At 42.9% G+C, this 72,089-nt stretch overlaps 2 protein-coding genes across 2 annotated transcripts; both read right to left on the bottom strand.

Annotated features, from left to right (window-relative positions):
• Nucleotides 1–4,891: 4,891 nt before the first annotated feature.
• SPATA31F1 (SPATA31 subfamily F member 1) lies at nucleotides 4,892–11,179 on the bottom strand (the record flags this gene model as incomplete). Its single annotated transcript, XM_082842702.1, is given in 5 exon segments — nucleotides 4,892–4,927; nucleotides 4,931–8,648; nucleotides 9,614–9,674; nucleotides 10,217–10,262; nucleotides 10,931–11,179. Coding segments are annotated over 5 exon segments (4,005 nt in total). The 5' UTR covers nucleotides 11,075–11,179.
• A 22,774-nt stretch (nucleotides 11,180–33,953) lies between these two features.
• Nucleotides 33,954–37,049, bottom strand: SPATA31F3 (SPATA31 subfamily F member 3; the record flags this gene model as incomplete). Its single annotated transcript, XM_082842336.1, has 2 exons — nucleotides 33,954–34,467; nucleotides 36,901–37,049. The coding sequence occupies 2 exons, from the start codon at nucleotides 37,047–37,049 to the stop codon at nucleotides 33,954–33,956; spliced, it is 663 nt and encodes a 220-aa protein (XP_082698462.1).
• Between the last annotated feature and the right edge of the window lie 35,040 nt (nucleotides 37,050–72,089).

Raw genomic sequence — 72,089 nt, 5'->3', positions numbered from 1 at the left:
GGAAAGTGAGATAGCTGGTACACAAAAGGAAACAGCACCCAGAAATTAGGCATTCACCTGTTTACTGGTAATTGAGTTATACTAATCAGTCATTTTCTTACCGTATTTGCATGGAGGAGGAGGAAAAACAGACCTTAGAGTGGTGAGGATGTAAATCCTAGCTTACATGAATGAAACATTTATATAATTATATACTTTAAGTTAGAATCACAAGGATACTCTGTTATTTTAAATTGTTTTCTTTTTGAGTTAATAGATTTTAATCCTAGAAATTAAGATTAGAAATGTTGATGAGAATCAAACCCATGATATTTTGTGTAAAAATCTGTACACTTTTGTGTTATAAATATTTATAAAATTTAAGAGGATTTGGCTTATTAAAATAAGATTATCCTTATTGTTCTCTCACATGGTGCAGGATGCAGCATCTCCATGGGGTTTATTCCTGTGCCGTCCTGTGTTTGTTGCCCTCTCTGTGTGGGCTGCAGTGAGGTGGTACAAAAAGGAAGCAGCCACGGTCCCTGTTCGCTAGGACTCATTGTTTAACAGAAGTGATTTTGTGGAGAAGCCATTCTCCTCCACTGCAGGAAGGCAGTTGCCTTAAATTCTCTCTATAGAATTCTGAAATGCTTTCCTCAGATACCAGAAGGGCTCCAGAAGGTCAAAACCTTTCGCCATGACAATATGGTACCTCAGAGGGCAGAGGAAACTCCAAAGCTCCCAAGCAAGCATGGATGTACTCCTAGCATCTACCACCAATTCTGGAAGAGTAAATACTTGAGTTTGTGCCCTGCCATGAGAGTTTTCATTCTGATTTTACCTCTTGAGCCTAGGGGGAGCTGGAAGGTGGGGCTTGTGCTAGGGTTATAGGATGGAATGAGCAAGGCTTCATCCCTCTACAACATCCTGCATGAATTATAGGCTCTGACCGTGTCTTCTCTCAGCTCTTAACTTTGCTGAGACTTGAGAATCCTGAAGGTCTTGGTTCCAGCTCATCTCTCAACCCCCAGGGGCTGGGCCCCCAACCCTTAGGCACAGAATCACCATTCAGAGGAGGGACACATTCATGCTTCTTCCCATCTGGCTTTTCTGCATCCTGCTAGCAGTGGATACACTTTGCTAAGTGTTGAGTCCTATCAGAGGAAGAGATTCCTGCCCCTGCCTCCTGGTTTGATGGTATGTTGAGCCATCCTGGATTTCCTTAGGAAACAGTGAGGCGGGGGCATCCCACAGTCCCCCATACCACACCATGAGGAAGCCACAGCACTTCCTGCCCTTACTCTCTCCTCCGTGGTAGGTCAGATGGTGGGAATGCAGAGGAGAGGTGCCACCTTCTGAGAGGAATGAGGTGTCCAAAACAGAGTTCCCTCCCATCCACTCAGGGCAGCCTCTTTGTCTTTCTGCGTCCCAGTCTCTCCTCCCACCCCCAAAACTCCCTAGTCCCTGGCTGAACACTAGGATGCCATACCTGTTACCAGGTGATCACCAACTTCAACTTTTTTTTCTGCCCACCTGGGCTCACATGCTGCTACCAACTCCTTAGGCCCTAATAAAAAACCTTGCCATGGCAACTTCCAGAATTCCTTTTTGTCTCCGGCTTTGGCTCTATGTATCAGCCCCTCCCCCCAGCCATGATCCTCCCCAGTTCCTCATTCACCCCCTTAGGTATTTGCCCTGCTCTCTTAACTGTAGAAAAACCATTCTTCTCATGATACACAGAGTCCCTCATTACTGTCACCTTGTCTCTACTTACCACCAGTGAAACATCTGTGCTTTTAGCCAAGGCCAACCCCTCAACCTGTGACTCACTCCTATTATGTTACTTCTGCACCATAATATTGCTCTAGCAGTTCTCCCTTTCCCTCCTCCATCGTCAGTTTATTCCTCTTGACTGGATCTTTTCCATCAACATCCAACATGCTGTATCTCCTACCTTTAAAAAGCCCTCTTGATGCTATCTCATTTTTCTGCACCTCTGTGGAACAAAGCTCCCTAAAGCAGTTGATTACACGTGCTGTCACCAATTGCTCTTCCTCTCTCTCGAATCCACTCCCGTCATGCTTTTACCTCCACTTCTCACCTGAGTCTATTCTTCTCAAGGCCATGAATGATCTCTGTGTTGTTAAATCTAATGATCAACTCTGAGTCCTCATCTTACTTGGCGATTGGCAACTTTTCATGCAGTTGATCACTTTCTGCTTGAAATGCTTTCCTCTCTTGCCTTCCAGGATGCCACACTCTCCTGGTTTTCCTCCTACCTCACTGGCTGCTACTTCTCAGTCTCTGCTTATTGGTTCCTACTTTTTCCTCCAAATTCTTAATGTTGGGGTGTCCCAGAGCCTGTCTTTAGATCTTCCCTTCATTTACAATCATTGCCTTGGTGATCTTAACCAGTCTCATAGTTTTACGTATCTTTCTCCCTTCCTTCCTTCCTTCCCTCCCTCCCTCGCTCCTTTTCTTTCTCTTTCTTCCTTCCTTCCTTTCTCTCTTCCTTCCTTTTTCTTTCTTTCCTTCTTTCTTCTCCTCCTCTTCCTCCTTCATATTCATCTTCATCGTCATCATCATCATCATCATTCAATCTTTTTTTTTTTTTTTGCGGTACGCGGGCCTCTCACTGCTGTGGTCTCTCCCGTTGCGGAGCACAGGCGCTGGACGCACAGGCCCAGCGGCCATGGCTCACGGGCCCAGCCACTCCACGGCATGTGGGATCCTCCCGGACTGGGGCACGAACCCGCGTCCCCTGCATCGGCAGGCGGACTCTCAACCACTGCGCCACCAGGGAAGCCCATCATTCAATCCTAATCTATCTTTCTATCTAGTCTTCTACAGCCAGGACCTTCCCTGAGGACCATCAAACTTCTGTGCTGAGAACAGACTGTTGGAAGTATGGTCTCAGGAAGAAGCTGGGAGATTAGTTATGATGCTACTGCAGTAATCATAGCAGCAGAGTGAGCGAGAGACATCGTCACGTTCCGAATTCATTTCAGAAGGTAGAGACAACAGGATGGACTGGATATAGGCATTTAGGGAAACAATATCAAGGATGACACCAATGTTTTTGTCCTGAACAACTAGAAAGATGGAGCTGCCATTAAGTGATGTTGTGAATACTGTGACTGGAGAATATTTCATATGTGTAATCAGATGATGGCTTGGAGCAGGGAATCAGGAGTTCACTGTTCTATAGTTTGAGGTGAATACTGGACATTCAAGTATATGTGTTGATTAGACAATTTGGGCATGTGAGACTATCCCATGCAATCATGAGCTCCATTGTGCAAGTCCTGTGCCTTTGTCATGTTAGCTATGGTCCCTTGCATATAGTAAGTAAATATTTTAACTGAGTGTAAGATATTTCTCAAAATTATTTTTTAAATTCTTTTTTTGTCCAGTTTTGAGATATAATTGACATACAGCACTGTATAAGTTTAACGTGTACAGCATAATCAAGGTTGTTTTTATTGTGACCTGGGGTCAGTACCCCAGTAATCGTGTGTCAGTATTCCCTATTCCATAGCACTCATCACACTAATGTAATGATTTGTCTGCTTCCTAAGCCCAGACTTTCAATTCAAGTACTATTAAGGTATTATTATGCCACCACTATCCTAAGCCCTGGGGATATGAGACACTATTGTATTATTTAGGCAAGAATGGATGAGTAATCTAACAAGCAGAGGCAGTAAACACAGAAAAAAGGGGGCAAACTTGAGATATATCAAGATTAGAACACAGTCACTGACTTCATGTTTGAGCTGAGCAAAAACACAGAATTATAGTTATACCAATTCCTGACACTGGAAAACAGTTTTCTGGGGTTGAGGGTGAGTATTCAGAAATTTTAAATTAATATGCATTGCCTTTGAAAACAAGGCTCAACTCACTGCTCTTCATCACACTACGGACAACAGACCAAAACTCAGTTTATTCATCTCCATCCCCTAAAAGCACTTGGGTATTGGGTTGGCTTCCTGGCTCAAGGTTCTTTAGAGTGCATAGCTAACCAGCCTTTTCTCTTATCATGCCCTCTTCAGGAACATGTCAACTTCTACCCCAGGTATTCAGACCTCCATCTACATGCTCTCCCTCCCTGCTTCTCTCCCTGCCTACCCTTGGGAGTGGGGACCAGCCCCTCTCCATGTTCTACTGTGATCTTCATTCCCACTGTCATTCAGTCCATGCAGCTGATAGACAGTGGAAGTGGGACAGAGGCAAGAGAGCTACAGCAGCCTCCCAAGTGAGTTCTCCAGAAAGACCTAACCAATAACCAACAGGGAGCAGAGAGGGGAGATTCTATCATTTGCTTTTGACTGTTGTCATATTATCTATAGGCTGTTGATAAACACAAAGCACCTGCTCAAGGGTGGAACACTGGCACTCTCCTAAAAACCTCCCTTCCAGAGTGTGGGCACATATAGAAGTCATCAGTGAATTTTGCCTGTGAGATTCCTGGCCACTCCTCCTTGACAATTCTAGCCTTATGTCCACATTGCTCCTCTGGGCCGAAGGACACCATGATAAAATTCAAGCCTGACCTTTACCTTCAATGTACCTTAGACAAGGGCCTTCCTTCTCTGTTCAAGTCCCTTTATCCGTAGTCCGGGGTGGGGGTGGGGTGGAATGCTACCCAACTTAAGTGTGGGTTAAAGCCCCTTCCCTAGATAGGAAGGACATTTACCTCCTTTATGCCTTCCCTGAACACACCGCAGTGGAGAGAAGGAGCAGATGCACACCACTCTACTTAGAGATATACAGTGTATTTTTGTATAATGAAAATGACAGTAGCAGTCCTCTTCAAGGAATGCTGACGTTGGAGAGACTACAAAGTCTCTTGACTGAGCGGGGTCTTCTTGAGCAGACCAGTGCTTCCCTCCGAGGTGAGAGTTGGGAATTAGGGTGGGTTCCCTGGTTGCGTGACACAAGCCACTCAAGGACGGTGCCGAGGGCGGCAGCAGGGGATGCCCGGGACTGAGGCAGAGTGGAGTTGATGGGAGCGGGGGCGGTGCCGGAGCTTACTGTCTGGGGAGCGGAGCACATCCAAGAACGCCAAGCCCACCTGCTTCCCAGTGGGCGGAAATTGGGCCTTAGGGTTCCCTCTTGTCTTCTCCATCTTAGTTTGCCCCTTGGGACTTTTGGCTGAAGCCAGGCTCTTTCCCACATTTTCTTTTCTGGTGTTGGCCACTTTCTCAGATGTGGAGGACATGGATTCCTCACGCCCTTTGCCTTTTGTCTTGGGGTTAATAAAGTGCAGAAAAGATTTCATCTTATTTCTCCAGCCAGATTCTGGAAAGCTGGGCCTCTTGTGAGTACGGCCTTGCATCACCTGCCCCTGAAAAACCTGACCTTGTAAAGTTCGGCCCTGCGACGGCTTACCCGGAGTGAGCTGGCCTAGGAAAGGCTGGCCCTGTGACACCTGGGGCACCACAGGCTGGGCCTTCTCAGGAACCCTTGCTGGTTTGAGGATGACATTGAGCTTGGCTTGACTCTCTTGCAGGTCATTCTTCTCAGAGTCTTTCCCCCCAGGGACTCCAGGAGGTAGCTCTGGGGGTTTAAGCTGAGGGCGATGCTGGGGGCTGTGTTGACAGGGAGCATCAGGGTGAAAGCGATGTCTCCGTCGCCAGGGGCTGCAGGGTGTCCCTTTCAGAAGCATCCCTTCTGGCCTCTGGGCTTCAGCAGAGTGGCTTTTCTCTCTTGTGGAGGAGACTGCAAACCTGGCATCCCCTTCTCTGTTGTCCCCGGCCGATTTGGGTTTGCCTGGCTCCTCTCTCTTTTCTGCCAGTGTGGGTACTTGGGCTGAGTCCTTGCTCTTGTCAGGGCTTTGGGGCTCAGGGCTCCAGGGCTCCTTCAGGTTGTGGTTGTTCACACTGGCCTCCAGCTGACCACAAAGCACCTGGGCCTCTGTCAGGTCCCCACTGGGTTGCGAGATATTGGAGGCCCAGTGGACAGAACCGTGGGATACTGCACTGGAACTGGGTTGCTTCTGTTTCTGATACGCTGCCTTCAACTCAGTGGCCAGCTGTTCTTTGGAATAGAGGCATTCTGGATCTGGGGCACGTGGCATATCTCGTGGGATGGGGAGTTCCTGGAGCAGTGTGTTTCCTTGGTTGTTTAGACTCCCAAGAGACTCCTGTGTGCATATGTTCTCTGAGGCTGCTACAATTTGTTTCCTGGACTTCGTTGCCGTTATGGGAATTCCCAGTTGCATCTCTAGCATCTTATTTCTCAGATGGAAATTTAGTTTGGCCAATTTGTGTTCTCCAAGTGAGGAGGGCCTCGCAGGCTCTGCCTGACTTTCTAGAGGCACCATCTCAATTACTTCTTCCGCCTGCACTTCAGCCTGGACTTCATCTGCAATGTCTGCACAAGCCTTGTTGGCATCTTGAAAGCCTGACCCAGGACTTAGACCCTGCTCTTCAGGTGAGGTCATCTGAGTCAGAGGTTCTGTTGGGAATTCGATAGGCCCAGGTACCATCTCTGTGATCATAGCTTGGGAAGTGATTGCTGGGGCCATGTCCCTAGAGAGAGCCACATAATAAGGAGCCGGCAGCCCTGACAAGAAGGCCAGATACTTGTGCCGTAAAGTTGTCTCCAGTTTCTCAATGGAGTCCTCAGACAGGGCTCGGGGCAGCTTAGGATGTTCAATGACAGCATCTGGTGAGGTTTGTTGCTGCTGATCAAGGGCTGTCAGCATCCAGGGTGTAATTTTCTGTTGTAGGTCCGGGTCACTTGCTGCCTGTGGTTCCAGGGGCTTGCTTTCTGGGATGCAGGTGAAGGGAGTCACTTCCAGGCCCCCAGGAATTATGCACTCCCAAGAGCTATATACACAGGCAGGGACGTTGCCCTGGTGAATCTGCCCACATTTGGAGTCGATATGGCTTTGCAATATTGCCTTGGCCTGGTCAAACAAGTGTGGCATGGGGACTGTCACTGGGTCCACAATGGGTGAGAATGGGTCATCAGCCCCAGCGGTCTCTAGAGATGTAGGCCGGGAGCCATTCACACTGCCTAGGGATGTGCTGCTCCGGGACATAGTCTGCTGATTAGTGGGGGACAGGAGCAATTGAATGGACTGTTGGATCTTCTGCGGCAGGCCCCAGCGGTGGTGAATCAACTGTCTCTGGAGGCGGAATTCCAGCTGTCTCCTGGCATGCTGCTGTGGGAAGAGTAGTTCTCGTGTGAGGACTGAGGTGGGATGCCCTGGCCAGGAAGTTTTCACAGTCTCAGAAGACTGGGCTTTGTCACAGGGCTTATACTGCACAGGGCTCTGGGTGTGTTGATCTCTCTGGGAAATACCTGGCCAGTCCCACCGAAGCTGGAGCTGCCTCTGCAGCAGGTGCCACTCCAAGGCTTCATACTCATCCAGGGTCAGAAATGGGACACTGATCTGAGCTTGTTGGTTGTCAGATGGAGCAACCCAATTTTGAGAAGACAGAAAAGAGGGTGGAGCTGACTGGGGTGGAGCTTTAGGCAGCAGAGGGAGGAAGGAGAGCTCCTTGAAGAGAAAAGGATCCTTCAAGTGGGGCTTGGACATGCTCTCACTCATGGAGAGGCCTTGAGAACCCAAGAAGGCATCAACCAGGGACTCACTGTGCAGAGAAGGGAGGCCACAGAATAGCTGGCTATATTTCGGCTGCACGTGGCCCACTGAGTCATTAGCCTGCTGCCCAGGCATTAGATAAAGGCCACTTAATTCTTTAAGGGCTGAAGAGGGCAAGGCAAGAGCCATATGGTTTGGGATTTGCTGGTAGCAGTGTATTTGTTCTGGGTCCATAATGGACCATTCAGAAACCCAGAAGGCCTGGGTAGGCTGGCCAGCCATACACGGACCCAAGTTCTGGTATGAAATGGTCTCAAATCTCTCAACAGAGAACTGAGAAGTATCATTCTGAATGAAAGAAACTGGTTGCTTATATACAGGTTGGTAAAATAATGGTGGATTTGGCATAAGCTGCCTCAGAGACTCTTCCACACATCTGGGGAGCCCCCACCTCTGGAAATGCATCCATTTTTTTACATGTAGCTCAAGCCACCTCAGGACTTCAGGACTCAGGAATGGCAGGTGGGCAGGGAGGACAGTGACCATCTGCAAGGCCACAGGATATGTCAGGGTAGTAATTTCTCGGTTCAGGGGCAGCAGAGACACCTGGGAATTTAAGGGCTGATGGCCTTGGTTCCCACAGACAAGGTTGAGGTTGCTCTGCATCATCTCCTGCAGCTTTACTGAAACCCTAGGTTCCTCAATCCTTGAAGAAAACATAGTCTCTGGGCCCCTGGGCACCTCTGGCACATGAAATCCCTGCCTCAGCATGAGGTATTCAGCCCAGAAATCGTGGATGCCGGCTGCACCAGGTGACTGGGCAGCTGACTGGGTTAAGGATTTCTGTGACCCTGTGAGGGTTGCAGATGGAAGTGAAAGGTCTTTGGAGTGTGGGCCATGCTCCAGACTCTGTTCAAAAGACACATTAGACGTGGACAAAACCTCTAGGCAAGAGGAGCCCTGCGATGGGCCCCCTGAAGTGGGGGAGATCAGAGTGTTCTCACCCACCACCACCTGCTGAATCTCCAGAGCCACAGCGTTGCAGGTTTGGCAGCAGGGATCTGCACACAGGATCTGCCGCACGCTCCCCTCCTGAGGAAGCCAGCCCTGGCTGGGAAGGGAAACATGGCAACCGTTAGTTACTGATGGAATGACATCTGCCTCTTTTCAAGTGTGTGGCCTGGAGATTGACACTGCTCCCCTTAGCCCTGTAAACTCTGAGGCCTGCACCCACTGGGGGTTTACTCATCTACTTTTCTTCCTAGGGAAATGTCACTTGGCAAGTTATGGTGTGCTGGACTGAGAGCCTGGGGCTTGTTGGGCAAAGTCTCAGACAACTGAAAGGAACGCAGGGCCTTGAGAGCCTGGGAGGTGGGTGAGTTCTCTGCTGACCTGTGCTGAGTAGCTGAACTAGGAGAAGGCAACCAGGCAGATGGGGGAGCCAATGGTTAGCTGATGGCGCAGCACCAGGAACATCACCAGATAGAACCTGGAGTCAGCCTCGTTTGGGGCTACGGAGGTCCTTGTGGGAACTCTGCATTCTGGGGATTACAGGGCATACACAACATCTCTTGGAAGACAATCCCTATTCTCTAGAGATCTCAAGAGGGGGACAATATGACAAGCTCCTGCCTGAGGGCTGTCCCAGGAACTGGCCTCCCTGAAGACAAAACCAGAGGAGGTACATCAGCAGGGTCCAGGGGTCTGCCCTTGAAAGGGTCTAGCTGTAAAGAGAATATGAAAATGATGACTGATTTATGCACTTAATTAATTATCTATCCTCCTAACTTGTCTTGTGGTTGAGTGAAAACCCATGTAGTTTTAAATCCTGCACTAGTCAAATCCTGAATTCCAGGACCTTTGTGAGCCTAGCCCAGAGCAGAACTGCAGGACTCCTGTCTCCTGAGGCATCTGATCCCACCCTCTCCTCTGGGAACCCCCAACCAGTGTCCAGGCTCCACTGTGTCTGGCTACGTCCCAGCCATTATGCTCCTCCCCAACCCTGCCACAGGCCAAGCGGAGAAATGATCACAGGCCAGGCTGGGAGTTGGGAGACTGCAAAGAGCAAGAGATCACCTTCTCATGACAGAGAGCAGCTCCCACGGCTTCTCAGCTTCTTCCCGGGAAAGTCTCCTAGCTGAGAAACCAGGAGACAGTGTTACATGGAACGGGAGAGGATTCAGGGACATCCTACAGGAAGCTGGAGACCTTTGTATGACAGGAGACGGCAAACCCCAATAGCCAGTGCTCTGAGGCACGTCTGACTACAACTTAACCAGGTATGACCTGCTCTCCTGGACCTAATCTCCTTTGACCTTCACAACCACACAGTGAGTGAGACAGCATCATCATGCCCATTTTATGGATAACAAGACTGAGAGCTGAACTGACATCCACTGGGTCATAAAACTAGTAAATGACACAGTTAAGGACAGAGCCCTTACTTCCTCACTCCCCTACTTCCTCTTCACTCCCAGGGGTAAGGTGGAGAATTCTGGAACATTCCCAGGCTCTGATTTCCCACCCAAAATAGTCTCTGGGAGAATCTGTCAACTTGGAGAAATTGGGCCTTCAGTGGTTAGAGCACCTGGTGCCTGGCACCAGGGGTCATTGAGGGACAGGGTTCATGGGAGCTTCACCCACAGTAGAGAGAAGTCAGAGCAGAGACTGGGACATTACCTCTTGATGCTGCATCTCTAGCCCTTTGTCTGACTTTTCGGTGACGCTTAAAGACAAAAGAGTTAGAGTATGAAGTTGGGACACCATTTTCTTTTTCATGTCCAAACTGAGACAAAGCTAATATACAGTTCCCAATCTCTTGTAATTTATCTGTATTTTATTAACTTTCCTAACTTTCCATACTCTATTTTTTCACCCCAATATTTCCCTTCTCTTCTTACTTCTGATTCATTTTGAGGTTCTTTCATCCTCAATACCTCCCATTTTTTTCCTAAGAGAAGTTGTGTATCATGCTTATGATGAAACAAGAGAAAGGGTGGAACAGAATAAAAGGTGTGTAGGTCTAATAACCAAAGAACTTCAATTTACAAATGCCTTAATGGACCACAAACTAGAAAAATCTCCCATAATGGGAAGTCTTCTAAGATCCAGTGAGGCACATTCCATTTCACCCAAGTCTCAACCCAAGTCAGAGAGAGACGTTCTTGAGTTTTCAATTAGAATACATTGCAGGGATAGCCTGGTAAGAAATTATTTGTAGGCTCTGAGAAGGGAAATACCTTATAAGAGTAACTAACGGATGGTAAAAAAAAAAAAAAAAAAAAATCAAGGGGAGGGAGGGGAAAAGGAAGGATAAAAGGAGAGACACTGAGAGCTTAAAAGCTTCTTATCTGAGGCTTAATTAGTTCAGTCATGGTCATAGTGTTTCCCTACCTGGCAGCAGCTCCTTTTATGTTCCAATGTTAATCCATGGTAACACTTTTTCACTTGCCAGACTATTAGGATAATAATGAAGATGGAGCCATAGGTATATAAGGGAAACCCCAAATCCCACAGAACAAAAGTCGGGCTCAACATGATCTACTCATTAGCACAAGGAGACCAACCATCCCTATATGTAGGCATTCAGAGTCCTGGCGCCTAGTGACTTCCAATGCTACACTTTGTCATCTCCACCTCACAGACAACGGAACCAGGCCACCAGACTGCATCACAAAGCTCTCCTCTTTCACAAGGCAGCTGTGGTGTCAAAGACCTCTACCTGTCTAGAGAAGTGAATGTGGTGATTCTGTTTGCAGATGAGGGTGTCTGGTTGTCTGCAAGGACTGAAGGTGCCTCTCACAGTCACTGTCTGTTGTCCCACTTTGTCTCCACTCTCCACACCCTCCACCAGCCTGATGGCCAGAGTCTGGTTATGGCGTGGAAATGGAGAGCTTTGATGTTACAGGCAGTGGATGATGGGAAATCAGAGGTGCATGAAGGGACCACGGCAAGGCCACGGTGGTAGCATCTTTAAATGACGTTGTGGGAGTCAGAAATGAATGCCTCCCAGACTGTGTGGCCTCAAGCTTGCAGATGAGTGAGAAGAGACTGTAAACACTGCCTTCCATTGAGACTCACTAATGAGACTTCCTTACAGAGCTCTTTTTTTTCCTTAGGCTTTTATTTATTTTTTTTTTTAATTTTATTTATTTATTTATTTTTACAGCAGATTCTTTTTCTTTTTTTAAAATTTATTTAGTTATATTTATTTTTGGCTATGTTGGGTCTTCGTTGCTGCACGTGGGCTTTTCTCTAGTTACGGTGAGCAGGGGCTCCTCTTCGTTGTGGTGCGCGGGCTTCGCACTGTGGTGGTTTCTCTTGTTGCCGAGCACGGGCTCTAGGTGCCCGGGCTTCAGTTGTGGCTCATGGGCTCTGGAGCGCAGGCTCAGTAGTTGTGGTGCACAGGCTTAGCTGCTCCGCAGCATGTGGGATCTTCCCGGACCAGGGCTCGAACCCGTGTCCCCTGCTTTGGCAGGCGGATTCTCAACCACTGCACCCCTAGAGGAGTCCCCGCAGGTGTCTTTATTGGTTATTTCTACCAAACATTGGAAGAAATAATACCAATTCTCCACAAACTCTTTTGTAAAATTGAAGAGGAGGGACTATTTCCCAACCTGTTCCATAAGGCCAGCACTACCTTGATGCCAAAACCAGACAGAGACATTACAAGGAAAAAAAAAAAAAGTACAAATATTCCTCATAAGCATAGATGCAAAACTTCTAAGCAAAATTTTACAAATTGAAACAAAAAATTATGAAGAGGATAATAAACCATGACCATGTGGGGTTATCACAGGAATGCAAGATTGGCTTAACATTTGAAAATCATCATACTGATATAATTCATCATATTAACAAACTAAAAAGAAACAATATGATCATTTCAACAGTGTAGAAAAAACGTTTGACAAAATCCAACATGCATTCCTAATTTTTTACATCTCAGCAAACTAGGAAAGGAATTCCTCCACCTGATAAAGGAAATCTAAGAAAATCCCACTGCTAAGGTCATACTTAATGGTGACAGACTAGATCAGTGGTCCCCAACCTTTTGGGCAGCAGGGACTGGTTTTGTGGAAGATAATTTTTCCATGGACGGGGCGGGGGGGTGGGGTGGGGGGGTGGGGATGGTTCACGTGGTGATGAGAGCAATGCGGAGCGATGGAGAGCGGCAGATGAAGCTTCGCTCACTCGCCCACCGCTCGCCTCCTGCTGTGCAGCCCAGTTCCCAGTTCCCCTGGACTAGATGCTTATCCTCTAAGATTAGTAATAATACAAGGATATCTACTTTTAGAACTTCTATTCAACATTGTACTGAAGGTCCTAGCAAATGCTATCAAGTAAGGAAAAGAAATGAAAGGCATCCAGGTTGGAAAGAAAGAAGGAAAACTGCCTTTATTCACAAATGACATGATCATCTACATAGAAAATCCTGTGGAATCTGAAAAAAAAAAGCTATTAGAACTATAAGTGAATTTCGCAAGGTTGTATGATATAAAGCTGATATACAGATACAACTGTATTTCTGTATACTGGTAATGAACAGATAGAAATTGAAATTTGAAAAAATCAATACCATTGAAAATATAAAGACATGAAATAGGGATAAATCTAGCAAAAATGTAAGAACAATGCACTGCATCTTTAAAACACTGCTGAGAAAAATTAAAGAACTCAAAAAATAGATATAACTTGTCCATGAGTCAGAAGACTCAATATTATTATGATGTCAGCTCTCTCTAATTGATTTAGATATAAAAGTCAGTCCCAATAAAAATCCCAGCAATTTTTTGAGAAATTGACAAGCTCATTCTAAAATTCATGTGAAAATACACAGAACTCAGAATAGTCAAAACAACTTTACAAAAGAACAAAGTTTGAGGATTAATACTAAGTGTTATATACTAAGTCACCTATTATAAAGCTACAGCAATCAAGACAGTGTGGTATTGGCATAAATATAGACAAACAGATCAATGGAACAGAATAGAGAATTTAAACATAGACTAACTCATGTACAGACAGATGATTTTCAACAAAGGAGTAAAGTCTTTTCAACAAATGGTGCTGGAATAATTGGTTATCAATATCCAAGAAAATGAATTTCAATCCTCACTTCACAATATATACAAAAACGTATTCAAAATGGATCATAGGGCTTCCCTGGTGGCACAGTGGTTGAGAGTCCGCCTGCCTATGCAGGGGACACGGATTCGTGCCCCGGTCCGGGAAGATCCCACATGCCGAGGAGTGGCTGGGCCCATGAGCCATGGCCGCTGAGCCTGCGCGTCCGGAGCCTGTGCTCCGCAACGCGAGAGGCCACAACAGTGAGAGGCCTGCGTACCGCAAAAAAAAAAAAAAAAAAAAGGATCATAGATTGAATGCAAAGCCTAAAAGTATAAAATTTATATAAGAAAACCCATGAACATGAGTTAAGCAAAGATTTCTTAGACATAACTCCAAAAGTATGACCCATACAAGACAAAATGGATAATAAATTGTACTTCATCAAAAATTTAAAATGGCTGCCCTCTGAAAGATAATGTTAAGAGAATGAGAATGTAAGTTGTATAGTGGGAGAAAAATATTTGCATATCATATACCTGGGAAATGACTCATATCCAGAATATATAAAGAACTCTCAAGACTCAACAATAAGAAAGCAAACAACCCAATTTTAAAAAGAGGAAAAAATTTTAACACACTCCACCACAGAATTGGTAAGGCACAGGAATGCTGTGTCCAAGGCCTTTGCCATAACTGCAGTGCATACATCAAGAGCCCTGGAATTTATCAGAGCTTCCCCACTTCCTGTCTCTATTAAATTGCTTCATAACAAATTAACCCAAAACTTAGCCAGTTACAATAATACATATTTATCATCTCATGGTATCTGTGGGTCAAGAATCCAGACACAGCTTACCTGGATCTTCTGCCTCATGGCCAAAATCAAAGTGTCAGCCCAGGTTCTGCAATCTCATCCAAAGTTTCAAGTGGGGATCTGCTTCCAAGTTCACTCAGTGGTTGTTGGCATAATTCAGTTCCTCAGACTCTTCTGGACTAGGAGCTTCTTTTCCTCACTGGTTGTTTGTCACAAGCCACCCTCAGTGCCTTGCCATGTGGGCCTCTCCAACATGGCAGCTTGCTTCATAAAAGCATGCACACCAAGAAGGCAACAGAGGGTTGGCTAACAAGATAGAAGTAACCTAATCATGGAAGGTGATACCCCTCAGTGTTGCCATAATCTATTGGCCAAAAGCAAGGTACTGCAGAGGAGGAGGTTATACAATGCCATGAGAATCAGGAGGCAGAGCTCAATGGGAGTCATCTCAGAGGCTGCCCACCACACTGGCCTCAGAAAATGCAGTTCTCTGGGTCAGTTTATTTATTTATTTATTTTTATTGTATAATCTCATTTATATGAAATGTCCAGAAAGGCAAATTTATACATACAGTAAGTAGATCAGTAGCTGTCTGGGGTTGGGGTGGGAACAAAACAACTGGGCTTGAGGAGAACTTCTGGGGTGACAGAAATGTTTTAAAACTGGACTGTGGTTGCATAACTACATATCTACTAAAGATCAGTGAACTGTACATTCAGAATGGAGGAATTTTATGGTAAGTTATATATCAATAAAGCTGAAAAAAATGTGAAGTTATTGCTGTACTACAACAGATGTGTCGAGGACGCCACAGCAAAGGAGAAAAGGGCAACCAACCAACTTTGCCTGTGTAAGTGGGGCAGAAGCCAAGCACAGAGAGGGACAGCAAGGCAGAAAGGAATACACAGATTTATTTCCTCAACAAATATCTATTGTCTACTCTGTTCTAGGTGCCTGAGAACAGATCAGGAGCAAAGCCTACACCTGTAAAACTCCTATGCTAAAGGAGAGATAGGAAATAAACAATAACAAATATAATAAACAAGTTAAATGCATAGTATGTATAGACAAGATTTGAATTTAATATTAAATGATGAGATTCCTCAGGCACAAGGGGAAGGGCAGGCACAGGACGTAGGATGTGCCATAGAAGAACTAGGGTATGTGGTTCCACTGTGTTCAGTGAGCCCTATGACTGGGGGTGTACAGAAAAATAACCAAAGATGGCAACAAAAAGGTCAAAGTAGGAATCAAAAGTCACTTTCATTTAATTATTCTGCACCACATAGGTATTTTCATTGGTACAGATGAAACTGAGATTAGGGCATTTGCCTGGCAAAATGATAGTAACAGTATGTACTGAAGATGGTCTTTATTGGACTAACAGTGCCTGGCATGTAGTAAATGCTCTAAAAATGCTTGCCATTATGTTTATTATTAATATTATGGTGTCATAGTGCCTAAATTATTAAATTCTATAGTCTACCCAGAAAGCTATACAAAATGAATCAAGAGATATAAAAAAAGATTTGCCTCCTTCTCTTTCAAAATGATCCTTGCAGGAACAATACACAGAAGTGTATTTCTAATCCTCAGGGCATGGGTTCATAGCACTGCAGTTCTCTCTTCCAGAAATACCTTTATAGCCCTTCCTTGAATTTATGGACAGTTTTAAAAATTACCTAAAGCTTTCTTTCTTAGGCCACCAACTCAGTGCAGACAAAGGGAAAGTCTATCAGTAACAGAATACTCCACAGAGGTTACTGTGAAGATTAAGTTAATATATGTATGCACTAAAGGGTTAACTCAGGAGGCCTGGGTTGCCCAAACGCTGAACATCTCAAAGATCTTCAGGACTGGCCCTTGACTGGCTCCTGAGATATCCTCTGAGCCCTTGGAATATCCTGCTAGTACAGCATATTTGTATGCCATTCTTTGGGCCACACTGTATCAGCCTGACCAGTTTATGCTAACAATGTGACTTACAGTGAATGATTCTGTAGGCCTGAAGTCCTTGCTTTGACCTCTGGGAGTGCTGGACATTGAGTAGCTAAGAGCAGCCACATGGACACTGCATATCCACGTGACTGACCCCCAAGAAAACCCTGGACACCAAGACTCAGGCGAGTTTTCCTGGTTTGCAACATTTTGTCACTGGGAGAGTTAAGTGCATCCCCATGCAACTTCGCTGGGAAGGGACATCTGGAAGCTTGTGCCTGGTTTCTCCTGGACTTCACCCCATGCCTTTTACCTTTGCTCATTTAAAATCTGTATCCTTTCACTGTAATAAACCATAACAGTAAGGATAGCATTTTTTTCTTTTTTGGAGTTCTGTGAATCCTTCCAGTGAACCACTGAGCCTAAGGGTGGTCTTGGGGACCTGTGATGGAATATGGAAGTCCTTAGAACAGCACCTGGCATCTAGTGAGCAATATATGGATAATTATTATTGCCAAGTGCAGAGAAGTCATTTAAAGGTTTAAGGATAGCAAGACAGTGCTATTATTTCTGCCAATCTCTGATCTCAATTTCCATAGTAGGTTGGGGCTATGATGATTAAACAAGAACATACTTCTTTCATCACAAGCTTTAGACACATTGGATTGGATGGCAACACAAGTCAATTTCCAGGAGATTCTGGTTCTAGTCAGTGGACAGTACCTGATTTCCTTTATGCTTGGAAGTGATGCATTTAGAAATTCCTCAGTTAATCTCTTCCAACTAGCAGCTTTGCTGAGATCAGAATGAATGATGAATTTTTCATAAATCCTTTCTATTGTCTTTCCTATTTTGTGGCTGTTGACATCTAAGAAATGATGAAATCTGAAGTTGGACCAGCTGAAGTGCAAGGCGAGCCGGAAGTTGGGGTCCGCCTCGTCCTGGACGCCGGCCACAAGGCGGACGAGCTCGCGCACGTTGCCCTCTTGCCTTCGGTCCAGACGGCTCCAGGACGGCGCCAGCGACGCCATACCTGTGGCGCTCCTGCCATCCTTCGTGAGGTCCGAGTCAGTTTATTTTTAATTCCTGAAATCCAAGGACATATTTCCTTCTACTCACTTTAAGCATATTATTTCCAATCAATTCTTTGGACTGATAATTCTATGTGGAACGAGGTTTCCTTGCCTATTCCTACCCTGCACTCAGTCTGGTTTCATTCTGAGTCACAATAGGGTCTCTGTAGATCTATGTGCCTGCCTTTGTCTGTGCTTTTACCTCCTTCTGGAATAACTCTTCCTTTATACATTGTAGGAACTCTTAATTGACTTTTAAGATTTAACTTATGCAACAATACCTTTTAAAAAAAATCCTCCACTAATGCCCCCTACATACACATACTCAACACTGCATTCTACAGGCTGAGTGAGGTTCCATTTATTCCTTTTACCAACATTTGTTAAGAGGCTAGTCTGTGCCTGTCACATACTAGTCTGCACTCAGCAAGTATCTGTAGAACCAACAAACTAGTGAATAGTGATAAATGGGGTGTAATGAGTGCCTTAAATGGGGCTGAATCTGTGCTTCAGGGGACCAGACCAGAGAACAAGGAGTGTCTCTCCATCTTGCTGAGAAGCTCTGCTTGCTAAGTGCAATCATAGCAGTCAGTCACCGATAGTGTGATGTTCCTTAACTGTTACTCTGCTTTTGTGGGAAGCCAGGCCTACAGCTTTTCATGAAGCTCCTCCCAGGCCTCCAGGGGCTAAAGATCATGCCATAATTTTGTCCTCATGTTTATTAGGGCTTTGGGAAATTTCGGTTAATATTAAACAACAGCAGCACCTCCCTCACGCCTCATTCTCTTGAGCTGAGTCCAGAAAGACTCAGTTTCAGTCCTTGGAAACCCCAAAACAATTCAGTTAATTTAGGGTGGCCATGTTTTCCTGGGCTGACTGAAGCCAGCTCTGCTGGACTATATAAACAGGAGTGAATGGAGAGACACTGTACCTACAGAGGTGGAAACTAAAAGCAGCACATAGGCTACTGCCAAATGACTCTGGCTAGAAATAGGCTCCAAAAGCACTGTGGTGAGGCACTCGATTCCTAAAACAACAGTCAGTCACTAGAGAACAGGCACATCACTTAGGGCTTGGATTTCCTCAAAGAGCTGGAGTCTCATCGAGGGGTTAAAAAGACTTTTGTTCCTTTGGTTTTGCTTAGAGTCTCCTCTGGGTTGATAACACCCAGATGTGCAGTGGTGTTGGTATGTGCATTCTGCATTTCTTACAGATCCTAGTTCTGCTGGTTTTCCACTCTCTGTGTTAGGTATGTGGCTTTCCCTGAGGCTCTCACACAATCTTTCAGGCACATGCTTCCAGGAGCCAATTATCAACCACCTTGAAATTTTTCACCCTTATGTGCAGACGCTGCTCATGTTAAATTTCCCCAGCTCAAACCCAGGACAGAGGAGATGCATTTTTTTAAGCTTCCTGCACATGCCTTTAGGGAAGCTGCCCTCCTGGGGGCCAGGCCACAATGCCCCAGAACTTAGGATAAATGCAGGAAACTTCTGACTTTGGTAATTTTGGTCTTTTCTTATCATTGTGGTTTGTGGAAACTGGCTAAATTCCAGAATTCTGTAGCTCTCCCCTGTGGTGAGAGAAATCACCTGTAGCTACTGTATGTGTTGCCCCTTCTCTGCTAGCCTGACTCACCATTCAGGCTCTACCTCTGGGGAAGCAAAGTGGCTGTGATGAGCTGGTGACTGTGTACTTTCTAGAAGTGAGTTTTGAAGACTTGGTCTGATCAGTCTTTCTGGCCCATTTTTGAGGAAAAGAAAAGGTACTGATGCCATGATCTCAAACGTTTCTGTTGCCAAGTCATTGATGCAGCATTCATTCAACAAAGGTACACAGAACACGTGCTCTGTAGAAGGCAGTGAGAGCTGTCTAGATCTGTTTTCCTCCCTCCTGACCTCAATGAAAAGTTAGGGCTTCTTCTCCCACCTTTGGAACACTCTTCGGTTGCTTCCACCCATCTTCCCTTTCAGAGGTTTCTTTTGCTTTGTTTTTGCCTAATGAAGCCTTCTCATGTTTCAGGAGATCACTGTTACTTACTTTTGAGTGTTTTCCAAACAGCTGTCACTCTCATGCCAAGAATCAAATGTAAGCAAAAGCTCATCTTTTACAACTGCATTTAACATAGGATGAGACACCTTTGGTTGCCTAGGAGGCTGCTCCTCAGACTTTCTCAGCAATTTTTTCTTACAGAGAGCTGTTCCTAAACTGCATTCTGTTTCCCTCTTTCCCTTTCCTGCTGCAGAGTACCGCCCCCTACCCCGCAATTTGCCCTTATAAATAAGCAAGTTCTCTGCAGAGAATACATGTTTTTTACACACATAGACACACAGCCCAAGTTGCCACATATATATTACTACCTTACAAACACATCTAGACAGCCAGTCATCTAAGTTCCTCTAGGTCATAACAGCCAGATAGATGGCCCTATTATACCTTTTGTCCCACTTTTTGCCTCTCGGACTTTGTTCTTCAAAATTGAGTTAGCTATTCTAGGTCTTCTGTTTCTCCATATAAACTTTAGAATCAGTTTGTTCATCTCTACCAAATAACTTGCTGGGATTTTGATTGGGACTGCATTGAATCTATAGAACTGGCAAGAACTGACATCTGGATAATATTGAGTCTTCCTTTCCTTGAATATGGAATATCTCTCCATTTATTTGGTTTTTCTTTGGTATCGTTCATCAGAGTTTTGTCGTTTTCCTCATATATATCTTATACATATTCTGTTAGATTTATATCTAAGTAATTTGGGGAGGTGCTAATGTAAATGGGAATGAGTTTTTAATTTCAAATTCCACTTGTTCATTACTGGTATACAGGAGAACAATGAACTTTAGTATATTAACCTTATATCCTGCTATCTTGCTATAATCACTTATTGGTTCCAGTTTGTCAACCATTTTGGATTTTCTACATAGACAACCATGTCAGCTGTGAACAAAGACAGTTTGATATCTTCTTTCCCAGTCTTTATACCTCTTATTTCCTTTTTGTGCCTCATTACACTAGCTCGGACTTCCCAGACACTTGTTTTTACCCGTTACCACTACCACTTGTTTCTCTGGAAATTAGAGCTGATTCTGTCCATTTCTCAAACACTCCATGTGCACTGATATCTGGGAACACACGCTTTAATCAAGGTGTTTTTTGTACATTGGTTTGTCTCCTCCATTAACCACTAAAGTCTTTGGCCTCATTCATTAAGCCTAATTCTGTTGTGCCCTCACAGTTTACTCTCAAAATCAAAGCCACGTCAATTTAAAATGACTTGGGATTCTTATTTGGATTTTGATGTACTCTTTTTAAGGTTCTATTTTACATTTTATGCCTTTAGAGGGGAAAAAAATTGGCCAAGAAAATGGAGCCATCTTAAGTAAAAGGAACAGAAGTATTCTTAGAGCCTGTGGTCAAGCCTGGAAAGTGTTGGGGTGTTTTTTTTTGAGCGGTGTGTGTGTGTGTGAGGGTAGTTTATTTTACTAGTGGATGTCAGCTTTAGTTCACTGAAATTCCTCTAAAGACAGACTCCTGAAGCCACCAATTAACAATTGAGTAGCTTAATAGTGATTCTTGTTATCCTTAGAGAATAACTGTTGTAGCAAGACTGCGGTGTATTAGGGGGTGCCTGTGGTTAGTTTGCTGATACACTATTAATGAGTCAGTTCACTTATAGAGTAACCCTCCTCATCAGTTGGATGCTGTTCAATAACTCTTACTGTCTTGCCTGAAAAAGTCAATAAGGACAAAATGCATATTTTATTGATTTTCCTCTAAGGAATCATTCTTAAAAAATTAATTTTCCAAGTATGTTTATTCCAGGTCTTTGAACAGTGTTTCTCAGTTTCTCAACATAAAAGTCTTTTGGCCGCTCCCTAAAGCTTTTGATATAACTCTGGGAAGGGGCTTTCCCAAACTATTTAGAGAGCTAGTACCTTCTATGTGGCCCTGAACACCAAGAAGATACTGTAAACCTTTGCTGTTTTGTAGTCTGTTACCACAAAAAAAAAAAAGCAGGTAATGGCTTTTTAATATTTGTTTTCCAAACATAAATATGTATATTATAATGGATATGCTTTTTCAGTCCACTCATTTCCCCCTCTCTTCCTAGAGTTTCTTACATACCCTTCCCACTTGCCTAGGATCCAGCCAGTTCACCATTTAATAAGCTTAGCTCTACACTTCCTATTCCTGTTGAGGTTGTTTCTACCTTTAAATCACCATAAACTATGCTCCAATAAGTATTCCTTTACATATGTCCACAGGTCACAGGATCAGCCTCTCGTATACAGTAGTTTTCTTCAGTCAAAGGTATATCAGTATCAGTTCAGATCTGCTAGACCTTCCAACCACACAGACTCTAAAGACGAGCTTGAGAATTCTATTCTTGCATCACTCCAGTCAAGGGGAAAGCTTACCTTATACCCCATAATGTTGCCCTTGTCTTTTAGACATAACCATGTTTAAATCAAAAGACAAAAGCGTAGTTCACTAATCAAAAATATATAATGATCCTAAGGCTATGTTTTTCAAATTGCAAGTCCAGACCCATGAGGAAGTCATGAAATCATTTTAGAGAGTCACTATCAGGATTGTTTTAATGAACTAGGTTAGAGAGGATAGAAAATATAGGGAGAATCATGTGTAGTAAAATTAGGATTGTTTCATAAAATTTGGGTCAGTTATAGATCTATGAACATGTGTTTATGTGTGTATAGGATCACATCATAAACTACATTTCTTTTTTTTTTTTTTTTTTTTTTGTGGTACACGGGCCTCTCACTGTTGTGGCCTCTCCCGTTGCGGAGCACAGGCTCCGGACACGCAGGCTCAGCAGCCATGGCTCACAGGTCCAGCTGCTCCACGGCATGTGGGATCTTCCCGGACCTGGACACGAACCCGTGTCCCCTGCATCAGCAGCAGACTCTCAACCACTGCGCCACCAGGGAAGCCCAATAAACTACATTTCTTACTATGGGTCACAGTCAAAAAAATGTGAAAAATATACCTCAGAAGGTTTCTGAGGAAAACACTGTGACCTTGGAAATAGTAACTGATCTTGAGGAAGGTTTGCAGTGAAGGGCTGGGTGTTAGTTTTGCATTCTCTTTCTTGGTGTGGTGTGCCTGTTCCTCTCGCTGTAAGTTGGGGGCTTTCAAAGCCAGTGTGCATGAGGCATGTGGGCAGTGTCTGCTGCAGACTACAGGCCCAGCCTCTCGCTTCAAGAAATTCCTAGGTGAATAGTCTAAAAAATGTTTACACATACACACAGACTCCTTCCCTGCCCCATGGCTGGATACCCCATGACTAGATGCTGCAATTAGGTCCGTGGATGTTTAAAAGAATTTGAAAACAAACATGATCATTCCAGATGTTTATGACAGAAAGGGAACTCAGTGACTCTCTGTTCCAATACTCATTGATAGACAAGGAAACTGAACCCAGAGCAATAAAAGCTGTGTTTTCTGAGTCACAGAATGTTATATGTAAAACTAAAAGAAGCCACTATGTTGCCAACCCTGGGAAGTATATAATTAATTTGCAATGTAGGTAAATTAGAAAGTACAGATTACTAAAAAGATGAAAAACATATATACATTGTATTCTTTCAAAAATGAGATTATGAGAAAATTTATATGACTTTGGGTTTGGTAGTGACTTTTTAGATACACCAACAAAAGCACAATCCATGAAAAAATAAATAAATAAATAAGTTAGACTTCGTTAAAATTAAAAGTATTTGCTCTCCAGAAGACACTGTTAACAGAATGAAAATACAGGTCACAGTTGGAGAAAATCTTTGCAAAACACATATTCTGGTAAAGGACTGGTATCCAAAATACACAAAGAACTCTTAAAACTCAACAATAAGAAAATGAACAACCCAGGCTTCCCTGGTGGTGCAGTGGTTGAGAATCCGCCTGCCAATGCAGGGGACACTTCCCTGGTCTGGGACGATCCCACATGCCGCGGAGCAACTAAGCCGGTGTGCCACGACTGCTAAGCCTGTGCTCTAGAGCCCACAAGCCACAACTACTGAGCCTGCATGCTGCAACTACTGAAGCCCATGCACCTGGAGCCCGTGCTCTGCAACAAGAGAAGCCACCACAGTGAGGCCTGCGCACTGCAACAAGGAGTGGCCCCTGCTCACTGCAACTAGAGAAAGCCCACATGCAGCAACAAAGACCCACTACAGCCAAAAATAAATAAATTTAAAAAAGAAAATGAACAACCCAATTTTAAAACAGGCAAGACCTGAACACCTCACCAAAGAAGATATACAGATGGCAAGTAAGCATATCAAAAAATGTTCAATATCATATGTCATTAGAGAACTGAAAATTAAAACAGCTGTAAGATACCACTATAAACCTATTAGAATATCCAAATTCCAGAACACTGACAACACCAAATGCTGGTGAGGATGTAGAGCAACAGGAACTCTCATTCATTGCTGGTAGGAATGCAAAATGGTACTGCCAGTTTGGAAGACAGTTTGGTGGTTTCCTGCAAAACTAAACATACTCTTACTATATGATCCAGTAATTGTGTTTCTTGCTATTTACCCAAATTAATTGAAAACTTACGTGCATACAAAAACCTACACACAAATATTTATAACAGCTTTACAACACAAACTTAGAAGCAACCAATATATCCTTCAATAGGTGAATGGCTAATCAAACTGTGGTAAATCTATACAATGAAATATTACTCAGCCTTAAAAAGAAATGAGCTATCAAGCCATTTAAGGCGTGAAGGAAATACATATCGCTAAGTGAAAGAAGCAAAATGAAAAGGCTACATACTATGATTACAACTATATAATGTCTGGAAAAGGCAAAACTATGGAGACAATAAAAATATCAGTGGTCAACAAACAAAAATTCAAAAATGGGCAATGGACTTGAATAGACAATTCTCCAAAGAAGATATGCAAATAGATATTAAGCACATGAAAAGATGCTCAACATCATTAGTCATTACAGAAATGCAAATCCAAACCACAATGAGATACCATTCCAAATCCATGATGATGGCTACTATCAAAAAAAAAACAAAAACAGAAAATAACTGTTGGTGAGGATGTGGAAAATCTGGAACCCCTGTGTACTGCAGGTGGGAATGTAAAATAGTGCAGCTGCTGTGGAAAATAATTTGGCAGCAGTTCCACTGAAAGTTAAACATAGAATTACCATATGACCCAGCAATTCCACTCCTAGGCATATACCTAAAGGAACTGAAAACGGGCTCAGACACCTGGTCACCAAAGTTCAACAGCAGCATTTTTTGCAACAGCCAAAAGGTGGAACCAACACAAGTGTCCATCAATGGATAAACAGATAAACAAAATGCAATATATACATACAATAGACTATTATTTAGCCTAAAAAGTAACTGAATTCTGATACTTGCTACAACATGGATGAACCCTGAATGCACTATGCTAAGCAAAATAAGCTAGACACAGAAGGGCAAATATTAACAAATGGGACCTCATTAAACTCAAAAGTTTTTGCACAGCAAAAGAAACCATAAACAAAACGAAAAGACAACCCACAGAATGGGGGAAAATATTTGCGAATGATACGACCAACAAGGGATTAATCTCCAAAATTTACAAACAGCTCATGCAGCTCAATAGCAAAAAAACAAACAACCCAATCAAAAAATGGGTAGAAGACCTCAACAGTCATTTCTCCAAAGAAGATATACAGATGGCCAAGAGGCACATGAAAAGATGCTCAACATCGCTAATTATTAGAGAAATGCAAATCAAAACTATGAGATACCACCTCATACCAGTCAAAATGGCCATCATCAAAAAGTCTACAAACAATAAATGCTGGAGCGGCTGTAGAGAAAAAGGGAACCCTCCTACACTGTTGGTAGAAATGTAAATTGGTATAGTCACTATGCAGAACAGTATGGAGGTTCTTTAAGAGACTAAAAATAGAGCTACCATATCATCCAGCAATCCTACTCCTGGGCATATATACGGAGAAAAACAAGATTTGAAAGGATACATGCACCCCAGTGTTCACTGCAGTGCTGTTTACAATAGCCAAGACATGGAAGCAAACTAAATATCCATCGACAGATGAAGGGATACAGAAGATGTGGTACATATTGGGCTGGCCAAAAAGTTCGTTCAGGTTTTTCTGTAACACCATACGGAAAAACCCAAATGAACTTTTTGGCCAATCCAATACATACAATGGAATATTACTCAGCCATTGAAAAGAATGAAACAATGCCGTTTGCAGCAACATGGACGGAGCTGGAGATTATCATACTAAGTGAAGTAAGTCAGTGAAAAACAAATATCACATGATATCGCTTATATGTGGAATCTTAAAAATTACACAAATGAACGTATTTACAAAACAGAAACAGACTCACAGACTTAGAAAACAAATTTATGGTTACCGGGGTGGGGGAAGGGATAGATTGGGAGTTTGGGATTGACAGGTACATACTGCTATATTTAAAACAGATAACCAACAAGGACCTACTGCATAGCACAGGGAACTCCGGTCAATACTCTGTAATAACCTAAATGGGAGAAGAATTTGAAAAATAATAGATACATGTATAACTGAATCACTTTGTTGTACACCTGAAACTAACACAACATTGTTAACTATACTCCAATATAAAATAAAAATTAAAAAGAAAAAGATCAGTGGTTGCCAGGGCTTTGGGGGAAGGGAGAAAGGGATGAATAGGTGGAACAAAGGGGATTTTTAGGGCAATGAAACTCTTCTGATACCGTAATGGTGGATATATGTCATAAAACCCATGTATAACACAAATAGTGAACCCTAACATAAGCTATGGATGTTAGTTAATAATAATTTATCAGTATTGTCTTATCAGTTTTTGTTTGTTTTTTTTTTTTTGCGGTACGCGGGCCTCTCACTGCTGTGGCCCCTCCCGCCGCAGAGCACAGGCTCCGGACGCGCAGGCTCAGCGGCCATGGCTCACGGGCCCAGCCGCTCCGCGGCACGTGGGATCCTCCCGGACGGGGGCACGAACCCGCGTCCTCCGCATCGGTAGGCGGACCCCCAACCCCTGCGCCACCAGGGAAGCCCTTGTCTTATCAGTTTTAACAAATGTACCACACTAAATGCACGATGTTAGTAATAGGGAAAACTGTGTACGTGACCAAGGATGAGGAAGTATATGGGAACTCTGTACATGCTGCCTAATATTTCTGCAAACCTAAAACCGCTCTCTAAAAGTCTATTAATATTTTTTACATTAGGTGCGGACAAATACCGTTTGATTCCACTCATACAAGGTACCTAGAATAGTCAAATTCATAGTGTCAGAAAGTACATTGGTAGCTGCCAGGGGCTGGGGGTGTGGAGGTGGGGAGTGGGAATGGGGAGTTAGTGTTTAATGGGGATAGAGTTTCAGTTTAGGAAGGTGAAAAATTCAGGAAATGGATGATGGTGAGAGTTGCATAACAATGTCAATGTACTTAGTGCCACTGAACTGTACAGTTAAATATGGTTAAAGTAGTATGTTTTACATTATGTGACTTTTACCACAGTAAAAAAAATTTTTTAAGTCTGTTAATATTTTTTATATGAGACTATAACATGGATATTTTTGTAACTTGCTTTTTTCCACTACTATGTTCATATATTATTAACATATTTCCAGGGATTCAGCCTGGACAGGGTGGCGATGGGAAAGTTAGTCAAGGATAGAGATGAGGCTGTGGAAGGAGGATGATTCAGAGAATGTGGGAATTTAGGGGCAGGGGATGTTTTATTCAAAAGACCCACAGAGGAGAGGGACTAGAATTTGAGTGGACCAACAGACTAACTAAGCCCTTGAGTCTGAGCGTCTCCAGCAAGCTGGGAATTCGAGCAGGGCAGGGAATTTCAGTTCATGCTCAGGGAGTCCCAGTCCCCGGCTGGCATGACAGGATTGAGCAAGTCACTCTTGAGCTCAGCAACAACCTTCCTGCTAGGGTGGAGTGAGCAGGTACAAAAGACAAGCAATCTTGATGGTCAGTTGTCTGAAATTTCCGTAACAGGACTCTGCTGAGGCACGTGGGAGTCTGTGAGGGACCATGGGAAGGCTGGTCCACTTAAGCCAGGATGTGTGCACATTAACCTTGGCTTCCCACCTGACGCTGCTGTGACCCTTCTGAGTCACATTCCTTCGCCTGGGCATCCTCCTGCATGGCTCTCAGCCCAACTCCCACCAGGCAGGGAGGATGTGCCTGTCACAAGACTTCCTCTGATCTTTGGGGATGTTTTAGGAAAACACCGAAGAGTGTGGTTCAGTCGGCCTGGGCCCTCTGTCCCTCACCCTGGGGGCCACAATAGGGGTTGGGCCCCCAACCCTTAGGCACAGAATCACTATTCAGGGACTTCCCTGGTGGCGTAGTAGTTAAGAATCCGCCCGCCAATGCAGGGGACACAGGTTCAAGCCCTGGTCCAGGAAGATCCCACATGACATGGAGCAACTAAGCCCATGCACCACAACTACTGGGCTTACGTGCCTAGAGCCCGTGCCCTGCAACAAGAGAAGCCAGCACAACGAGAAGCCTGTGCACCGCAACGAAGAGTAGCCCCCACTTGACGCAACTAGAGAAAGCCCGTATGCAGCAACGAAGACCCAACGCAGCCAAAATAAATAAATAAACAGAAATTGTTAAAAAAAAAAAAAAAAAAAGAATCACCATTCAGAGGAGGGACACATTCATGCTTCTTCCCATCTGGCTTTTCTGCATCCTGCTAGCAGTGGATACACTTTGCTAAGTGTTGAGTCCTATCAGAGGAAGAGATTCCTGCCCCTGCCTCCTGGTTTGATGGTATGTTGAGCCATCCTGGATTTCCTTAGGAAACAGTGAGGCGGGGGCATCCCACAGTCCCCCATACCACACCATGAGGAAGCCACAGCACTTCCTGCCCTTACTCTCTCCTCCGTGGTAGGTCAGATGGTGGGAATGCAGAGGAGAGGTGCCACCTTCTGAGAGGAATGAAGTGTCCAAAACAGAGTTCCCTCCCATCCACTCAGGGCAGCCTCTTTGTCTTTCTGCGTCCCAGTCTCTCCTCCCACCCCCAAACATGCCTGGTGTCTGAACACTAGGATGCCACACCTGACCCCTTTCTGTGTCCCTAGTCCCATCCTCTTCCTCATGTTCTGTGCATCTAGAGTTTCTCTGTGATCTCTCTTGCTGATCCAGTGTTCCAAGGGCACATTCAACCACCCTTTTATACCCACACGGGCCCTCAGTTGGCCACCAACTCCTAGGCCCTAATAGAAACTTGCCATGGTAACTTCCAGAATCTACCTCTACTTCTGCCTCCAGCTTTGGTTCTCCATACTACTCCTTCCACCCCACAGCCATGGTACCTTCCCAGATCCTCACTTACCCTTTTGAGTCTTTGCCCAAATTCTGTTACATGTGAGCAAAACCCTTCTTCTCCCAATACACAAAGTCTTACCTCATTAATGCTTCCTTCTTTCTACTAACCACCAGCAAAGTGTCTGTGCTTTTTCCAAGGCCATCTCATGAACTTGGACATTCACTCCCATCCCCTCACCTCTACACCACTACATGGCTCCAGCAGTTCTCCCTGCATCATCAGTTTACCCCTCCTCGACTGCATCATTTCTGTCAACATCCAACATCTTATGTCTCTCATCTTTAAAAAAAAAAAAAAAAACCCTCTCTGGGTTCCACTTCCTCCTACAGCTCTAGCCCCATTTTTCTGCACCTCTGTGGAATAAACCTCCTTTGAAGGAATTGATTACACTTGCTATCACCACACTTGCTATCACCAATTGCTCTCCTCTCATTCTCTCTTGAATCCACTCCACTTCACCTCCATCACACACGAGTCTGTTCTTCTCAAGGCCATGAGTGATCTCTGTGCTGCTAAATCTAGTGGTCAACTCCACATCCTCATCTTACTTGGCCAATTCACAACTTTTCATGCAATTGATCATTTTCTCCTTGCAATATGCCAGTATGCCACACTTTTCTGGATTTCCTCCTTCCTCCCTGGCTCCTGCTTTTCAGTCTCCTCTGCTTACTTGTTCCTCTTTTTCTTCCCAATTTCTTAACGTTGGAATGTCCCAGAGCCAAGTCCTTAGATCTCTCCTTCACTGATACTCATTCCTTTAGTAACCTTATCTGGTCCCACAATTATACATCCATCTCTCCATCTCTTTCTCTCTCTCTCCAGCCAGGACGCTCCCTGAGCACTATAAGGCTTCTGTGTTGAGAACAGACTGTTGGAGATATGGTCTCAGGAAGAAGCAGGAGATTGTGAAACTGTTGTAGTATTAGTAGCAGCAGAGGAGGTAAGACAAGGTCATTTTCTGAATTTTGAAGGTAGAGACAACAGGATTTACTAATAGACCAGAAGCAGATTGTTAGAAGCAAAAGTCATGGCTGACACCAATATTTCTGGTCTGAACAACTGGCAAGAGAAAGGTGCCATTAACTGATGTGGGAGCAGGTTTGGTATGTGTGATTGGGTGGTGGTGGTGGTCTGGGGAATCAGTTCACTTTTGAAACAAATACTGGACATCCGAGTATATACACTTTTGATTAGACAATTTGGGCATATGAGACTGTCTACCCCATAAGATAATGATCTGCATGGAGGCAAGGCCTGTGTCTAGGTGACTGTTGTGTCTGGCATAGTTCCTGGCACACAGTAAGTACTCAAACATTTTAACTGTTGAATGCAAGATGCCTCTCGAAGTCATTTTTATTGTGACTCTTTGGAGACATTATCATCAACTGATTTTCATTCTAGGAGGCATTTATTCCATGCAGCTGAAAGGCAGTGGGGGGTCAAACAGGTAACAGGGCTACAGCAAGCTCCCAGATGGGTTACCCCTTAAAATCTAATCAATAACAACAGGGTGCAGAGAGGGGAGATTCTATCAATTGCTTCTGACATCTCTCATATTAGCTATGTGCCTTTGATAAACACAAAGCACCTCTTCAAGAATGAAGCACTGTTAACACTCCTCTAAAAACCTTCCCTCCGGATTGTGGGAATATATAAAAGTTATCAATGAATTGTGCCTGTGGGCCAAAAGTGCACTGGATTCTTGGCTGCTACTTCTTGTACTACATCATGCACACTTTGCTCCTCTGGGGCCCAAAGACAACTCGGGAAGCCGTGACAGAAGTCAAGCCTGATCTTTACCTCCAATGCATCTTAGACGAGGGTCTTCCTTCTCTGCTCAAGTCCCTTTATCCACAGTCCAGGGTGGAGCTGAAAGAGTTGTGTGGAATGCTGGCCCATTTGTAAAATGGGTTTAAGCTCCCATACCATATGGGAAGTACAATCTACCTCCTCTACTCTCTCCGTCACATATCACATTAAAAACAAAGAGGCACAAACAGGTGGTTCTTTGCTTAGAGGTACACAGTATATTTGGAGAGAGCCCTGCCTCACCTGCATATTAATGGAAATGATGACGACAGCCTTCTTCAGGAGGATGCAGAAGTTTGGGAACCTATGAACTCCTTTTTCCTGGACTGGGTATTCTCCTTGTATAGACAGGTGCCTTCTGCTGAGGTGAGAGTTGAGACATGGGATGGATTTTCTGGCTGAGTGGCACAAGTCAGCTGAGGACAGTGCTTGGAGCTGTTGCAGGAAAGGCGCAGGAACCAGGATTGGCTGGACTGAAGGGAGTGTCGCTGGAACTCATTGTCTAGGCACTGGAGGACATCAAAGAAGGCCACGTCTTCCTCCTCCTTCTCTGACTGAGCTCCCTTCACAGGGCATTTGGTGGGAGGTGGTCTCTTCTCAACATTTTCTGTCTTGGTTTTGGCCACCTTCTCATCCTTAGAGAGGAGAATGGATTCCTTATGCCCTTGACCTTTCACCTTGGGGTTAATCCAGTGTGTAAAATGCTTCATCTTATTTCCCAGTCCAGCTTCTGCAGCTTCTGTAAGGGTAGGGCTCTTGTGAATATGTGCTGTCTTTACCAGACCCTGCTCTTGGCCCTACAAAGTGCGGCCCTACAAATTTTGGCCCTGCAAAGCTTGGATCTGAAAAATGTGGCTCCTTTAAATGTTGGACTTGCAAAATGTGGGCCAGCAAGTTGGTCCTGTAAGATCTGGCCCTTTAAGCCCTGAACACTCCAGATCTGACATTCTCAGGAATCCTTGTTCGGGTGAGGTCATTCAACTTGCCCTAACAGCCTTATAGACTATTCTTATCTGGTCCTTTTGTCCCAAGGAATCCTGGAGGATGCTCTAGGAACTCAAGGTAAAGGGAGAAGCTGGTGAAGGTACTGACAGGGGGCACTAAGCTGACAGGATGGAGATGGTGGCTCTAAAGATCCAGACAGATCCTTGCTAGTCCCTACTCACTCAACACAACCATCCTGGCCAAACTAAAATTTTACCTGAGAAAGATCCTGGAGATACATTTGGGAAGTCAGGGGCTCTGGGGGTTCTACTTAGAAGTGTCCCTACTGGAACCTTGGCAGGGTAGATGTTCTCTCTGGTTGGAGAGAGCCTCGGCACTGCACCCCCTTCTCTGTGATTCTCTGATGCTTTGAGTTTCCCTGGGTCCTCTGTTCTCCCTGCTGGTGCAGGGAGTTATTCTCACCTTTGCAGAGGCCTGGGGCTCAGGGATCTTCCAGGCAGGGGTTGTTCACACTGGCCTCCAGCTGAACACAAGCACCTGGGCCTCTGTTATGTCCCCACTGGGCTGTGAGATCCTGGAGGCCCATGGGAAGAACCATTAGGACTGCTCTGGAACTAGCTCGCTTTTGGTTCTGCTGCACTGCACAGGATTTATACACTGCTGCTTACATGAGATTGAGCCAGAGACTCTGTTGGGCCCCCAACAGGCCCAGGCACCATCTTTGTGATTGGAGATTGGCTAGTGATTGCCAGAGCCATGGCCTTGGAGAGTGCCACAGTACAAAGGGCCCACAGTTCTGACAGGAAGGCCAAAACTTGTCTCCAGTTTCTCAAAGGCTCCCTGGGAGGGCACCTGGGTAGGTGCTAATCAAGGTGATCAGTAACAGCGTCTGGTGAGGCTTACTGCTGCCGGTTAAGGCCTGTTGGTATTCAGGGTGTCACTTCCTAGTCCATGTAGGGACTGATGGCTGCCTCTATGTCTTAAGGGCTTACTTTCCAGGGTGCAAGGGAGCCGATTTGCTGCCAGGGCCCCTGGAATTCTGCAGACCCAGTGATTTGAGTCCCAACCGCTGCAGATGTGGGCAGGGACAATCCCCTAGCAGATCCTCATATTTTTAGCCAATATGGCTCTACAACATCACCATGGCCTGGGAAGCAACTGTGGGCTGGCACTACTGGCCACAGTAGATCAGAAGAGGCCACTATCCCCTCTGGCCTCTGGGTCTGCAGGCTAGGGGACACTCACCCTGGTCAGTGTGCTGCACTGGCGCAGGGGCTGCTGGTCAGCAGGGGATAGAAGCAACTGGATGGACTGCTGGATCTTCTGGGGCAGACCCCAGCAATAGTAAATCAAACAGCCAAATCAACCACTTCTGAAGGTGGAACTCCACCAGCTCAGGGCATGCTCCAGGAAAATACTACCTTGCTCTTGAGGACTGAAATGGGCTTCCCCAAACAGGTAGGCCCCTAAGTCTCAGGAGCCAGGCTTCAGCATGTCTCAGGGCTTATGCTGTATGGTTCTATGCATCTACAGAGATCTCTGGGCAACAGCTGGCAAGCCCCACAGAAGCTGGAGCTGCCTTTGAAGTGAAGGTGCCACTGCAAGGCTTCACACTTGGCCAGAGTCAGAAATGGGACATTGACATAGGCTTGTTGATAGAAAGATGAAGAAGCCCAAATTCAGGTATGTGGGAAGAAGGTGGGTCTAACTGAGGTACGAGGAAATTTTAGACAGTTTGGAGATTAACAAATCATTGAAGAAAAAGAAACCAGGCTCCACTTTTGTGGCAAGATGTCTAGGGGTGGACCAGGGACTCAATGTGCATAAAAGAGGAACCATAGAAAGGTAGCTGTGTTCTGCTGCAGACAGGACACTGAGGCCTCAGCATGACCCCCAAGCAATGGACAGAGACCACTTATAAACTAAAAGATGATAGAGGGTAGAGCCAGAGTCACAGAGTTTGGGATTTGTTTGCAGTGACATCTGCACTGGATCCATAGCGTATCCTTGAAAAACAGAAAGTTTGGGTGGACTTGCTTACCTCCCATGAACCCCAGGTCAGGGAGATAAAAGCCCATCTTTTCAACAAAGGCCTTAGAGGTAGCATTCATGATGAAAGAAATGGTAGTGTTTTCCCCCAGGCTTGGAAAATTTGGGGGCCGTGTGACATAAGTTGCCACAGGAATCTTCCACAGATCTTGGGAGCCCTCAGGTGTAGAAATGCATGCATTTATATACACATACTTAAAGATACATCAGGGATTTGGGGACACAGGAACATGAGATGAAGGGAATGAAAGGTCATGGGGTATTTTAGGTTTGTGAGCTTTGGGTTCAGGGAAAGAAAGGGAATCAGATATTCAAGGGCTGCTGGCCTTATTTCTCTGGAACACATTCAGAGTTGCTCTTCTTCTTGTCTTGCTGGTTCACAGGAATCCTAGGCTCTTCAAGGCTTGAAGAAGACAGAGCTCCCATGTCCCAGGGTACCTCTGGCCCTTGACATTCCTGCCTTAGCTGCTGGTCGTCCGCCCAGTATTCGTGGATGCTGACTGCACTGGCAGACTTGGTGGCTGACTTAGTGGCTGACCTGGCAACTACCTGGGTTAAGGATTTCTGACTTGTTAGTTGTGACACTATGCGGGTTGCTGATGGAAGCGAAAGCTCTTTGGAGTGCAGGGAATCCTGACTCTGCTCAAAAGAGAGGCTAGACGTGGACAAAACCTCTAGGCAAGAGAAGCCCTGCGATGTCCCCAAAGAAGTAGTGGTGGTCAGGGTGTTCTCACCCGATAGCAACTGCTGAATCTCCAGAGCCACAGCGTTGCAGGTTTGGCAGCAGGGATCTGCACACAGCAGCCGCCGCACACTCCCCTCCTGAGGAAGCCAGCCCTGGCTGGGAAGGGAAACATGGCAACCATTTGTTACTGATGGAATGACATCTGCCTCTTTTCAAGGGTGTGGCCTGGAGATTGGCCTGTAAGCTCTGCGTTCTACCCCCAGGTTGTTTTGCCACAGCTATTCTCTAGAAACATTCAGCAGGTTAGGGCTAGCTAACCTGGGCAAAGTCTCAGACAACTGAAAGGAACGCAGGGCCTTGAGAGCCTGGGAGGTGGGTGAGTTCTCTGCTGACCTGTGCTGAGTAGCTGAACTAGGAGAAGGCAACCAGGCAGATGGGGGAGCCAATGGTTAGCTGATGGCGCAGCACCAGGAACATCACCAGATAGAACCTGGAGTCAGCCTCGTTTGGGGCTACGGAGGTCCTTGTGGGAACTCTGCATTCTGGGGATTACAGGGCATACACAACATCTCTTGGAAGACAATCCCTATTCTCTAGAGATCTCAAGAGGGGGACAATATGACAAGCTCCTGCCTGAGGGCTGTCCCAGGAACTGGCCTCCCTGAAGACAAAACCAGAGGAGGTACATCAGCAGGGTCCAGGGGTCTGCCCTTGAAAGGGTCTAGCTGTAAAGAGAATATGAAAATGATGACTGATTTATGCACTTAATTAATTATCTATCCTCCTAACTTGTCTTGTGGTTGAGTGAAAACCCATGTAGTTTTAAATCCTGCACTAGTCAAATCCTGAATTCCAGGACCTTTGTGAGCCTAGCCCAGAGCAGAACTGCAGGACTCCTGTCTCCTGAGGCGTCTGATCCCACCCTCTCCTCTGGGAACCCCCAACCAGTGTCCAGGCTCCACTGTGTCTGGCTACGTCCCAGCCATTATGCTCCTCCCCAACCCTGCCACAGGCCAAGCGGAGAAATGATCACAGGCCAGGCTGGGAGTTGGGAGACTGCAAAGAGCAAGAGATCACCTTCTCATGACAGAGAGCAGCTCCCACGGCTTCTCAGCTTCTTCCCGGGAAAGTCTCCTAGCTGAGAAACCAGGAGACAGTGTTACATGGAACGGGAGAGGATTCAGGGACATCCTACAGGAAGCTGGAGACCTTTGAATGACAGGAGACGGCAAACCCCAATAGCCAGTGCTCTGAGGCACGTCTGACTACAACTTAACCAGGTATGACCTGCTCTCCTGGACCTAATCTCCTTTGACCTTCACAACCACACTGTGAGTGAGACAGCATCATCATGCCCATTTTATGGATAACAAGACTGAGAGCTGAATTGACATCCACTGGGTCATAAAACTAGTAAATGACACAGTTAAGGACAGAGCCCTTACTTCCTCACTCCCCTACTTCCTCTTCACTCCCAGGGGTAAGGTGGAGAATTCTGGAACATTCGCAGGCTCTGATTTCCCACCCAAAAAAGTCTTCCGGGAGAATCTGTCAACTTGGGGAATTGGGCCTTCAGTGGTTAGAGCACCTGGTGCCTGGCACCAGGGGTCATTGAGGGACAGGGCTCATGGGAGCCTCACCCACAGTGGAGAGAAGTCAGAGCAGAGACTGGAACGTTACCTCTTTTTTTTTTTTTTTTTAACATCTTTATTGGGGTATAATTGCTTTACAATGGTGTGTTAGTTTCTGCTTTATAACAAAGTGAATCAGTTATACATATACATATGTTCCCATATCTCTTCCCTCTTGCGTCTCCCTCCCTCCCACCCTCCCTATCCCACTCCTCCAGGCTGTCACAAAGCACCGAGCCAATATCCCTGTGCCATGTGGCTGCTTCCCACTAGCTATCTATCTTACTACGTTTGTTAGTGTGTATATGTCCATGACTCTCTCTCGCCCCGTCACAGCTCACCCTTCCCCCTCCCCATAACCTCAAGTCCGTTCTCTAGGAGGTCTGCGTCTTTATTCCTGCCTTACCCCTAGGTTCTTCATGACCTCTTGATGTTTTATCTTTAGCCCTTTGTTTGACTCTCCGGTGATGCTTAAAGGCAAAAGACAGTGTGAAGCTGGGGTGCTCTCTTCTTTTCATGTCTAAACTGAGACAAAACCTGCAAATATTTCCCAAGGTTTTTCTGTGTTCCAATTTTACACATTCTCCTACCTTTCTTTTTCCTACTCTACCTTTTTCACACCATCATTTCCTTTCTCTTATTTCTGATTCATTTTTAGGCTCTTCATACTCCATACCTCCACCCTCATTCCCTGAACAAGTTCTGTAGAGAGATCAGGATAAGACAAGAGAAAGGGAGGAACGGTGGTACAGTAGCCAAAGGACCTTAGCCATCCAAGGCCCTAAATGTCCACCAACCAGAGGAATCACCCAAATATGAAGCTGTTCTGGGATCCAGTGAGGAAACTTATTCCATTAAAAAAAAAAAATAGGGGTAAGGTGTTAAGGGTAACAAGAGACAGTGAGGGGATAAAACCTTGTTCAAGGCTTAATTGGTTCAGTTGTGGTCATAGTGTTTCCCTACCCAGCAGCAGCTCCTGTTAGGTCCCAATCTTAAATCTTGGTGATTCTTTCTCACTTGCCAAATAATTAATGGGATAATGATGATGAAACCGTAAGTGTAAAGAGGATATGCAACATCCCACAGAATAAAGGCAGGCCTCAACATAATCTAAACCTCACTAGCCATCCCCCTTTCTAGGCTTCCTAGGCTTTCAGGGTCTTAGAACCTAATGCCTCCAAATTCTAGACCTATCGTCTCTGCCTCACAGAGCACAGAACCAGACCAGTAGACTGCATCAAAAAGCCCTCCTGTTTCCCGTCATGCATAGCATCACAGACCTTTATTTGTCTAGGAGAAACTCATGTGACACAGTGCAGAGCCTGAGCCGAAAGGTGCCAAGTCACAGGAAGCAAATACTCTTTCATGCTCTATTCTCTATATCCTGTTGGCTCAGCCTTCTTCTTTCAGATAATAGTCTGGCATCTATCCCCAGATAACTGAGTGTTTATGTACACTGCATGCCCTAAAACAGAGACAGTGGCTACTGTCTCTCTTCCTCCTACTACAAAGGAACTCCATGAACTATATCACCTGTACTGGGAAGATAACTAGAAAACACACAAGAGGACAGTGCACACATTGTCTTGTTAAGTCTTGGGCAGTGAAGGTTTTGATGCCACAGGCAATAGGTAGTCAGTATCAAGAGGTTCAGGAAAAGAACAGTGATTAATGTGACAAGGAAAGGACATAGCTTCTGTTCTTTTAAATAACTTACTGAAGAGTTAAAGAAGGAGTCCTCCCAGTCTCATTCCCTAAGCTGGACAGTGTCAAAGGCACAAAAACATTTGAGTTATGTTACCTGCCTGCTCTCAAGACACTTAAAAACCTAGTTTCAAAGACAAGATTAATTCACAATCAAGAACCCACCTTATTAAGAGTTGAATCAAGAACCAGCCTTACTAGGAGTTGGGAAAGAGAGGTGTAGGGAGTTATTTAATGGGTACAAAGCTTCTGTATGGAATGATGAAAAAGTTCTGAAAATGGATGGTGGTGATGGCTGCACAGCACTGTGAATGTCCTTAATGTCAGGGACAAGTACTCTTAAAAGTGGTTAAAATAGTAAAGTTTATATTGAGTATATTTTACCACAATTTTAAAAACAAAAGGCCAAGAAAACCCAATTGTTAGCATGAGGGGTTTTTTTGCTACCTATAAGGAGGAATATTCTGAAAATAATTTGGCAAAATAATGGATGAGTGAATGTTTTTCCTAAATGTCCTTTTTTACAGAACAAAATAAATATAAAATAGATCCTTACATTTAAGATAATTTAAGAAGAGTCTCACCGTGAAGATGGGATGAATTTGAGCCATTTCAACATCTTTCCTGAACTTGTAAATTCCATAATACAGGAATGAGAAGACTTTTCCAACTAAAGAGCACTGAATGACAGGTTAACAATAATCAGTGAAAAAGCATCTTGCATCAGCTTTTTAGCAGTAGATCAAGATACGTACAAAGTGGCTTGAATCTTTTATTACTGGTGTTATTCCTACCAAACCAAGCTCCGGCTTCCTGCAGCTGCTGCCGGCCTCTATGCTGCTGCAAAGGTTCTCAGTCTCCCATTAATCTGACCCAGTATGGCACTGCATGGTACTTGGGGTCCTCCTTCCCTGGACTATGAATGTAGGTAATTAATAAACTTCATTCAGTCTTATAGGTCCAGTGTCAGATGTTGCTCGTTCGGCCATCCCCAGAACCCCAGGGTTACCAATGGGATGAAGAGGAGGTGCATAGGACACCATATCTCCTACACAACCAGCTCCTGCTTCCTGCAGCTACTGCTGCAACACTGCTTAGTCTCCCATTAGCCTGACCTCTTGGCCCCAGACAAAATCACCAAATTTGGCAACACTGGCACCAGCTCCAACGAGTATACTATTTACTTAACAGATAATCCACAGCCACTGTCATCCCACTAAACTGTTAAAACCATATGCTACAAACTGCTCTATAGCAACTTATCCACCCTTGCTCCTCTGTCTCAGAGCCGAGGTAGAGTCAAATGACAATCTTATGCCTTTCTGCAGAGTAGACTTTTAGTCCTGCTTTATTTATTGATTTGGTACCCACTGACAGAGGGTGCTTGTGTGGATAGGACAGTGGGATCAGCGTCTTCCTAAACAAGGGCACATTCATGTAATGAACACACTATCGTTTTTCTTTTTTTAATGGATCATTTCTTTTTTCTTTAATTTATTTATTTAATCCATTTATTTTTGGCTGCGTTGGGTCTTCGTTGCAGTGAGCAGGCCCCTCATTGCGGTGGCTTCTCTTGTTGCAGAGCACGGGCTCTAGACGCGCGGGCTTCAGTAGTTGTGGCATGCGGGCTCAGTAGTTGTGGCTCGTGGGCTCTAGAGCACAGTCTCAGTAGCTGTTGCACACGGGCTTAGTTGCTCCGTGGCATGTGGGATCTTCCCGGACCAGGGATCGAACCTGTGTCCCCTGCATTGGCAGGCGGATTCTTAACCACTACGCCACCAGGGAAGTCCACACACTGTCTTTTTTTTTTTTTAAAACATCTTTATTGGAGTATAAGTGCTTTACAATGGTGTGTTAGTTTCTGCTGTATAACAAAGTGAATCAGCTATACGTATACATATATCCCCATATCCCCTCCCTCTTGCATCTCCCTCCCACCCTCCTTATCCCTCCCCTCTAGGTGGACACAAAGCACCGAGCTGATCTCCCTGTGCTATGCGGCTGCTTCCCACTAGCTACTTTACATTTGGTAGTGTATATATATGTCCATGCTGCTCTCTCACTTCGTCCCAGCTTACCCTTCCCTCTCCGTCCCAGCTTACCCTTCCCTCTCCCTGTGTCCTCAAGTCCATTCTCTATGTCTGCATCTTTATTCCTGTCCTGCCCCTAGGTTCTTCAGAACCAGTTTTTTTTTGTTTTTAGATTCCATATATATGTGTTAGCATACGGTATTTGTTTTTCTCTTTCTGACTTTCTTCACTCTGTATGATAGTCTCTAGGTCCATCCACCTCACTACAAATAACTCAATTTAGTTTCTTTTTATGGATGAGTAATATTCCATTGTATATATGTGCCACATCTTCTTTATCCATTCATCTGTCGATGGACACTTTAGGTTGCTTCCATGTCCTGGCTATTGTAAATAGTGCTGCAGTGAACATTGTGGTACATGACTCTTTTTGAATTATGGTTTTCTCAGGGTATATGCCCAGTAGTGGGATTGCTGGGCCAGTAGTGGGATTGCTGGGCCATATGGCAGTTCTATTTTTAGTTTTTTAAGGAACCTCCATAGTGGCTGTATCAATTTACATTCCCACCAACAGTCAAGAGGGTTCCCTTTTCTCCACACCCTCTCCAGCATCTACTGTTTGTAGATTTTTTGATGATGGCCACTGTTGCTTTTAATGATGTGGGCATGGACCTTCAGCTTTGCCCTTCCTGCCTCATGGTTTATCGTGAATGGCAAACAAGGGAGATGAAGTACATCAAAGGCCTCTGTGGACTCTGGAGGGCTACACAACTGTAAAGGATTCAGATTCGTCTGTTTCTAGAAAACTTGCTAAAGCTGGACCCCGCTTGCATGATAATGCTACAGTGCCACAATTACTGTAATAGTAGAATTTCTTCAGGAAACTGTTCATGATTACTGATTCATATGCACCATGGGTCATATCACTGCCCGATAAAGAAAAATCCTGACAGGACACTGATGTGATTTTGTCCCTCCACACAAGCCTTACTTAGGAGTTTTGCTGTGTCTCATTCTCAGAAAACACTAGTGAATACCTTAGATGTCTCAGGTGATGGGGACAGAGGCATAGCTGCTTCCATTCAGAAGCAACATTTTTTATATGCTAGCATTTTTATTAATGCTCAAGAGTTGGACAGGAAGAGCTGGACACACCCCAGAGTAGTATCTGCAAGACCACCAGCGCTTCACAGCAGGTTACTACGCTACACAGAAGTGTAGCAAGCAGCTAGAGGCACTAGAGGGCAGCACTTGCCCACCCAATGAGTCCCGAGGACTCCGTTTCAGGAACTTTAAAAGGCCGTCTGTTCCAGTGGCTCTCAATCCTGGCCTTACATCACAATCACTGGGAAGCTTGTGAAAATATACATTTCCTGGCCTCACCCCAGACTTAATGAATCAGAATCTCTAGGGGCACAGTCTTTCAATCTATGTATTAAATAAGTGTCAAAAATAATCCTCAAGCAATAGAGCACTGGGCTTTGGGGTGTGTATTGGGGAGCAAATGGCCTCCAAAGAGCAACAATTCTTCCTCCCACCCAAGTTTTATTGAGATATAATTGGCACATAACATTGTATTAGTTTAAGGGGAACAACATAATAATTTGATGTATGTAGGTATTGTGAAATGGTTACCACAATAAGTTTAGTTAACATCCATCACCTTAGAGTTATAATTTTTTTCTTATAATAAGAACTTTTAAGATCTACTCTTTCAGCAACTTTCAAATATATTAACTACAGTCACCAGGCTATACATTAGACCCCCAGAACTTACTAATCTTATAACTGGCATTTTGTCCCTTTGGATCACCTTCATCCATTTCTCCCATCCCCACTCCCTGACACTGGCAACCACCAATCTGTTCTCTGTTTGAATGAGTTTGGTGTTTTTTTTAGATTCCATATATAAGTGAGATCACATAATATTTGTCTTTCTCTGTCTGACTTACTTCACTTAGCATAATACTGTCAAGGTCCATCCGTGTTGTTGCAAATGGTAGGATTTCCTTCTTTTTTATGGCTGAAAAATATTCCATGATATCATCTTCTTTATCCATTCATCTGTCAATGGACGCTTAGGTTGTTTCCATGTCTTAGCTATTATAAATAATGCTGCAATAAGCATGGGTGTACAGATATCTCTTGGAGATAGTGATATCACTTCCTTCAGATATATAACCAGAAGTGGGATTGCTGGATGAAATTTGAAGCAACTATCTGCAGATGTTATTAAAAAAAAAAAATTCTCCTATAATAGGTAAGTTTGGCCATCTCTGGCAATGACCTAACTTAGACAGTGATCTGTAAATGGAAGTTAAGAATTCAGGAACACACGGAAGAAAGGAGAATTGACCCTGACTGAGAAAAAGTACTATGTGCCAGGCCCTTTACACACATCACCTCATTCAGTCCTTACCCTCAACCAGACCCAGGTACTGTTATCCCATGTTATATAGGAGGAAACTGAATCACCTGTAAGTAAAGTAACACTAGCCTGAGGTCACGCAGCAACTTAGTGATGGATAAAAAGTTTGTTTCTAAACTCCACTAAGCCTTGCAACCTTCAATTCAATCAAGTTGAGAGGAAATGGACATAACGTATGATTATAAGATGTTTGAAACTGCAGACTACTCACATGTCCAGTTGTTTCTGAAAAGGGCCACAGGAATAAAAGGACTCTAAAACAGGAGCGAAAGAGCAAGGCTGGGTCCAAAGGTGTCCAATGTCGTCCAGGTCATACCTTCTTCTCATCAGGTATGTCCCCCAGGGGCAACAACCCAGTGACATTAGCATCTGAGACTGTCCCATTCACACGCCTGGCTTGATTACAGGCTCATCAAGTGCCTTCTGACTAGAATGTAACTTACAGTGTAAATGGACCTATACAAAGAGAACGACCTGACTAGCATGTAGGAGTATTCCAGGTCCCTCGGGATTATATTTCTCAATATAAATTCGTAAATTAGCATGATGATTTTATGACTCAGCCTCCTTTCAGTTTAATTTCAGTTGGTAATTCAGTTTAAATACAGTTGGTTTCTTCAGGAAACCAACTGGCTCAGAGAACCTTGACAACATGTAGTCTTTCTACTTGCACAGCTGAGGAACACTGACTCCTAGTTCTCCCTCCTTTCCGTTCCTCCTAGTTAGTCTCCACTCTCCTGACCAGTTGCAGAGGCAGGGAGGGCAATTCTAAACATGAGGCTGCTGCAAAGACCACAATCCCCGGCCTCCCGCAGAGGAGAGCAGCACCACTATTTCTCAGTCTGAGCTACCTTCCTCTGTGTGCCTCAGTTTTTTCCCATTAGTACAGAGTAGTATCTATCAAAGGCTATTTATTGAATAAAGCATTTGGGTGGGGGGGAGAGTAATAAATGTTATCCATAAGTGAATTCCGATAACTTAAAAGTAGGAAGTAACAGTTAGTTATACAGAAACACTCAAAATATCTCAGAATGTGCCTGGTACAGTAAACTACTATATAAATCTCCTCTAAAGAGGAGAGAGGTTATTTTTGGCTGAAGTGATCTGGGAAAGCTCCATGTTGTAGAAAATGGCATTTAAACTGGTGCTTGAAGCAGACAGAGGATTTTAATACGTGCAATTGGAGGAGAGTGATCCACATGCAGGAGTCAGCATGGATAAAGCGGCTGGTGCCTCTGTGTAATGACATGTGGAAATAACAGAAGGATTCCTGAAATATTTATTTTACTATGGGTACATTTTATTTTGTATATATTCCATCTCAATGAAGTGAGGTTTAGATTTCTTTTTGTCTTTGTGTGAAAACTGAGGTAGTGGATATCTCCTTGTGGGTGTGTTTTTCTGCATCATGTGGACATGAACTGTGTAGATGGGTCTTCTGGATCTGACCATATGTGTTTCTAGGTATAAATTCTGCGTGGGTGCATTTCTCTACAGACTTTTTGATCTTTGTGGGTGTGTGCACATGCAGTCCTGAGGGAATGGGAAGGAAAGAGAGAGGAAGGAGTAGAGGTGAGAAGGAGAAGAAAGAGAGGAAAGGGAGTGAGAAGCTGTTGAGCTGAACCTCTGTCCAAAGCCCAAATGTGAAACTCCTACACATCATTAGTATTTTAAGTAGTTGATAACTGATCGTCCTATCGAGCTTGGAAGTTCTTTTTCTAATAATAAAACATTCATTGGTAAAAGGCTAGTGTTTCAAACTGCTATGTTTTACCCATCACATTCTATGTCTTTTCATTTGTCCTTCCTTTCACCCAGTTTAGTCCTCTTTTTGGATTTTTTTTTCGTTTGGTGTCTTATTTTCTTATCCTCCCAGACCTATTAATTTCTTTATTGGAATTTTGTCTCTCTGTAAGTTTTTCCTTTCTCTTCTCACTTATGGAGCTAATACCATACCCCACCCATACCCCAGAAAACAAATGTTTTTTAAATTGCGAAAGGGGTACTTCTTGTTGTAAAGATATTTTAGGCTCAATCTTAGGCGTTTATCTTCACTGCCATGGTGGATTCAACAGATTTTAATCGGGTGCTTTGGTCTATGTTAAAGGCATTGTTCTAGTTACTGAAGAAACAGAGAAAAATGCCTAGAATAGTCAACCAATTATATTAATGATCATCTTTAACTAAAGTAACAAGCTTTTCTTTTCTCCAGACATAGGAGAAAACTAGAAGACAGAAAAGCAAGAGTGATTTAGCTAGTATTTCCATGGGCATCTACTACATATCATCTTAAGAAAATTGAAGTAGCAAATAATCATCCAGTGAATTTGCATATTTTTACATATTTGTTAATATACTGCCATTCCAAGAAATGAGAGTAAATCAAAATTATATTTAGTGAGCAGTATTTTTGCATCTGTTTCTTAGAAATAGTTCAGGTATCCAAAGATGGTTTTTTAATTAACTTAATCATTTGTTTAATGATTAAGCTCTTAAGGTTAAAGATCTGGAAATATAATTTTAGCTAATATATCCTTATGAGTTCTAGAATTATAAGGATTTCATAATAATTTCAGAAAATGACTTGTAAATTGCTCAAACTTAATAAAAGTCATAAATTTACAAATTCAAAATGTTCAGTGAGCTCCAAACAGGGAAAATTAAAAGAAAACCATGCCCAGACACATCATAATCAAGTTTCTTAAAACCAAAGATAAAGAAATCTTGAAAACAACAAGAGAAAAATACTACATTACACAGAGGACTCAAATCAATAAAATTAGAAATAAAAAAGGAGAAGTTACAACTGACATCACAGAAATACAAAGGATCATAAGACAGTACTACAAGCCAATATGCCAATAAAATGGACAACCTGGAAGAAGTGGACAAATTCTTAGAAAAGTACAACCTTCCAAGACTGAACCAGGAAGAAATAGAAAATATGAACAGACAAATCACAAGTAATGAAATTGAAACTGTGATTAAAAATCTTCCAACAAACAAAAATCCAGGACCAGATGTCTTCACAGGTGAATTGTATCAAAGATTAGGGAGGAGCTAACACCCATCCTTCTCAAACTCTTCCAAAAAATCACAGAGGATTGAATACTCCCAAACTGATTCTAGGAGGCCACCATCACCCCGATACCAAAACCAGACAAAGATATCACAAAGAAAGAAAATTACAGGCCAATACCACTGATGAACATAGACACAAAAATCCTCAACAAAATACTAGCAAACCGAATCCAACAATACATTAAAAGGATCATGCACTATGATCAAGTGGGATTTATCCCAGGGATGCAAGTATTCTTCAGTATATGCAAATCAATCAGTGTGATACACCATATTAACAAACTGAAGAATAAAAACCATATGATCATCTCAATAGATGCAGAAAAAGCTTTTGACAAAATTCAACACCGTTTATGATAAAAACTCTCCAGAAAGTGGGCATAGAGGGAAACCTATCTCAACATAATAAAGGACATATATGACAAACCCACAGGAAACATTATTCTGAATGGTGAAAAACTGAAAGTATTTCCTCTAAGATGAGGAACAAGACAAGGGTGTCCACTCTTGCCACTATTATGCAACATAGTTTTGGAAGTCCTAGCCATGGCAATCAGAGAAGAAAATGAAATAAAAGGAATATAAATTGGAAAAAAAGAAGTAAAACTGTCACTGTTTGCAGATGACATGACACTATACAAAGAAAATCCTAAAGGGACTTCCCTGGCGGCACAGTGGTTAAGAACCCACCTGCCAATGCAGGGGACATGGGTTCGATCCCTGGTCCGGGAAGATCCCACATGCCACAGAGCAACAAAGCCCGTGTGCCACAACTACTGAGCCTGAGCTCTAGAGCCCAAAAGCCACAACTACTGAGCCCGTGTCACAACTACTGAAGCCTGCGTGCCACAACTACTGAAGCCTGTGTGCTCTAGGGCCCGCATGCTGCAACTACTGAAGCCTGAACACCTAGAGCCTATGCTCCGCAACAAGAGAAGCCACCACAGTGAGAAGCCTGCTCACCGCAATGAAGAGTAGCCCCCGGGCTTCCCTGGTGGCACAGTGGTTGAGAATCTGCCTGCTAATGCAGGGTACACGGGTTCGAGCCATGGTCTGGGAGGATCCCACATGCCGCGGAGCAACTAGGCCCGTGAGCCACAACTACTCAGCCTGTGCATCTGGAGCCTGTGCTCCGCAAAAAGAGAGGCCGCGATGGTGAGAGGCCCGCACACTGCAATGAAGAGTGGCCCCCGCTTGCCACAACTTGAGAAAGCCCTCGCACAGAACGACAACCCAACACAGCAAAAATAAATTAATTAATTAATAAACTCCTACCCCCAACATCTTTTAAAAAAAAAAAAAAGAGTAGCCCCCGCTCGCAGCAACTAGAGAAAACCTGCGCACAGAAATGAAGACCCAATGCAGCCAAAAAATAAATAAAAAAAAAAATCCTGAAGATGCCACCAGAAAACTACTAGAACTAATCAATGAACTAAGTAAAGTCGCAGGATACAAAATTAATACAGAGAAATCGCTTGCGTTCCTATACACTAACAACGAAAGATTAGAAAGCGAAATTAAGGAAACAATCCCATTTACCACTGCAACAAAAAAAGATAAAATACCTAGGAATAAACCTACCTAAGGAGGCAAAAGACCTGTACACAGAAAACTATAAGATACTAATGAAAGAAATCAAAGATGACACAAACAGATGGAGAGACATACCATGTTCTTGGATTGGAAGAATCAATACTGTGAAAATGACTATACTACCCAAAGCAATCTACAGATTCAATGCAATCCCTATCAAATTACCAATGGCATTTTTCACAGAACTAGATCAGAAATTTTTACAATTTATATGGAAACACAAAAGAACCCAAATAGCCAAAGTGATCTTGAGAAAGAAAAACAGAGCTAGAGGAATCAGGCTCCCTGACTTCAGACTATACTACAAAGCTACAGTAATCAAAACAGTATGGTACTGGCACAAAAACAGAAATATAGACCAATGGAACAGGATAGAAAGCCCAGAGATAAACCCACACACATATGGTCACCTTAGTTTTGATAAAGGAGGAAAGAATATACAATGGAGAAAAGACAGCCTCTTCAATAAGTGGTGCTGGGAAAACTGGACACCTATAGGTAAAAGAATGAAATTAGAACACTCCCTAACACCAGACACAAAGATAAACTCAAAATGGATTAAAGACCTAAATTTAAGACCAAACACTATAAAACTCTTAAGAGGAAAACATAGACAGAACACTCTGACATAAATCGCAGCAAGATCTTTTCTGACCCACCTCCTAGAATAATGAAAATTAAAACAAAAATAAACAAATGGGACCTAATGAAACTTAAAACCTTTTGCACAGCAAAGGAAACCATAAACAAGACAAAAAGACAACCCTCAGAATGGGAGAAAGTATTTGCAAATGAAGCAACTGACAAAGGATTAATCTCCAAAATATACAAGCAGCTCATGCAGCTCAATATCAAAAAAAAAAACAACCCAATCCAAAAATGGGTGGAAGACCTAAATAGACATTTCTCCAAAGAAGACATATAGATGGCCAACAAACATATGAAAGGATGCTCAACATCACTAATTATTAGAGAAATGCAAATCAAAACTACAATGAGATATCACCTCACCCTGGTCAGAATGGCCATCACCAAAAAATCTAGAAACAATAAATGCTGGAGAGGGTATGGAGAAAAGGGAACCCTCTTACACTGTTGGTGGGAATGTAAACTGATACAGCCACTATGGAAAACAGTATGGAGGCTCCTTAAAAAACTAAAGGTAGAACTACCATATGACCCAGCAATCCCACTCCTGGGCATATACGCTGAGAAAACCATAATTCAAAAAGACACATGCACCCCAGTGTTCATTGCAGCACCATTTACAATAGCCAGGTCATGGAAGGAACCTAAATGTCCATCAACAGATGAATGGATAAAGAAAATGTGGCACATATATACAATGGAATATTACTCAGCCATAAAAAGGAACAAAATTGGGTCATTTGTAGAGACGTGGATGGACCTACAGAGTCATACAGAGTGAAGGAAGTCAGAAAGAGAAAAACAGATATCGTATAGTAACATGTATACGTGGAATCTAGAAAAATGGTACAGATGACCTTATTTGCAATGCAGAAATAGAGACACAGACGTAGAGACAAATGTATGGATATCAAGGGGGAAAGGGGTGGGGTGGGAGGAATTTGGAGATTGGGATTGACACATATACACTATTGATACTATGCATAAAGTAGACAACTGAGGGGAACATACTGTATAGCACAGGGAACTCTACTTAATGCACTGTGGTGTCTTAAATGGGAGGGAAATCCAAAAGGGTGGGGATATATGTACATGTATGGCTGATTCATTTTGCTGTGCAACAGAAGCTAACACAACATTGCAAAACAGCTATACTCCAATAAAAATTAACTAAAAAAAAAAAAAGAAAAATACTACATTACAGTTTGAATGACTGAATTTCTCATCAAAAACCATATAGGGGGCTTCCCTGGTGGCGCAGTGGTTGAGAGTCCGCCTGCTGACGCAGGGGACACGGGTTCGTGCCCCGATCCGGGAAGAACCCACATGCCGCAGAGCAGCTAGGCCCGTGAGCCATGGCCACTGAGCCTGCGCGTCCGCAGCCTGTGCTCCGCAACGGGAAAGGCCACAACAGTGAGAGGCCCAAGTACCACAAAAAAAATACATATATATATATATATATGCCAGAAGACAGTGTAACAACATCTTTAAAGTGTTAAAATTCCACAATGTTATAGCCAGCTAAAATGTCCTTCAAAAATGAAGATGAACTAACATGCACCCAAGTGTTCAAACTGCCAAGATATGGAAGCAACGTGTCAATCAACAGATGACTAGATAAAGATGTGGTATATATATACAATGGAATACTACTCAGCCATAAAAAAGAATGAAATTTTGCCATTTGCAACATGGATGGACTTAGAGGGTACTTATGCTAAGTGAAATAAGTCAGACACAGAAAGGCAAATACTGTATGGTATCACTTATATGTGGAATCTAAAAAATAAAACAAACCAGTGAATATAACAAAAACGAAAGAGACTCACAATATAGACAGAAAACTAGTGGGGAGAGGGAAGTGGGGAGGGGCAAGATAGGGATAGCAGGTTAAGAAGTACAAACTATTATGTATCAAATCAGGGACTTCCCTGGTGGTGCAGTGGTTAAGAATCTGCCTGCCAATGCAGGCGACATGGGTTTGAGCCTTGGTCCGGGAAGATCCCACATGTCATGGAGCAACTAAGCCCATGCACCACAACTACTGAGCCTGCACTCTAAAGCCCACGTGCCACAACTTCTGAAGCCGCACACCTAGAGCCCGTGCTCCACAACAAAGAGGAGCCACCGCGATGAGAAGCCCGCACACTGTAACGAAGAGTAGCCCCCGCTCACCACAACTAGAGAAAGCCCACGCGCAGCAACGAAGACCCAACGCAGCCAAAATTAAATAAAGTTTAAAAAAAATTAAAATAAAATAAAATAAATAAGCTACAAGGATATATTATACAAACATAGAGGGAATATAGTTAATATTTTACAATAACTATAAATGGAGTATAACCTTAAAAAATTGTAAATCACTAAAAAAATTATAAATCACTATGTTGTACACCTGTAACTTATATAATATTGTACCTCAACTATGTCTTAATTTTAAAAGTTTTTTAAAATTAAGATGAACTAGAAACATTCTCATAAGAAAGAAAACTAACAGAATCTGTCACCAGTAGACCTGCTCTAAAAGATATTCTAAAGGAAGTTCTTCAGGCCTAAGAGACATGATCCCAGAAGGAAAGTTGAAACTTCAGGAATTAAGGAAGAACAAAAGAAAGTGTAAATATCAGGATAAACAGACTATTTTTCTACTCTTAAGTACTCTAATATATGTATGAATGTTGAAACCAACAATTACAACATTGTATTTATAGATGTAATACATAAGACACTGATAAAGGGACATGATAAAGGGAGCTTTGTGGTTGTAAGGCTCCTGTGTTTCACTCGAAGTGATATTAAATTTAAATAGATGTGAGCGCTGGGTATGTATTATATATTATAATCACTGGAGCGACCACTAAAAATGATGCAAAGCTACATGGCCAACAGCCAGTAAATAAGTTAAAACAGAATATTAGTAAATATGCAAAAATTCCAATAGAAACCAGGAAAGAGGACCAAGAAACAAAGAAGACAAACAGGAAAATAATAAAATGTACAACTAAGTCTAACCATTTCAATTATCACAGTAAATATAAATGGTCTATATATATCAATTAAAACAAAGAAATTCTCACATTCAATTTTTAAAAGACCAAACTATATAACAATATGCTGCTTTCAAGAAACCTACTAGATAGATAGATAGATAGATAGATAGATAGATAATGCAAACACTAATCAGAAAAAAAGCTGGATTGGCTCTTTCAATGTCAGAAAAAGCAGACCTCAGAACAAGGAAAATTACCAGCAGTAAAGAGGAAACTTTTATAGTGAAGAACTGGACAACTACCCAAGAAGAGAACAATTTTAAATGTATATGCTCCTAAGAACCCAGAGCTCCAGAATACATGAAGCAAAAACTGATAGAAAAGAGATAGAGACAAATCCACAAGTATACCTGGACATTTAAATACCCTTCTCTCTGTAACAGGTTGACCAAAAATTAGCAAGGATATAGAAGACCTGAACAATACTATCAACCAACTTGACCATATTGACATTTATAGAGCACGGCACCCAACAGGAGCAGAATACACATTCATTTCAAGTGCACATGGAGTATTCATCAAGATAAGCCATATTCTGGGCCGTAAAACAAACCTTAACAATTTTTTAAAAACTAAAATTGTACAAAGTATATTGTCTGATCATAAAATAATTAAACTGCAAGTCATTATTTAATGACTAGAAAGATTTCTGGAAAATCCCCAAATATTTGGAAATTACAAAATGCTGATGGAAAAAAATTGCTGATGAGAAAAATCAGAGAAGACCCAAATAAACAAAGAGACCTATTAAGTTTAAAGACTGGAAAATTTAATTTAGTTAATGTTTCAACTTTCCCCAAACTGATCTGTACATTCCCAGCAGGATTTCTTATAGATTTATACGGAAAAGCAAAGAAAGTAGAATACCCAAAACAACTGAAGAAAAGAAAAGTAAAGTGGAGGACTCCCATTACCTGATTTCAAGGCTTACTACAGTAACCAACACAGTGTGGTACTAGAGAAAAGAGAGACACAAAAGTCAATGGAACAGAATAGAGCAGGGATTGGCAAACTGTGGCCTGTGAGCCAAATGTGACCAACAGCCTATTTTGAAAATAAAGTTTTATGGAACATAGTCATGCTCATTCATTTACATGTTGTCTATAGTTGCTTTCATGCTATAATAACTGAGTTGAGTAGTTGCAACAGAGACCATCTGACCTGCAAAGCCTAAACTATTTAATATCTGGCCCTTTAGGGAAAAAATAATAGTCAGTTCCTAAAACAGGGAGCCCAGAAACAGATCCAACACATAAATGGACAAATGACTTTTGATCAAAGTGAAAAGCCAAATCAATGGAGAAATGATAAGTCTTTTCAACAAATGGTGCCAGAATAATTGTGCATCCATTTGCACCCCCTCACAATAAAGACCAACTGATTCTTGACTTATACCTCACACACTCCAAATTAACTCAAGATTGATCACAGACCTAAAGGCAATGTATAATACTAAAACTCTTGAAGAAAACACAAGAGAACCTTTGTGATTTTGAGCTAGGAACAGAGTTTTTAAATATACTATCCAAGCAAGATTCATAAAAGATCACAGTGATAAATTGTACTTCATCAAAATTCTGAACTTCTGCTCTTTGGAAGATACTGTTAAGAGAATGAAAAGACAAGCCACAAATTGGGAGAAAATATTTGCAAATCAGATATTTGACAAAGGACTTTATCCAAAATATATAAAAAACTCTCAAAACTCCACAGTAATAAAAGAAACAACCCAATTTTAAAATGGGCAAAAGAAGATATACAGATGGCAAATAAGCACATGAAAGATGCCCCACATCACATGTCATCAAGGAAATACAAAATAAAACAATGAGGATGGACCTAGAGTCTGTCATACATGGTGAAGTAAGTCAGAAAGAGAAAAACAAATACCATATGCTAACACATATATATGGAATCTAAAAAAAAAAAAAAATGGTTCTGATGAACCTAGGGGCAGGACAGGAATGAAGACGAAGATGTAGAGAATGGACTTGAGGACACGGGGAAGGGGAAGGGTAAACTGAGACGAAGTGAGAGAATAGCATTGACATATATACACTACCAAATGTAAAACAGATAGCTAGTGGGAAGCAGCTGCATAGCACAGGGAGATCAGCTCGGTGCTTTGTGTCCACCTAGAGAGGTGAGATAGGGAGAGTGGGAGGGAGATGCAAGAGGGAGGGGATATGGGGATATATGTGTACATATAGCTGATTTACTTTGTTATACAGCAGAAACTAACACGACACTGTAAAGCAATTATACTCCAATAAAGATGTTAAATTTAAAAACAAAAACAAAAAACAATGAGATACCACTAAACACCTATTAAAATGGCCAAAATCCAGAACACTGACAACACCAAATGCTGGCAAGGATGTAGAGGAACAGGAAATTATCTGTAATGTTTTGTAATGGACAAAAGCCTTGAACAGACAGTTAACCAAAGAAAGATACACAGATGACAAATCAGCACGTAAAAAGATGTTCAATATTATTAGTCATTAGGGGAATGCAAATTAAAGCCACAATGAGATACTGTTATAAACCTAATAGAATGCCTAAAATCCAAACCAAAACAACAACAAAAAACTGATGTTATCAAGTGCCAATCAGGATGTAGAACAATTGGAACTCTCATTCTCATACATTGCTGGTGGAAATGCAAAATGGTACAGCTACTTTGGAAAATATTTTAGCAGTTTCTTATAAATTTAACAGACTTACCATACAGCCCAGTTATCCTAGTCCCAGGTATTTACCTAAGTGAAATGAAAGCCTCTGATGACACAAAAACCTGTATGTGCATTTTTCTCATTTTTCTCTCGTTTTCAGCCTTGATCCTGCCACCAGATGTCTCAACTGCTTTTGGCTTCTCAGCTTGACTCTCAGTTTTTCTTACAAACTTTCTTTATAACTCTTCCTAATCATCCTGTTCTTTGCTGCTTCAGTAAGTTACGCATCTTAGCGTCAGCCCCTGGAACCTAACCCCTAGCACCAGCAAATACTCCACCTAGGACTACTAGTTTCAATTATAAGCATGATGTCATGCAAGCCTATTGCTCTGTTTTATCCATAAACATTTTACTTTTAAAAAATAAATACACAATAGCATGCACTCTCTAATGGGCCCTCTACTAATTTTTTTTTTTTTTTTTTTTTGGCGATACACAGGCCTCTCACTGTTGTGGCCTATCCCATTGTGGAGCACAGGCTCCGGACGCGCAGGCTCAGCGGCCATGGCTCACAGGCCCAGCCGCTCCGCGGCATGTGGGATCTTCCCGGACTGGGGCACAAACCCGTGTCCCCTGCATTGGCAGGGGGACTCTCAACCACTGCACCACCAGGGAAGCCCTCTACTAATTTTTAACACACTGGAAACTACCAAACTATGAAGTCTTACAAAAATTGGAATAAAACTTCTCTAATGGCTCTGTTTAACTGAAGAAAATCCTGAGACTGAAAGACAGTACATAAAAATAAATTTTACAACCGCTTATCTATACGTATAAGGACTTTCCTAACGCTCTTCAAAACAATTCAGAAATACAAACAAGGGGGCTGGGGCTCAAAAGTAAGATTAGATCAGCTTTTTTTTTTTTTTTTTGGCAGCACCGCAGCCTGTGGAATCTTAGTTCCCCGACTAGGGATGGAACCCGGGCCCTCAGCAATGAAAGTGCAGAGTCCTAACCACTGGACCGCCAGGTAATTCCCTAGGTCAGGTTTTTTTTTTTTAAAGCTACTTTTTTTGGTGTATGTGTTTGAGTTTAAAATTTTTGACCCAACCTCCCACCAGCACTATATTATCACACAAAATAAATATAAAATTACAAAAAGTGCTACTTAGGAATAAGAAGGTTATCCTGATTGTGTATAGGACTGACATGTAGCCTAACCTTTGGGATATGGCTATCAGGGAAAGCTTTGCAGAGGAAGTGACATTTAGGCTGAAACTGAAAGAGTGAGTTTATCTGATGAAGAACGTTTTAGACAGGGAATAATGTATACAAGGGGGTTGAAGTGGGACAGCACTTGCACTATGAGGAACTGAAACAGACAGTACAGTGTGATGATGAAGTGCCCAGATTCCAAAGTCAAATGGCCTGGGTTTGAATCCCAGCTATGCCCCCAACTTGCTGTGTGACCTTGGAAAAGTTACATAACCTCTCTCGACCTTGGTTTCCTCATTTATACCTACCTCATACGGTGTTTGTAATTGTTCAGTAAATATTAGCTTATTATTATTATGACTGGTAAGATTAAAATGAAGCAGTACTACAAGATGTTGGAGGGCCACAATATCATAGAGGTTTTTAGGTCCTATTAAAGATTTAGGATTCATTCTAAATGTAATGGAAAACTATTGAAGGATTTTAAGTAGGGGCGTGGCATCATGAACCTTGTGTTTTAAAACATTAATCAATTGACAAATATTATGCTTCTGCTTTGTGGCAAAAAAAAAAAAAAAAAAAAAAAAAACAGTCTCTCATGAGCTAAACTTTTCCTATCAGTCCAGGCTTCTTTTCATTCTCTCCTTTGCCCCTTGATCTTTTCACATGTGATAGTCACTTTCTGGTAAGTATTAAGCCAATTCGAAGTTCAGCCCTCATAGGAGTGTTCTTCCCTTGCCCCTCCCGCTTCTCAAACACAGTGTCCCAGTGTCAGGGAAAGTCTACTACTCTTCCCTGGAAACATGGGAGTACAGCTGGTCTCCGTACTCTTTTTTTTTTTTTTTTTCTTTTTTTGTGTGTGTGTTTTCTTGCGGTACGCGGGCCTCTGATTGTTGTGGCCTCTCTCGCTGCGGAGCACAGGCTCCGGACGCGCAGGCTCAGCGGCCATGGCTCACGGGCCCAGCCGCTCCGCGGCATGTGGGATCTTCCCGGACCGGGGCACGAACCCGTGTCCCCTGCATCGGCAGGCGGACTCTCAACCACTGCGCCACCAGGGAAGCCCTCCGTACTCTTTTTCTGCTGGTCTTCAAGTGAGCTGTTTCACCCTGTTTATCTCTAATCCACCCCTGACTGTTAGTTTCTGTCCTTCTGGAATCCACTTGGGATCAACAAGCACCACCACCAACCTCCATTACGGCCATCATCTCAGTGGCTCCGGTGTCCCTTGGTCTTGCTGTCCTCACAGTACTCTAGAGCTACACAGGGACTGTTGAATCTCTGCATTCTAAATACAGACCACTGAGAACGAGCAGCATTTTGGGAGGAGTTTTACCCAGACACTTGCCTTCACAGATGCTCCTTCGTTGCCTACTCTCCCCTTCCCCACCTCCACATCAAACATAGAGCTTCTCCAAGGTTTGTACCTGCCATCAGGCTCAAAGGGTCTCAGATCACCTTCGCACTATCTGAATATTTCTGTAACATCCTCCCACCTCCATACTCCTACTCTCAATGAAAGTGCTTTCTTTTACTTCATCATTTTCTCTGGAGGGAGTTTCCCCTCTATCATATGGTTCTTCTTTATGGTGGAGAACATACTGGAGGAATGGCTACAAGGGAATACGATTGGATTTGGGAAACATGATTGGGGTTAGGATGTCTGTGAAACAAATCCACATTAGTTTATTATTAAAATACCACCTCCATTTAAATTATTTGTTTATTGTCTGTCTCCACAAGATACAAGCTCCAAGAGGGGTGGGTCTCCCTTGTCTGTCTTCTTCACTGCTACATCTCCAGCACCTAGCACAGACTGCTACTCAACAAATATTTACGGAAAGAATGAAAAAAATAATATGAGCAAACCAATAAATAATGAGTGACTTGTGCTATTGGCACTAGGATCCTTTGGAGCACTCTGAGCAGAGGATTGAAGCAATCAGATTTGCAGGTTATCAAATGTCTCTGTATGGACTAAATGTTTATGACCCCCTTACAAATTCACATGTTGAAACCCTAACCCCAATGTGATGGTATTAGGAAGTGGGGCCTTTGGGAGGTAATTAGGATTAGATGAGGTCATGGAGGTGGAGCCCTCATGAATGGGATTGTACCCTTATAAGGGTCATGATAGAGCTTGCTTCGCCCTCTGTTTTCCACCATCTGAGATTTCAACAAAAAGATGGCCATCTAGGAACCAGGAACTGGGTCCTCACCAAACACTGAATCTACTGACTAGCACCTTGATTTGGACTTCCCAGCCTCCACAGCCAAAAGAAATAATTCCTGCTATTTATAAGCCATCCAGTCTATGGTGTTGTTATAGAAGCCCAAACGTACTAAGTCTTCAAGTTGTCACGTCATCATAAGCAGCAGTCTGTATTATCCTCCCAAGTAAGAGTTATTAAATTAATTCTCAAGTATACGTATTTCAGTGGGAGAATTCATTACTGTAGATATTCAAATCTATGAACAACTTCCCCAGAAGAGCTGAGGAGATGTCACAAACCTAAGACTGCCTCCTCCTCTTTCTACATCACCTATTTTTACCCCCTCCATCTCCTCACACCGCAGCCCTTTATTCAGCTGCACTAGTTAGCCATTGTAACCCTTTCCGAGAATTTCAGCTGAGATCTGGATACACAGCCCACTCTGATATGGTATTTGCATTTCGTGCTTAATTTGTCTATAACATTACAAATTCCACACTCCTACATTTCTACTGTTATAATCATAATACTATTTTGGTACTTCTCTTCTGCAAGTGAGATTAGCATTTCCATGTAAAATAGAAAAACTGCTGGTCGTCTCCCTAATGTGTCTAGGGGCTTCATCAAAGCCTGAAGTTTAAATTCTCAGCACCTGGGACAAGACATCTGTTTATGCAAGTTTCTCAGTGCACTGAAGTGCTGCTGTGGACTCCCGCCTGGGTCTCTTCATGTCAGCGGATGACCTGGCTGACTGTTCCTTTGGTAAAACAGAAGAAACCTGAGATCAGAGACACCATTTGGGAGTTTTCTCCTAAAACAACATCGCTTGTTCCTAACCCTTATAGGATTTTCCAACAAAATGACAAAGCATGGAGGCTGCACCATTAAAGGAGGTGCCAGGAAGCCAGTGGGCCTAGTGTCCAGAATAAAGAAAGCTTAAGGGCTTTGCAGCTAGTGCTCACACCCAGAGCAGAACCAAGGGAGTGTCTCAGGAAGGGGCCTAGAAGAAGCAGAAGAGCCCCCAACACATTTCCATCAAGATCGGGGACATCTACTCCTGATATTGATGAAGATTTCTGGTATGACTGTTGGTGACTGTTGTGTGACTGCTGGTCTCATTTTATGAAATCTTGCTGTCAGAGAACTGAAGTTTTAAGCAGGACAAAGAAACAAACTTTTCAGACAGGGTCAGGAACATGGAGAGAAACTTCCCAGATAACCTTTTTGGGCATATTTTTCAATTCCATAACTCTAATTCTGACCTTAAAAATCTACAAGTTGTTCATCAACTCATTTCAGTGTCCGAAGAGTGAGGAATAAATTGGGAAACTGCATCACAATTTAGATGTATCCAGGCAAGAACCCAGACTGAGAAGACATTGGTTGAAGCTGGAAAAGAGGGCAAGAGGCCAAAATCACAGATTGTGGAACTCCAAATTAACTTGTTTCAGGGTCATCTTAGCAAGGACTCTGGCTTGCATGTCAATCCACAGCCCTAATACCCTAACAGAAAGAAAAGTGTTAAGTCTTTACGTTGCGGGGATAGCGGCAACTGTTTCCCGAGAAATCACCTGAGGTTGAAAAGGCAACAGTGAGAACTTGGGGCTCCTCTCAACCTCCAGAACCTTCTCTCTGGTCTTCTGGCACCTGGCATGTCCCAGGGATTTAATCCTGATCCAGTCTACTCATCTTTACCTGATCGTTTTCAGCATGGCCAATATTCCTCTCCCTTTACCTCATCCCTTCTAAGTAGGCTCTCGGCTAAGGGAGTTCAGGATGCCTTTATGTGATATCCTTTCCCATGGCTGCCATACCACTGAGCTGTCTGCCGCTCCAAGCCATGCCCAAATGTCAGGAAACTGAGCCCATTTTTCCTATGTTGAAGCAGGCGACTTAAAAGGAATAATACTGTAATGAAATTATAGATACTTTTCCTATCTTAAAAAATTTCAGTATGGTGGTATTATTATTTATATTATAATAAATAAAATAATATTTTCTTTAAATATTTTATAAATTCCTAAGTATATTTTTTCTAAAATAAAATAAACAAGTATATATTTAAATACTTTTATAAAAATGAATAGGTTAAACATAAACACTTAACCTATTGCTATAACAAAATAGTATTTTTATATAAAAATTTCAGGAAAAAGTTTTTCCACACATATTCTAAATATACCCTAATCATGCTTCTATCCTCTCTATCCCAGCCTAACTCCCACTAGAATGTAAATCCCTCCTCCACAATGATGTGAGTCCTCCCCATCCTGCCAGAGTATAAGCTTCATGCAAGCAGGTACTCCTTTTTTGTTCACCACTCTATACCTAGCTCCAAGAACAATGCTTGATAAACAGTAGTCACTCAATAAATATGGCTGAATAAGTGAATATACATCTGCATGCATCTTTACCCAAAGACAGGAACACTAAAGAAAGAAATCAAGTGGAGGCAATAAGAATGCCTATGTTACTTGGGTCTTGTTACAGTATTAATAATGGATAACATTTATTAAGCACTCATTAGGTAAATACACTAGGCACTATGCTAAACACTTGATATGTAAAAATATGATATAGACACTATTATTAATTTTATTTTTTAAAAATCTGAAGAAAACAATTTTTGAGAAGTTAGTATTATTATGGACCTACATATAATATCTTTTTTAATTTAGCAAAGTACTAAACCATCTTCATGAGTTACTCTTCATAATAAAATTATAGAATAAAACAGTGTTCAAGTTCTTCTTATTCGGATTCTCAAAGTCACAAAGGAAGTAAAAGAGGTGCAATAAGGATTTTGATTCCTTAATTCTAGTATATGGCCAAAGCAGCTCAAATTTCTTCCCAGAAGACAAATACAAACATCTGTGGTACTGTTGCCTATGTCACAAGGTTCTGGTGGGGGAAAGTTAATAAGTGATTACAAAATTCTTTGTAAATACAAAGTGCTATAGAAATGCAAAACATCTACAACAACAATAATTAGTTCTAATCACCATCTATTTTCTGTGTGCAGCTGTCTCTCAGAATTCACTTTGGGAGCTTAATCACCCCATCTCAACAAATAAAGTAACCTCCCTCTTTCTCAGACCCTACTAAGAAGCTGTCCCTCATTCCTCCCCACAGCCATGCCCAAGCCACCCTCCACCCCCTACACACATCCTTCTCCCACATGATGAGCAAAGGCTGAATGCTGACATTAATAAGAAAAAAGAGTTCAGATTGAGCCTTGAGCCTTTTAAAACCCTTGAATTTTAAACAAAATTGGGCACAAGGTCCTGGAAAAATATACAGACATTTCAAAATAGAACTCCCCCTCCTGCCCTACACAGGTAGGGAACTTTTCCTCCCTCTGAGTTCCAGTAATGCTCAGGTAACTATGCTAAAATACCAGGTTGATAAATTGTTTATTTAGCAATGTAAGGCTCATAAAAAACACTGAATACTTATAGCAATCATGACACTGATCAATTCAACATTCATGTTTGTACTGTCTATGGCTTCTTGAGTAGTTGTAAAAGAGCACATGGCCCACAAAACCAAAAATATTTACTATCTAGTCCTTTATAAAAGTGGTTTGTCAACCTTTAATAGGGTATGAATATATGTAGAGAAAAGGTCTGAGGCCGGAGTCCTAGGGCGCTCCGATATGATAAGAAATATGAGATAAAAAATATGAGGAGGAGCAGTTCATGATATAGGCAGGAAACCAGGGGAGTGTGGTGTCTCCAAAGTCAAATGAACATCGTTTTGAAGGTCCCAAGGAGTGATCGACTATGTTAATATTGCCTAGTGGATAAGCAAGATGGGGACTTAGAATTAAATGCTGAGTTGGTACTGGTGGCCTTCACAAGAGCATTCTCAGTGGAATGGTAGGAATGAAAGTCTAATTGATGTGGTAGGTTCAGGAAAAAATGGGGAGAGAGGCACTGGAAACAGATAAGAGTTATGCTAGAAAGGAGAACAGAGAAAAGAGCCATAAATTGAAAATGGTTGTAGAATAGAGTACATTTCTGTACTGTTTGTGGTTTGTAGTTCTGTGATTTGCAGCTCTGTGGTTTGTTTTTTGTTAAGATGGTATATCACAGCATGATTGTGTGCTGATGAGAATATGGGAATGATCCAGTAGAGATGAGAATGATGATGAAGATGGGCAAGGAGAAGAGGTTAAATTATGATACACTGTGGAAACTGCATCCTTACTGGAAAGGGAGTTTCAGCAGTTGGGTGAAGAGACTCCCTGTGTCAAACATCTAGGGTAAGCAAGGGTCCTCAAAAAAGAAAGGGAACAATTTATTTGAAACAGAACAATTAAGGTGGGCCCTGAGGCAGACAGCTAGCTGGCCTCACTCCTGTAAAAGGTAGTGGTTTTCACCTAATGGAAAGGGCCAGGAAGGGAAGACCTTGGCTGAGCTGTCCAGGGATGGAAAGCATCCTGCAGACTCTGAAAACAAACCTGACTTGAAAGCCATGTTGCCTGCAATAGGCAAACAGCACTCCCTAGGTTGGTTTTCCTTTTGTTATCCTTTACTAACATCTCATTCAGATATTCCAGTTTTCGATAAAGAATCTCACAAAAACCACATGTTCACGTGAGAATCCGCATGGTAAAAGAGCACAGTCTCCTTGAGGCCAGCCAGGGCAGTGAGGGAAACTGTGATCAGGAAAGGGTGAATGAATTCCACAGGCGATGCCTAGCCACAAAGTCCACACAGCCCTTGATTTTCACTCCTTAAAAATTTTGTGTCGTATTTAATTAAGAGGAAAACTCACAAATTCATAGAAGATGAGGGGCATAAAGGAGGGACAAGTACTAGTAAGATCATGGGTATAAAGGCATACAGTTTCTCTTATAAAACAAAACTCTGAACTTTCATGGTTTAACTCTCCAGAAAGACTCTCCAGGAAGGGAGGGGAAGTTCAGCAACCCTGTCCCCTTAATTTCTCCTTCCCAGGTGGGTTCTTTAAACCCAAGAACTGTAACTGACCCCAAGAGTACAATGTTCTTTCTTTCACATTCTGTTACAAGTGTAGTACTCAAAAGTCCTCCTGCCTTTGCAGGGTAGAGACAGACTAGAACATTCAAAAGCCTTTCCAGGAGACTGGGGGAGAATGAAGCTAACAGAAACTGCAGAAGCAAGAAAACAGAAATATGAAATCTAGGCACATGGGCTTTGAAGCCAGATGATCCTGGATTTAAATCATGGCTCTGCCACTTATTGGTTATATAACCTTGAGCAGGTTACTCAACCTCCCTGAAGCACAGTTTCTTCATCTATAAAGTGAGTAAATTTCTACCTACCTGTGTCAGTTCAGGTCCAAGAAGTAGACACCAAGATCAGACTAGACTTGCAAGAAACTGGGGGAAATGCCTGTGGAAAAAAATGGGGAGAAAGCTAGAGAAGGCTGAGATCTGCCAGACAGTGACACACATCTAACCTGTGAGAAGGAGCGAGGCAAAGAAGGAAGGTAGGGGGGGCCTTAGAATGCCATGAAGCTTTCAGAGAGTATCTGAAAGCTGATGTAGAATCCTCAGGCCAAAATTATCTGTCAGAGGCGTCCTCTGTCTCACAGGAATGGGCCTGCTGTGTACCACCACTGTCTGGAAAAAGACCACAGGAAACATGGCCTCGGAGCAAATGTGGTGGTGTATGTAGATCAGAGCAGGTGGGGCATCAACTACGCTGCCCACAGTAGGAGATCTGAGAGACACATTCCCATGGTCGCACACATCTCCTTCTCCACAGGGGACTGGGGAGCAGCTCCTCCATGGTTCCATGGGGCCTCTCTTCCTAAGCAAGGGCCCACTGAGTGGAAAAAACTACAGCCCTCATCACTGCTGCTGATCTCAGGCCTGCAACTGGTACTCATACTCTGCCTCCTCCTTTCTAAATTCCCCTCACTGTCATCTGTCACCTTGGCTGGTCTTGTTGATTCACCTGGTAGTGTGACCTGAACCTTCATTCCTGAAGTAGGTAATCATGCTGTGGGTAACCACATCCTTCTCAGACTACAGTTGCTGCATGTGTCTATTCAAGAGGGCAAGGAAATACCAGGAAATGCCCAACTGCATCACAGAGATTCCACACATATTCCCTCCCTGTCCCCATTGGGTAAAAACACCCTTACCTTCTCCTGCTGATCAGGGTCAATTACTTCTGCCAATATGGTGGCTCTTCTCTCAGGCTGGTCCCTGGACACAGGAGTCCAAAATGCCCTGGTGGCAGCCATCGCTTACAGTTCAATAGGATCCTTGCTGTGTCCCCTGGCAAGAGTACACCTTCTTTAGAGATCAGAACCTCCAACTCTACAAAGCTCAGAGGTGCAGGGATAGGAAGTACAAAATCCCCCACTGGGTCATTGTGAGTAATGGTAAGTGGGGTTACTTCTGCTTGTACCCCTTGCTTCCCAGAGCCATGTATTCTTCCCATACACACACTGGCACTTTAGCTGTGCCTTTAAAAGGCTATTCAACATTTTCTGAGACCAGCTGCCCCTGGTTGGTATAGTATGTGATATGACCAGTTGACCTATGATCATGGGCCCACTCCACACTTCCTTCACTATGAAGAGGCTCCCATGTTTGGATGCTAAGCTGTGTGAGAATCCCTGCCTGTAGATCATAAGCCCCTAAATAGTGATGCTGGCTGAGCCATTACAGGTAGGAAATGCAAACCCATACCCCAAATAAGTCATATATTCCTGTGAGGATGAACCACTGGCCCAGCCATTGTGGGAGAGGCCCAAAGCAGTTGACTTGCCACCAAGTAGCTGGTTAGTCTCCTCAAGGAAAAGTGCCCTATCAAGGGCTCAGCATTGGTCTCTATTGCTGACAGGTTGAATATTCAGAGGCAGCAGGAGCCAGAATTCCAAGGGCCTGCAAAGTGATTGTCCCACTGGAGCTTAACATATGCCCATACCGCATCATTTTCTACCACTGACACTTCCAACACCATAGTATCCTCCAGATCCTATTGGCAGAGACTTTCCTTTTCTAGGTCTCACTCAAAGCTGGCAGCCTTTGGTCACTCTATGTGAGCCAGAGCAATAAACCTAGCTGTAGAAAATATTGCTTTCCAAACCCAAAGAGGACTACTGGTGCTGTGCTTCCATCTTTGTGGTAGGGGACACAAGATGCAGTGATTTGTTTTTTACTTTGGAGAGCTATCCCAACATACTCCTGACCATTGGAATCCTAAAAACTTCACTGAAATGGCAGGTTCCTGAATCTTTGTAGGGTTTTTCTCCCATCCTCTAGAGCACATCAGCATGCCATCAATGAAATGGATCAGTGTGATGGTCTGTGGAATGCCCAAGCTGTCCAGATCTCATCAAGCTATATTATGACTGGGCAGGAAAGCTGACATAGCCCTGAGGCCAAAATGTAAAGAATATTGTTGGCCATCCCTCGTGAATACAAACTGTTATGACCCTCTTTTCTGATTGGAACTGAAAAGAATGCTTTTGTAAGATCAATGGCCATATACCATGTACCTGAAGTCTTATTGATCTACTCTAGCAATTACATCGTATCTGGCACAGTAGCTATGATGACGGCTATTGCTTGTTTAAGCCAGCAATAGTCTTCAGTCGTGCTCCAGGGATGTGATATTGTTTCTGATTTATTATCGTGGCTGGGAGAGGAAGGAGCAATTTCAAAGCTTCCCACTTGGCCTTCCTCATTATATCTTTTACCCCACAGACTAAGAACCCAACATGAGGGCTACCCTAACATGCAACTATATCAATGCAGTCAGGAACAGGAGAAATGACCACTGAGTGTATCCACAAACCCAGCAGGCCCACTTGGAGCCAGATGTGAGCCAGGACTTCATTTATTACGTGGTCCCTGTAGGTCTATTAGAGGTCCACTCTATTAGAACTATGCTGATGCTTTGGGTCTCCAGGTATCAATGTCAACTCAGACTGTGGCTCTAAAAATGTCTGGGTATTTTGCCTTTCCCAATATACAATCACCCAAGTAAACATCCACAGGTCCCTTTGGGAAAAGAACTAGGGAAATCATCATAGTATATACCTGCCATGCTTTGCTACCTATTTTTCTCCTGGGGACATCATGCTCTATTACCATCTCCGCAACTCCATGCAGCTCAAGTCCCTTGGCTGTTCCCTCAGACCCTGAAGGTCATTTCAATTATTATGGTCTCTATTACAATGAAGCGCCTCATCCCCATGGATATGTATGAACTCAGCTCTGCGACCACCTCTCCTTCAATGAGCCCTGACCTGTAGAGAAGAGCCCCCACTGTGATGCTAGTGCTACTCTCACCAGTGCTTTCCTGATGGCCTTGGTGAATGGTGTGTTTCCTGAGCTCTCTCATGGAATACAATCAATGGATATGTTTTGTATCCTCACATAATATAGTCATTCGTTCTTGGCCACTTTCCTCAGCCTTCTACTATCTGCCAAGATAGCTCAAGCATTTCTACTTCACTCAACATTGGGCATCACTTTCTTTCTTTTTTTTTTACTATTTAGTTTTTTAAGAGTTCTTTATAGCTCGGACCTTCAAGATGGCAGAAGAGTAAGGTGTGGGGTTCACCTTCCTCCCCACAAATACATCAGAAATACATCTACATGTGGAACAACTCCTACTGAACGCTGGCAGAAGACCTCAGACTTCCCAAAAGGCAAGAAACTCCCCCAAGTACCTGGGTAGGGCAAAAGAAAAAACAGACAAAAGAATAGGAACAGGACCTGCACCTCGCGGAGGGAGCTGTGAAGGAGGAAAAGTTTCCACATACTAGAAGCCCCTTCACTGGCGGAGACGGGGGTGGCAGAGGGGAAGTTTCGGAGCCACGGAGGAGAGCACAGCAACAGGGGTGCAGAGGGCAAAGCGGAGAGATTCCCACACAGAGGATCGGTGCCGACCGGCACTCACCAGCCCGAGAGGCTTGTCTGCTTACCCGCCGGGGCAAGTGGGGGCTGGGAGCTGAGGCTCGGGATCCCAGGGAGAGGACTGGGGTTGGCTGAGCGAACACAGCCTGAAGGGGGCTAGTGCACCACAGCTAGCCGGGAGGGAGTCCGGGAAAAAGTCTGGAACTGCCTAACAGGCAAGAGACCACTGTTTCGGGTGTGCGAGGAGAGGGGATTCAGAGCACCACCTAAACGAGCTCCAGAGACGGGCGCGAGCCGCGGCTATCAGCGCGGACCCCGGAGACGGGCATGAGACACTAAGGCTGCTGCTGCCGCCACCAAGAAACCTGTGTGTAAGCACAGGTCACTATCCACACCTCCCTTCGGGGGAGCCTATGCAGCCCGCCACTGCCAGGGTCCCGTGATCCAGGGACAACTACCCCGGGAGAACGCACGGCGCGCCTCAGGCTGGTGCAACGTCACACTGGCCTCTGCCGCCGCAGGCTCGCCCTACTTTCTGTACCCCTCCCTCCCCCGGCCTCAGTGAGCCCGAGCCCCCGAATCAGCGGCTCCTTTAACCCCCTTCTGTCTGAGCAAAGAACAGACGCCCTCAGGCGACCTACACGCAGAGGCGAGGCCAAATCCAAAGCTCAATCCCAGGAGCTGCGCAAACAAAGAAGAGAAAGGGAAATCTCTCCCAGCAGCCTCAGGAGCAGAGGATTAAAGCTCCACAATCAACTTGATGTACCCTGCATCGGTGGAATACCTGAATAGACAACGAATCCTCCCAAATTGAGAAGGTGGACTTTGGGAGCAACTGTAGACTTGGGGTTTGCTGTATGCGACTGACAGGTTTCTGGTTTTAATTTTTTAGTTTAGTATTTAGCATTTATTTTCATTGGTAGATTTGTGTACTGATTTGGTTGCTGTCTTCCTTTTTCTTTTTATATAGAGATATATATATTTTTCCCCTTTTTCTCTTTTTGTGAGTGTGTATGTGTGTGCTTCTTTGTGTGATTTTGTATAGTTGTTACCACTTGTCCTAGGGTTCTGTCTGTCCGTTTTTTTTTTGTTTGTTTTAGTACAGTTTTTAGCGCTTGTTATCATTGGTAGATTTGTTTTTTGCTTTGGTTGCTCTCTTCTTTCTTTCTTTTTACTACTTTTTAAATTGTTTATTTTTAATAATTATTTTTATTCTTTATTCTAATAAATTTCTTTTTATTTCCTTGCTCCCTCCCTCCCTTCCTTCCTCCCTTTTCTTCTAAGCCATGTGGCTAACAGAGTCTTGGTGCTCCCCAGGTGTCAGGCCTGTGCCTCTGAGATGGGAGAGCCGAGTTCAGGACACTGGTCCACCAGAGACCTACTAGCTCCACATATTATCAAATGGTGAAAGCTCTTCCAGAAATGTCTATCTTAACGCTAAGACCCAGCTCCACTCAACGACCAGAAATCAACAGTGCTGGACACCCTATGCCAAACAACTAGCAAGACAGGAACACGAACCCACCCATTAGCAGAGAGGCTGCCTAAAATCATAATAAGTCCACAGACACCCTGAAACACACCACCAGACATTGACCTCCCCACCAGAAAGACAAGATCCAGCCTCATCCACCAGAACACAGGCAAGAGTCCCTTCCACCAGGAAGCCTACACAACCCACTGAACCAACTTTAGCCACTGGGGACAGACATCAAAAACAACGGGAACTACGAACCTGCAGCCTGCAAAAAGGAGACCCCAAATAGTAAGATAAGCAAAATGAGAAGACAGAAAAACACACAGCAAATGAAGGAGCAAGATAAAAACCCACCAGACCTAACAAATGAAGAGGAAATAGGCAGTCTACCTGAAAAAGAATTCAGAATAATGATAGTAAAGATGATCCAAAATCTTGGAAATAGAGAAAATGCAAGAAACATTTAACAAGGACCTAGAAGAACTAAAGATGAAACAAGCAACGATGACCAACACAATAAATGAAATTAAAACTACTCTAAATGGGATAAATAGCAGAATAACTGAGGCAGAAGAACAGATAAGTGACCTGGAAGATAAAATAGTGGAAATAATTACTGCAGAGAAGAATAAAGAAAAAAGTATGAAAAGAACTGAGGACAGTCTCAGAGACCTCTGGGACAACATTGAACACACCAACATTCGAATTATAGGGGTTCCAGAAGAAGAAGAGAAAAAGAAAGGGACTGAGAAAATATTTGAAGAGATTATAGTTGTAAACTTCCCTAATATGGGAAAGGAAATAGTTAATCAAGTCCAGGAGGCACAGAGAGTCCCATACAGGATAAATTCAAGGAGAAACACGCCAAGACACATATTAATCAAACTGTCAAAAACTAAATACAAAGGAAACATATTAAAAGCAGCAAGGGAAAAGCAACAAATAACACAGAAGGGAATCCCCATAAGGTTAACAGCCGATCTTTCAGCAGAAACTCTGCAAGCCAGAGGGACTGGCAGGACATATTTAAAGTGATGAAGGAGAAAAACCTACAACCAAGATTGCTCTACCCAACAACGATCTCATTCAGATTTGATGGACAAATTAAAACCTTCACAGACAAGCAAAAGCTGAGAGAGTTCAGCACCACCACACCAGCTTTACAACAAATGCTAAAGGAACTTCTCTAGGCAAGAAACACAAGAGAAGGAAAAGACTTACAATAACAAACCCAAAACAATTAAGAAAATGGGAATGGGAACATACATATCGATAATTACCTTAAATGTAAATGGATTAAATACTCCACTAAAAGTCACAGACTGGCTGAATGGATACAAAAACAAGACCCATATATATGCTGTCTACAAGAGACCCACTTTAGACCTACAGACACATACAGACTGAAAGTAAGGGGATAGAAAAAGATATTCCATGCAAATGGAAACCAAAAGAAAGCTGGAGTAGCAATTCTCATATCAGACAAAATAGACTTTAAAATAAAGACTATTAGAAGAGACAAAGAAGGACACTTCCTTGTCGATCAAGGGATCGATCCAAGAAGAAGATATAACAATTGTAAATATTTATGCACCCAACATAGGAGCACCTCAATACATAACGCAAATACTAACAGCCATAAAAGGGGAAATCGACAGTAACACATTCATAGTAGGGGACTTTAACACCCCACTTTCACCAATGGACAGATCATCCAAAATGAAATTAAATAAGGAAACACAAGCTTTAAATGATATATTAAACAAGATGGACTTAATTGATATTTATGACATTCCACTCAAAAACAACAGACTACAATTTTTCTCAAGTGCTCATGGAACATTCTTCAGGATAGATCATATCTTGGGTCACAAATCAAGCCTTGGTAAATTTAAGAAAACTGAAATTGTATCAAGTGTCTTTTCTGACCACAATGCTATGAGACTAGATATCAATTACAGGAAAAGATCTGTAAAAAATACAAACACATGGAGGCTAAACAATACACTACTTAATAATGAAGTGATCACTGAAGAAATCAAAGAGGAAATAAAAAAATATCTAGAAACAAATGACAATGGAGACACGACGAACCAAAACCTATGGGATGCAGCAAAAGCAGTTCTAAGAGGGAAGTTTATAGCAATACAATCCTACCTTAAGAAACAGGAAACATCTCAAATAAACAACCTAACCTTACATCTAAAGCAATTAGAGAAAGAAGAACAAAGAACCCCCAACATTAGCAGAAGGAAAGAAATCAAAAAGATCAAATCAGAAATAAATGAAAAAGAAATTAAGGAAACGACAGCAAAGATCAATAAAACTAAAAGCTGGTTCCTTGAGAAGATAAACAAAATTGATAAACCATTAGCCACACTCATCAAGAAAAAAAGGGAGAAGACTCAAATCAATAGAATTAGAAATGAAAAAGGAGAAGTAACAACTGACACTGCAGAAATACAAAAGATCATGAGAGATAACTACAAGCAACTCCATGCCAATATAATGGACAACCTGGAAGAAATGGACAAATTCTTAGAAATGCACAACTTGCCAAGACTGAATCAGGAAGAAATCGAAAATATGAACAAACCAATCACAAGCACTGAAATTGAAACTGTGATTAAAAATCTTCCAACAAACAAAAGTCCAGGACCAGATGGTTTCACAGGTGAATTCTATCAAACATTTAGAGAAGAGCTAACACCCATCCTTCTCAAACTCTTCCAAAATATAGCAGAGGGAGGAACACTCCCAAACTCATTCTACGAGACCACCATCACCCTGATACCAAAACCAGACAAGGATGTCACAAAGAAAGAAAACTACAGGCTAATATCACTGATGAACACAGATGCAAAAACCCTCAACAAAATACTAGCAAACAGAATCCAACGGCACATTAAAAGGATCATACACCATGATGAAGTGCGGTTTATTCCAGGACGCAAGGATTCTTCAATATACGCAAATCAATCAATGTGATAAACCATGTTAATATATTGAAGGAGAAAAACCATATGATCGTCTCAATAGATGTAGAAAAAGCTTTCGACAAAATTCAACACCCATTTATGATAAAAACTCTCCAGAAAGTAGGCATAGAGGGAACCTACCTCAGCATATAAAAGCCATATATGACAAATCCACAGCCAACATCGTTCTCAGTGGTGAAAAACTGAAACCATTTCCACTAAGATCAGGAACAAGACAAGGTTGCCCACTCTCACCACTCTTATTCAACATAGTTTTGGAAGTTTTAGCCACAGCAGTCAGAGAAGAAAAGGAAATAAAAGGAATCCAAATCAGAAAAGAAGAAGTAAAGGTGTCATGGTTTGCAGATGACATGATACTATACATAGAGGATCCTAAAGATGCTACCAGAAAACCACTAGAGCTAATCAATGAATTTGGTAGTGTAGCAGGATACAATATTAATGCACAGAAATCTCTGGCATTCCTATACACTAATGATGAAAAATCTGACAGTGAAATCAAGAAAACACTCCCAGTTACCACTGCAACGAAAATAATAAAATATCTAGGAATAAATCAACCTAAGGAGACAAAAGACCTGTATGCAGAAAATTATAAGACACTGATGAAAGAAATTAAAGATGAAACAAATAGATGGAGAGATATACCATGTTCTTGGATTGGAAGAATCAACATTGTGAAAATGACTCTACTACCCAAAGCAATCTACAGATTCAGTGCAATCCCTATCAAACTAACACTGGCATTTTTCACAGAACTAGAAAAAAAAATTTCACAACTTGTATGGAAACACAAAAGACCCTGAATAGCCAAAGCAATCTTGAGAACGAAAAACGGAGCTGGAGGAATCAGGCTGCCTGACTTCAGACTATACTACAAAGCTACAGTAATCAAGACAGTATGGTACTGGCACAAAAACAGAAAGATAGATCAATGGAACAGGATAGAACGCCCAGAGATAAACCCATGCACATATGGTCACCTTATCTTTGATACAGGAGGCAGGAATGTACAGTGAAGAAAGGACAGCCTCTTCAATAAGTGGTGCTGGGAAAACTGGACAGCTACATGTAAAAGAATGAGATTAGAACACTCCCTAACACCATACACAAAAATAAGCTCAAAATGGATTAAATACCTAAATGTAAGGCCCGAAACTATCAAACTTTTAGAGGAAAACATAGGCAGAACACTGTATGACATAAATCACAGCAAGATCCTTTTTGACCCACCTCCTAGAGAAATGGAAATAAAAACAAAAATAAACAAATGGGACTTAATGAAACTTCAAAGCTTTTGCACAGCAAAGGAAACCATAAACAAGACCAAAAGACAACCCTCAGAATGGGAGAAAATATTTGCAAATGAAGCAACTGACAAAGGATTAATCTCCAAAATTAATAAGCAGCTCATGCAGCTCAGTAACAAAAAAACAAACCACCCAATCCAAAAATGGGCAGAAGACCTAAATAGACATTTCTCCAAAGAAGATATACAGATTGCCAACAAACACATGAAAGATTGCTTAACATCATTAATCATTAGAGAAATGCAAATCAAAACTACAATGAGATATCATCTCACACCAGTCAGAATGGCCATCATCAAAAAATCTAGAAACAGTAAATGCTGGAGAGGGTGTGGAGAAAAGGGAACACTCTTGCACTGCTGGTGGGAATGTGAATTGGTACAGCCACCATGGAGAACAGTATGGAGGTTCCTTAAAAAACTACAAATAGAACTACCATGTGACCCAGCAATCCCACTACTGGGCATATACCCTGAGAAAACCATAATTCATAAAGAGTCATGTACCAAAATGTTCATCGCAGCTCTATTTACAACAGCCAGGACATGGAAACAACCTAAGTGTCCATCATCAGATGAATGGATAAAGAAGATGTGGCACATATACACAATGGAATATTACCCAGCCATAAAAGGAAACGAAATTGAGTTATTTGTAGTGAGGTGCATGGACCTAGAGTCTGTCATACAGAGCGAAGTAAGTCAGAAAGAGAAATACAAACACCATATGCTAACACGTATATATGGAATCTAAGAAAAAAAATGTCATGAAGAACCTAGGGGTAAGACAGGAATAAAGACACAGACCTACTAGAGAATGGACTTGAGGATATGGGGAGGGGGAAGGGTAAGCTGTGATAAA

Source organism: Leucopleurus acutus, assembly GCF_964270905.1.
Source record: "Leucopleurus acutus genome assembly, chromosome: 7".
Taxonomy (NCBI): domain Eukaryota; kingdom Metazoa; phylum Chordata; class Mammalia; order Artiodactyla; family Delphinidae; genus Leucopleurus; species Leucopleurus acutus.
This window is presented reverse-complemented; position numbering and strand designations above follow the sequence as displayed.